The sequence below is a fragment of the Dermacentor variabilis genome, chromosome 4 (assembly GCF_050947875.1).
Source record: "Dermacentor variabilis isolate Ectoservices chromosome 4, ASM5094787v1, whole genome shotgun sequence".
NCBI classification, from domain to species: domain Eukaryota; kingdom Metazoa; phylum Arthropoda; class Arachnida; order Ixodida; family Ixodidae; genus Dermacentor; species Dermacentor variabilis.
The window spans coordinates 42,692,455-42,764,543 of NC_134571.1; the positions used below are offsets into that span (position 1 = coordinate 42,692,455).

At 48.8% G+C, this 72,089-nt stretch overlaps 1 protein-coding gene across 1 annotated transcript; it reads left to right on the plus strand.

The window, feature by feature from the left end:
• Nucleotides 1-22,568: 22,568 nt before the first annotated feature.
• Nucleotides 22,569-58,298, plus strand: LOC142577639 (uncharacterized). The gene is made up of 6 exons (XM_075687116.1): nt 22,569-22,578; nt 26,318-26,392; nt 29,703-29,922; nt 50,417-50,610; nt 55,182-55,480; nt 56,054-58,298. The coding sequence occupies exons 1-6, from the start codon at nt 22,569-22,571 to the stop codon at nt 56,276-56,278; spliced, it is 1,023 nt and encodes a 340-aa protein (XP_075543231.1). The 3' UTR covers nt 56,279-58,298.
• The last annotated feature ends 13,791 nt before the right edge of the window (nt 58,299-72,089 follow it).

Genomic DNA, 72,089 nt, shown 5'->3' on the forward strand with positions numbered 1-72,089 from the left:
CTATTTGATCACGCACTTCCCGGTCGACTGCAGGCGCCGTTTCATCGAATCAGGGGTGGCTATATGACTGCCATCTGGCCTCTTCAGGCACTCGTCCGCAATTAATGAAAAGCGTCATCGCGATTTTGCGCCTAAGTTGAGAGCGACCACCCTGTTTCTTTCGCTACTCGCACATCTGATCGCGGAAAGGCCCGGCTAAAAGCACCCGGAACGAAGGATCCTCACCAAGCGCCTGCCATCGCTGCCGTTCCCGGGGCCATCGGAGGGTAACGGGCGTCGGCCCTGCACGGAGAGCTTGGCTCCACGGGTCGGCGACGCCGGAGAATCTTTCGGATAGGCGCACCTAATTACCTAGCCGTTCACAACGCTACAGTAATCGTACCTAGGGACCAGACGGCGCGATTCTAAAATGGCGTCTCACGAGAGGTTGTTCTCGAGGATGGATTGATGGTGGCGGAAAGGCTATAGTGGGTGAAGCAGGTGGCGGGGCGGCAGGTGGGAAAGGGAGCACGAATTTTTCTCGGCCGGCAATTATGCAGATTCCTCGCGAGAGACGGGCACGGATTACGCCTGCGAGAAAGCGCGCGGCCTCTGCGCGACGCGCATACGCGTCTTGTCGCGGTCGGCTGCGTTTCGCCCGGGGATCGCCAGCAAGAGCGGCCGTCAGGGGGGAGGGGGAGGGTGCCCTCTTTTGTCGCCCTCGAAACGAAGCTCGAGCGCGGACAGTAAATATTTGCGAAAAGGCCTCGGGCTGGCAGCCCGCTTAGTGGGAAAGAACCTGAGCTTCCATTTTCCTTTGTTTCCTTTCTTTTTGCCTACATGTTCTTAGGGACAGAAAAAAGGAAAAATGGCACAAGAGTAGACGATGCTGCGACTAGGCCTAACCGGAACAAGCCGAGGGAAAATCTTTGAGTGGTAGGAGATGAAAGGGAACGAATAACCTTGTTGCTTCAACGAGTGCTTCTATTTCTGTCGTAAACAACGCGAAAAAGTTGAGGAGAAAACATGAGAAAGAGACAACACAAGGCTGTGTTTAATTAGTGCGGCCCTGGGGAGCGCTCGACGCCTTTTGCTGCCAGATGCTGCTCGGAAGTGATGCGCACGGTGTATGCAAACTTTGTCGGTGCGGCTGCCAGAATGCGCGTCGTTCTGCTGTTCTGTGCTACGGGAGGCCACTGTGTGAGCATTGCCGGAAATTAATTTTCGTGGGCCACTGCGCGTAAGATCTGAGCGTGTACAAGCACAAACATGGAGATAAACATGCATGAAGCACGCATTGTCAAACACATATTCCCGAGTCATTCCCGCACCAGGCCGGTGGTCTGAACTCGCTCGCCGCGTTCTGCTTTCTTTTCCTTTTCTTTTTTTTACTACGCGAGTGTTTTTTGCACAACCACCATGCCCAAGCATCTGTTGGCGATTTACGGGCGCGATCCCCATTGGAGGCAATATTCAGTTCCAGCGAGTGTTGTGTCGTAGAGACGAGGCCCCCGACCGTTTAAAACAATCCGTATGCAAACGGCATCTGGAATGCAAACGTTCCCTGAATGAAAAAAAGAAAAGAAACGCGAAAGTTCCTTAAGAGCAGCGAGGGTGGTAGAAGGAATATTCTCGAAAGCTGATTCAGCTTGCACATCCGCGAGTGCTTACTCGGACCGACAGGATACGAAACAGCGCAGGACTTTCTGCGCATAATATTTGCGCCGTCTATCTCTTTATGGCTTCGCCATTATGGGCGAAGTTGCAAACACCGCTGTGTGCGCACCTGGTCATCTTTAACGTGTGCCCATGTTTAACGTGTAATTCGAACGCGTGACTTCGGGCTCGGCAACACATCGCCATAGCCACTGAGCTACTGAGAAAAAATTGCGCATTCATTCGACTGTTTATTCTTATGCATGGTGCCTTTCTCCCGCCAGCTCCGTCTGGTTCACCATCAAGCGCGCGCTCAGGCGGCAGGAGTTCTCGTTCGACACTACGCCGAACCGAGCAGGACCGGCACCCATGGTCTCACTTATCTCTCCTGCACTGTCGTTTCTACGCTGTCAAGTTGTCAGTGTAAACCAACTACTCTAACATCCCTCACTCTTAGTTTCTGAGCCACAAGGCCCACAATAAGTGTTAGTAGAAATACTATATAAAGAATGTTTGAAAGGAATGAAAAGACAATCCGAGCCGAACTTCCCTTTTACGGCAACGAGGCTCTGCCATCAGGGGCGGGCACGCCTCAATCTTGGACACAGTACGGATAGCTCAGATTTAGAAGAGGCGCCTTCTTCAGCCACCTAAACATCTCAGAAGACAAAGCGGGAAGACGAAATTACAAGCCTTCAGTGCGGCCGATAACATCCGAAAACAGCGTTTTCCAGCCGGGTAGAACCGCTGTCACGCGCCCATTTCTTAAGAAAACAGCTGCTTCTACGTTCTCTTTGTAAAGCGTGCTTCGCCACAATTACAGTGTTTGAGCGGGAAAGACGCCCCCCCCTCCAAAAAAAAAAAAAAAAAAGAAGAAGAAGAAGAAGGTTTGGAGGGAACAAAGTTTGGAAAGACGTGTGTCAAAAGGATTCCGAACGCGAACGTATATCGAGAGCTGAGTTTCGGCGGGAGATAGGCAATTTGTTTCGATGCTTAAACGAGAGAAAATCTAAATAAAAATACAAAAGTTTGGTAGTTCTTGACATTCCGAAGACTTTCCGGTGAAAGGCGTTACGAAAATAACAGACTCATCCCCGTATCCTTCGTACATTAACGTCAACAAAACCAAAACTCCGCCCTCCCCCCCCCCCCCTCCGCAAATGTGACGAAACGCAAACATTAAAAGATTTAGAAAATTGAAAATAGAAAGCAGGAATGCCACATGATTGAAAGAACTACGGCACTTGTCAACGTAGTACCCAAAAGAAAGAAAGAAAGAAAGAAAGAAAGAAAGAAAGAAAGAAAGAAAGAAAGAAAGAAAGAAAGAAAGAAAGAAAGAACAAGAAAAACTCGGAGAATAGCGAGGTGACTGGCCAGTGCAACACCGAGTGATACCTTAATAGCAAATTTCTTGCTCTAAAGAAAACCGAAAGTTGGTATTCGCTTTTCCTTTTCCTACAGCTTGGAGGAGGAGGAGGAGGATGAGGAGAAAGGAAGGAAGGAAGGAAGGAAGGAAGGAAGGAAGGAAGGAAGGAAGGAAGGAAGGAAGGAAGGAAGGTCAACCAGACGCACGTGTGGTTTTCTACCCTACACATGGAAAGGAGTTGAGGGATAAAACAAAAAAGCTTTGCAAGTACAGCTTGCATGACCTTGCGAACTTTCTGAGGACAAAAATAAAATAAGATTGTGCGGTTTAACGAACCGCAAAGGTCCAGTGGGTTATGAGTGACACCGTATAGCAGAGGGGCTCCGGACTGAATAACTGCAGGGCGTCTTATATGACATCTGTCGTGAGCTGACTGTAAGTTCCAATGTGTTTAATGCGACCTCTCATGGTAGTTGCGTGCATTTATGTGAGCTCATGTCACGTTCGAGTGTGTTTTATGATATATTGGCTGTGAACTGTCTTTAGTGCAGCAGGAGGGAAAATCGGGCGAGTTGGCAAAGCTTCGTGGTTCCAACATCACCACTAGACACGGACTGATTAAAAAGGAGAGAGCCTCTCCCTTCAGTTTACTCAGTCAGTGTCCAGTCGTGATGTTGCAACCGCGTGTCATTAGTGAGTTTACGTCACCTGACTTAATATAAGTCTGTTTCACTCTTGTTATCTGCTTTCGCTGTGCAGTAAAATATAGTCTAATGGCATGGGCTTAGCGGCGATTAGATACTTATTGAACATCTTGCCATGATACATAGATAGGAACCTGACTCAAACGCTCTATAACTTTGTTGTCTTCTTAATCTTATCGAGTGTCGTCCTTTATTAAATCCTATCAGAACGAGATTTACCGCATAAAGAGCGTTTTCCCCACATTTCCTGCCTCGAAGGTACCCACGTCAAAACTTTTCCCCGTCTCGTTCCATTAATTACGCTTGACTGCTAATTCTACGGTGAAAAAAAAAAAGTTAGATACGCGCGATAAAGCCAACTAAAATGAAATAAAATAGTAAATGTTCCTGCTACGCAATGCAATTATCTCAGTCTCTCTCTCTTTATTTTTTCTTAATTTGTCACACGTACTAAAGTGTTTTAAAAGTTTCAGAACGATAAGGCATCAAATTAGAGCCGTTCGGCATGTCGCCAGCTCAATTGCCAAGCACGGCTTCTGAAAACCGGAGCGAGAAACCTTATCAGGGCCGTTGGTTCTCACCAAAAAACTCATACAATAGTGAAAACGAAAAAAAAAAAACGCGCGTCGTGTGTTCACTTGCACACGAATAATCAGCCCCCTGTCAAAGATCTCTGATTAAAACTCTCTCTGTGTAGTTCGTGTAGAGAGAAGTCATGCGAAAATAGTTGTAAGAAATACACCAACTAAAAGTACAAACAAGATTTTCCGCAGGACAGCGCCCTATTTTCCGAGGAATAAGTTTCAATCAAAAGAAGTTTAAGCAAAGTTTCTGAGCAAAGCGTCTCGCTAGAAAGAAGCAAAAAGTTTTATAAAGATATACATATATGGGGCGAAACAATTCTGCGAACGCGATGGAAGATCGAAGAACAAAACGGTGCAAGCCCATTCTTTCCTCTCGCTGATTAAGAAATTAAAAAAAAAAAGATTAGGAATACCTCGTACGAAAAGTGTAGCCCGATGGAGCGGTAAATTGCTTTCACGTCTTCCGTTCTCAAAAAGCAGGATGAAGAAACCGCTTGGTGGGAGCGCTATATTGTTACAAGCACGGCGAAAGCAAAGAAATGCGTCGCAGTCGAAAGAGAAAAGCTTGATACAGCGGCGGACGTTCAGATTGTAGAGGTTCATTTTTTTTCTTTCTGTTTTGTCCCTTCCACAATCCGCTGCAGACAATGCTGTCAGCAAAGGAGCGGCAGTGAGGGATACTTTTATGTGGCAATCTGAACGCCACTGCTGCTGCATCGCCGGGGCTGTTTACGGCACATTGCTTGCGAGGGATTCGCGTAGTGCGTAGCGCAGGAAACCACCTATTTATTAGAACAGTTGACGTGAAAGAAAAGTAAGAAAGGAAGAAAACAAGAAAGCCAGGTTCTGAGAGCTCCACACTGACTAACTGGCAAAGTATGGTAAGAACTGACAAGCCTGACGACGGTGAGAGATGGTCCCAGTGTGTCTTGTCATACTGTTTGGTATATGTTACTTTGTGTGTATGTGTCGCATATAAAACATTCTGTGACACAACTGTTTCGCAAGACTACGGCAAGTATATTATTTATCTTGAAAGAGTGCTCGTGCCACATGTGTCCGTATTCAGTGACGCATTGCATATATATACCCTGGCAGGTCCCTACCTCGGGCAGTGCGCTCTGCCGATACCTAAGGCAGTGGAATTTAGTTCCTTTCTTACTTTGCTTATAATGTTGATTTCAATTTGGGCTTTAAAAAAGAGGGGACAAACCGTCATCTCGAAAAAGGGCCGAGTTGTCTCGCAATCTTGCTACAAGACGCAAACTACAGGACAAACGACAACCAAATAATCATCGTAGGGCCTTTGTTTCCACGGAATCTACCATAATGTAAACGTGCAGCGCGAATTCTGCGAAGCAGTGGCCCATTTAGAGTTCCTTCGCGAATGAAATCCGGTAACCCAGATTTCGCGCACTGTCTAACACAACCATCGCAAGCGAAAGGTCCACTGCAACAACGTGACTGGGTGAACTAGTCGGTACGTGTTTTGGAGGCAAACAACGCTCAACACAAGACGCACAGCTAGTTTGGCTTTAGTTGGTAGACGGCGCAGCGTTCTGTCACGGTCCTCTTGTTGCTCTATTCGGTGTTCCGTGTTTAGCGATGTTTGCCACACTTCTTCAACCCATTATCCCTGAACAAAATGATCACAGGGTTATGGAGGCCCGACGTGACCAGCAGAGGTCCACTTGTTTTCTACAAGGCCCATCGTAGATGCTCAAGTTCGCTCTCCCGCCTTGTTCGAAGGTTTCATCGGGAATGGCGCGAAACGCGAAGTACAGGCAGTACAGCGCAGTACAGGCAAATCCTCTCTTCGTCGGCTCATGCTCCTTAAGTCGATTTCACGAATAAAACGTGCCGAGAGCCACAAAAAGTTTCCTATCTGTTTAGTGCATTTCTTTTTGTTCTTTTACAAACGGAGGTGCTGTGCCTCTTTCAACTCGACCTGCATTCTTCTGTCTTTCGTGCTCTGACGGGATCACACGGTGGCTGAGACCCTTCTCTGATCGGCTCAAAGAGCAAACGTAGTCGAATTCGAAGACTTCAGACTGCGCGGAGTAAAACCAAATTGCGCGCACTTTCGTCTCCAGTCTTCGCTGCGTCTATTGCCCAAAAACTACACACTTTTGTTTATGCCATTTACGACCTTCTATCTAGCGTTAATCTTATGCGTATGAAGGGAGCAACTCAGAGTTACAACTTTTGCATAGAACGCTTCGTTGTGCGGCACTTTTTACCATCTCGTCGGCACTTACCTCGTCCCGGCGTTTACCCCCATTACCGTTTCCACTTTCCACCTGCTGGCACGCCTTTTCATCGAGGTCTTTTTCACCTATACAACGCCACCGCCAATTCCGTGCACTGCAACGGAAGCTACAGGTCGCGTCGGCCAACCGGAAAAGAGAACCAGAAGAAGGCCTCCGGCCGTTGACCGCCACTGATCACCCTTCGCGCGACGCCTACTGCATGGAAGCTTCACGATGGGGTGAGCAACACGCAATGGGCGAGCGCTCCTCTTCCATTCTCTGGAAACCGCAGCCGGTTCCCGTTACGGACTGACTGACCCGACCCTTGTGCTTCGCTGTGCTGCACGTAAATAATGAAACGGGGTATAAAGCCGCTTACGCGAACTCTTAAAAGCTGAGAGTAACGGGTCGCGAAGCCTTCCATTGTTCCACGTTCAACGGCTCCGCCTTGGAGGCGGCCGTTCACGGTACTGTGTCGCCCACTCGGCCCCCTGCCTGTTGACGGCCTTGGGACGCTGTAAAAAAAGAAATTTCGAGGCTGGCGGGAGGCACAAGAAGTTGTACAACGGGGTAGGAGAAAATTTGGTTTAAGGTAAGAAAGAAAGAAAGAAAGAAGGCAATCCTGTGGAGCTGTAGCGGAACTCGTCCAAAATTGTTCCTTTCAGCGACTAGAAAACTCGATTTACCGCTGAAATGTGATAAGGCCTCAGAGGAATGCATTTTGGGCCCCCTATTTTTTTTTTTTTTTGGCATTTACGTTAAAGAAGTTATATATATCAAGCTTACGCCTTTCCCATTTTTTTCATCCTCTTTCTTTATCTGTGTCATGATCCTCTGTCTTAATATCGATCGCTGCAAGCATATCGAGTGCAATTGATAACATTAGCATGTTTTGAATAAATTCTTGGAGGGTTCATGCAAAGCGTATTTTACCGACGCCCCGTTCTCACTATAGCGCGAGCTTATTTGGGCGCTGAATATGTGTAAAAGGAAGAGACGCGATTTTGAACAGTAATATATATATATATATATATATATATATATATATATATATATATATATATATATATATATATATATATATATATATATATATCATCATCATCATCAGCCTTGTTACGCCCACTGCAGGGCAAAGGCCTCTCCCATACTTCTCCAACTACCCCGGTCATGTACTAATTGTGGCCATGTTGTCCCTGCAAACGTCTTAATGTCATCCGCCCACCTAACTTTCTGCCGCCCCCTGCTACGCATCCCTTCCCTTGGAATCCAGTCCGTCCAGTCCGGACGGAATCCAGTCCGGACAGGCCGCCATTGGAATCTGAACCTGGCAACGTTTAACGTTAGAACGCTATCTAGTGAGGCGAGTCTAGCAGTGTTATTGGAGGAATTAGAGGGTAGTAAATGGGATATAATAGGGCTCAGTGAGGTTAGGAGGACAAAAGAAGCATATACAGTGCTAAAAAGCGGGCATGTACTGTGTTACCGGGGCTTAGCGGAGAGACGAGAACTAGGAGTCGGATTCCTGATTAATAAGGAAATAGCTGGTAACATACAGGAATTCTATAGCATTAACGAGAGGGTGGCAGGTCTTGTTGTGAAACTTAATAAGAGGTACAAATTGAAGGTGGTACAAGTCTATGCCCCTACATGCAGTCATGATGACCAGGAAGTCGAAAGCTTTTATGAAGACGTGGAATCGGCGATGGGTAAAGTCAAAACAAAATACACTATACTGATGGGCGACTTCAATGCCAGGGTAGGCAAGAAGCAGGCTGGAGACAAGTCAGTGGGGGAATATGGCATAGGCTCTAGGAATAGCAGAGGAGAATTATTAGTAGAGTTTGCAGAACAGAATAATATGCGGATAATGAACACCTTTTTCCGCAAGCGGGTTAGTCGAAAGTGGACGTGGAGGAGCCCGAATGGTGAGACTAGAAATGAAATCGACTTCATACTCTGCGCGAACCCTGGCATCATACAAGATGTAGACGTACTCGGCAAGGTACGCTGCAGTGACCATAGGATGGTAAGAACTCGAATTAGCCTAGACTTGAGGAGGGAACGGAAGAAACTGGTACACAAGAAGCCAATCAATGAGTTAGCGGTAAGAGGGAAACTAGAGGAATTCCGGATCAAGCTACAGAACAGGTATTCGGCTTTAACTCAGGAAGAGGACCTTAGTGTTGAAGCAATGAATGACTATCTCATGGGAACCATTAAGGGGTGCGCAATAGAAGTCGGTGGTAACTCCGTTAGACAGGAAACCAGTAAGCTATCGCAGGAGACGAAAGATCTGATCAAGAAACGCCAATGTATGAAAGCCTCTAACCCTACAGCTAGAATAGAACTGGCAGAACTTTCTAAGTTAATCAACAAGCGTAAGACAGCGGACATCAGGAACTATAATATGGATAGAATTGAACAGGCTCTCAGGAACGGAGGAAGCCTAAAAACAGTGAAGAAGAAACTAGGAATAGGCAAGAATCAGATGTGTGCGTTAAGAGACAAAGCCGGCAATATCGTTACTAATATGGATGAGATAGTTCAAGTGGCTGAGGAGTTCTATAGAGATTTATACAGTACCAGTGGCACCCACGACGATAGTGGAAGAGAGAATAGCCTAGAGGAATTCGAAATCCCACAGGTAACGCCAGAAGAAGTAAAGAAAGCCTTAGGAGCTATGCAAAGGGGGAAGGCAGCCGGGGAGGATCAGGTAACAGCAGATTTGTTGAAGGATGGTGGTCAGATTGTTCTAGAGAAACTGGCCACCCTGTATACGCAATGCCTCATAACCTCGAGCGTACCGGAATCTTGGAAGAACGCTAACATAATCCTAATCCATAAGAAAGGGGACGCCAAAGACTTGAAAAATTATAGACCGATCAGCTTACTGTCCGTTGCCTACAAAGTATTTACTAAGGTAATCGCAAATAGAAGCAGGAACACCTTAGACTTCTGTCAACCAAATGACCAGGCAGGATTCCGTAAAGGCTACTCAACAATAGACCATATTCACACTATCAATCAAGTGATAGAGAAATGTGCAGAATATAACCAACCGTTATATATAGCTTTCATTGATTACGAGAAAGCGTTTGATATATATATATATATATATATATATATATATAAATATATATATATATATATATATATTCTCCTTCTGCTCCTTCAACGCTAAGAAGTAACAATCCCCTTATCTTATGCAACGTAGATGCACAGCTGCTGCCCAAGGTGCGCAGACCACAGCTGTGTTAGTACTTCCAAAAAACAAATTCCGAACTTAAGAGCTAGTAATAACATGGCAGTGCAAAAATTATAAACAAGACTGAGGTTCACGTGAAGGTGGAGATGGACTGATACCCGTGACACAATGGCTTGCCGGTACTCAATCATTCCACTGACCTCGCAAGACTGGATGCAACTTCTCGGATAAAGTGCAAGACATTGTTCATTTTGGTGCATTATTAGCTAACATTGGATAACGGGGAGTTTTCTCTCATTACTGTATTTCTCTGTTCTTGTACTCTCTTCTACAATGCCTTCTACCTTTGAAGATAAACTAATAAATGAAAATGAAATGAAGGGATCAAAAGTGATCGGACAGAGGGCGTCGCTGAAGCCTTGCTCCAACGACATACCTTGTTCGAACACTGTGGATAAAGCGCAGCGAAAACGCTCACTTTTGCTGAGTTTTATGGCCTTCGCTGGAATTCGCTGATCGAACAAGCACACAGTGAGCAAGGTTCAGCGGACGCTGCCAAGTTTCCCAACATTTCCCCATGTTCACCATCTCATCAGCTCTGATTGGTTAACAAGGTGGCTACTCTCTCCCTGATTTCCAAAACGCGAACACATCCCTATTTGACAGAGTTGGTGGGGACCAACGAGGACGCCATCCTGGCGCCGTTCTATCGTATGTGTCCTCTTTCCGCGTTTATTTTGTGCCATTGATTTCCTCAATTATAACGCGCCAACTAACTCAAACCACGTGTCTGCTTGCGCGTTCAAGCAAGCGGTAATCTTGCACAATCGGCCAGCGCAGGGAAAGAGATGAGGGAGCTATCGATCATTGAGCGCAGTAATTCACTCGAAAGCGAAGAATTGTCATCCAAGTAAGTTTCATGAAAGCACTCGAAGAACTGATCCGTCCACCAGAACGGATTAGAACAGTTAGCAGTCGGCCTACACGTTTATCGGGAAGCCCTCTTTGCTTGGTACCTAACCAAGAACCAAATTGACGGCAAACAGTGATGCTAGTTTCTCACTAAAGCGGAAACCAAAAGATGGTAGAGGGCAGTACAGTCTGATGAAGTGCAGTATGACGTTGTATGACATAGATAGATAGATAGATAAACTTTATTAAAAGAATAATCAGAAAAACCGCTAATGGTCGGGGCCCTTAGTCCAGGGCTCCGCTGGCTCTTGCCATCTTCTCAGCTCTCTTAATCAGCTTGAGCTGGTCGTCGAGGGCCGAGCTGGACAGCAGTGCCTCCCATTGCTCCCTCGTTATGTTCGTGTCTGGGTGTTCTATGTTGTGTAGTGTGCACTCCCACGTAATGTGGTATAGGGTTGGAGTGGCCCCACACCATGGGCATTCGTCCCTGTAGGCTGTGGGGTGTATCCGATGTAATATGTGTAGGTTCGTGTAAGTGACAGGAAACAAGTGTAATGACAGGAAACATTACTGTGCTGTAAAGCGCAGAACAGTCTTCAAGGCAATAAAGAAAAGCACAGACGCCCCGGAAAAGTTGGTAGCCCTTAGCTTGAGCAGAAATATTTCCTCAGCGAGCTCAACGAACAGCAAATTGGCCCGTCCAACGGCGAATCTTCCTGCTGGCCTCTTTTCACGCAGAGGCTAATTTGGCTGCTGTAGTAAGGTCGAGGGGTTCCATTCAGTGTTTGACTCTTTCTTTTTTATTAGCTCCGTATACGCGCACTCACAAAGACAGGCACTGGCATCTCGCCGCATATTTCGGGAAGTTCTTGTCGTCGCTGTATAATCAGGCAGGTGCGAGTGAGAAATAAGAAAGAATTCAGACATCCCAGCGAATTCCAAGCTCGGAGCGTACGATTCCATTATTTTCTTAATTTCTTTCTCTTCCCCTCCCATAAAGCCATAAGGGACAGGCGATGCTCCATCTGCCGCCTTTTATCTTTGTACACCGCGTGGCCCGGAATAAGGGGCCCTTTCTTTGGCATGTCAGGGCGAAGCGCAATGAAGCACTGCCGAAGCTCACGAGATGAGCCGCGGACTCTGTACTTGACCCTCCCCTTTCTGCCTTTCCTCTGACCGCCTCTCCCGTTTGCTCTCGGGGTCTAAAAAAAAAAAAAAGCACGCCACAGCAGCGGCATTCGTACCACGCCACCGGCACAGCGCCCGTTCCTTTGCAACCCACCACTCCCCACGAGCTCAACAAGGCCATTTCGAAAAGCAGCCCGGCCGTATAAAGACTGCTAGACGATCTCGGTCTATTCATTCTGCGCCGGAGGAAACCGCACCAAGGACACCCAAAAAAGGATAAAACTAATATACACCGCGCATTACGCGGGAAGCAGGGAAAGTACAAACAAAGGAAAGAAAACAAGGTTCAAAGTCCCTGTTAGACTCTTTTCTTTTGCATATCTTATTTCACTCGGAGACGTGCCAAATACGTACTCGTTCTGTAGGCATGGGCTTTATTTTTCTTCATTTTTGCTTCTAACATTTGCAATACTTTTGTCCCCAATTAGGCCAGAATAAATAAAGAAGCCCACAACGCCTGAAAGTGCAAACGTCTCCTTAAGCGGGAACCACATCTACGTGCCGCGGCGTCAGCATCAGTTCGCGTCCGACAGGGAGGGATGGGGGCGAAAAAAAATGGCTATAATTGATGGCTGTTGAAAAAAAAAAAAGAAATTGAAAAATTCCGCTGGCCCCACCGGCGACGACTGCCACCTGAATAACGGCAAGAATGGAGGCGCAAATAGGGACAAGAATAGTGGAAAACAAATGACGAGGAAAAAAAAAGTAAAGGGCGGAGACTATTTGCCATATTGGCAGTATTAGCAACAGCGACTATCAGCGCAATTTACTCTGGACGTTTCGCATCCCGTGCGTGGCACGTCGTGAGCGCATGCCAGCTAGTGGGAAGGACAGGCTATTGTGCCCACGTGTCAGTGTGGATTGAGTGAGACTGCGGAAAATTTCAAGTTCCCCAGCGTCTGCTCGAGGGCTACTGTGAAAACGTTGTTGAAGTGTGAGAGAGAGAGAGAGAGTAAAACATCTTTATTAATAATATTTGAATGGCGAGAGCAGTGTGGGAGGAACCCTGAGTCCGGGGTCCCTAAGATGATTCCGGCGATGTTTCGAGCCCGTTGTATCACTGCTCGGAGGACCTCGGGAGGTCCGTCGCGGAGGGCATCGTCCCACAGCTCTTTGTTGCGTAGGGGGTAAAGGAGAGTTGGCAAGGGAGGAAAGAGGTTTGCAGTGCACTCAATCGTGACGTGGAAGATTGTGGGCGAGCTGCCACAGCCAGGGCAACGATCTGCCTAACAGTGTGGGTAGAATTTATTGAGAGAGACAAGATTTGAAAAAGTTGCGGTTTGTAACTGGCGTAATGCCACTGCTTCCTCCCGCGAGAAGGACGGCGGTGGTGCGGCATGGGTGCGACGAATGCGTGTATGATGACGGAGTATGTCTTTGTAACGGAGCAAGGGATCCCCCCCACTCTGAACTAGTCGCCTAACCACGCCGAGTCGCCCGGAGGGAAATTTCTCGGGCAACCGTATGTGCGCGTTCGTTACCCGGCAGCGAGGTATGACCAGGGGTCCAGAGTAAGTGGATGCGGGGAGGCGTGGTCGGTGTATTTTGCGCGATCTGTTTAAGAATTTGGTGCGCCGCTCTCGGGATGCCATGTCCTGATAGGAACGCCCGGCATGCCTGTTGCGAGTCCGTCAATATATACACTTCATCAGGAACACGAATGACGTATCGAATTTCAAGAGCAACACCGAGAATTTCTCCGTCAGCGGCATTTGTTCCGCGCATTGCAGCAGAGTCTCTCAGGGATTCGGTGCCATCCAAAACTACCGAGGTATAGCCCTCTTGAGTGCGTGATGTGTCCGTGTATAAAGTATGTGTTTCCGGGATGTTTGCAAGCATGCGGCCAATGTATCGTACACGTGCTTTGCACCGCCCTTTGTCATGCTCGGGGTGCATATTACGTGGCAACGGATGAATACCTAGTGCTTGGCGTATCGCTGACGACAAGATCGTTGCACGGGTTTCAATTGAAGTGAACGCACAACATGCCCTCGCCTCCCTCAACCTCCAAGGCGTGTGCGTTGATATCTGTATAAGGTGCAGCTCTGGGCGCCACTCGCGCGTCTCCCCTCGCGACACGCGTTGCCAGAGGAGGTATGGAAAAACTTTTTTTTTTCATACGAACTGGTCCGGTTCGAGGAGCTGCTTGCCCAGAGAGAGAGAGAGATTGAACTTTAATGAGCCCCAGCAGGTCAGTCGGCTGGGCCTAGGCCTCCCACGATGGGACGTCGAGGTCTTGCCTCTTCGCCGCTGTTTGGATCCGACTGCTGGTACGATCTGTTGGGAACTCGGCGCTGACGCCCGTGGTTGTACCTGGGTCGCCAGCCCCAAGGGTAGCGTTGGCCTGGCGGCCTGGGGTACAACTGGAAGCATCCGAAGGTCCCGGCAAAGCATGAGTCGACTGGTAACAACGAAACAACTTGTTTATTTTAACATCGCAAAGAGTTGGCGGTCAGGTTTGACCGAAGTAGAGAGACGGGAGAGCACTTCACTCAGCAGAAGAAATCGGAGCCCTCCTTTTGGCGTCCGGGGGCAGCTGTTTTTATACTCTCGCAGTTGAGGGCAAGAAGGAACCCCTCAAAAGACGAGCACGTGAATGTACAATGGGCTAATGGTGACGCACACTGTCGTGGCGCTGCGCACGATCTCGTAGCACCCTGTCGTGGCGCTGCGCACGATCTCGTAGCACCCCGTCGTGGCGCTGCGCACGATCTCGTAGCACCCTGTCGTGGCGCTGCCAGTCGGACACAATGACTGTAACGAGAAGATGGTCCCTGCTTTGGCATCGCCTGTTTCGGGCACAATGACTGGAACGAGATCCCTGCTTTGGCATCGCCTGTTTCGGGCCCAATAACTGGAATGAGATCCCTGCTTTGGCATCGCCTGTTTCGGGCACAATGACTGGAACGAGATCCCTAGGCGGTCGCATCGCCGCAGACGCGCCTGGAAACACCTGGCGATGAGTGTTGCGGCGACGACGATCGGGCCAAAATGTCTGCCGCCCCGCCGCAGTCGCGCCGGCAAAACCACGTGTCGCAGGCGAAACGCAACAGACCGCCCCGCCGGGGGAAGGAGATCCCGATGGACAGGGGACTGCATCCGCTGTCCGGAGGGATGTCGCTCGATGATGCTCATAACCGAAGTCGGGCGTCCCTTGACGTTTCTTGAGCGCAGCGCACAGAGAAGGCCTCGTTCTCTCGTTCAGGTTCGCACGGGACACTGCAAAGTGACTTCGGGAGAGTTCACATTTTTGTTCTCGTTCCCGGCAAGCGTTAGAACTACGCTGAAAACTCAACCGCTCAGTCAGCAAGCACGGCACAACCCTCACTAAGCCCTGCCAGGCTCTTTCCCCTTTTTATACCACTGCCTAGTTCCTTACAGTAGTCTAGCATCACTCAGAACGCGTCCACAAATTGAAAAATTGCACTAGAAAGCATATCATCACTTTGAAACACTAAACAAAAGCAATATGTTAAAAAAAATCCTGCCTCAGGAAGAAAAACATCAGTAACAAACAATTTTGAGGCTGATTCCTACGTTAGGGGCTTCGACTTAAGCCATCGGCGTTACCGTTGAGACTCCCCTTTTTGTAACGCACCTCAAAGGAATATTGTTGTAAAGCGAGGCTCCAGCGCAGGAGGCGGCCATTTTTGGGAGAGATGGTCTGCAGCCATTGGAGAGGGCAGTGATCCGTCTCAATGATAAACCTCGAGCCGGCTAGATAGCATGACAATTTCTGAACGGCCCACACGAGACACGCACACTCTTTCTCGGTGGCGCTATACGCCTGCTCACGACTGGTCAGCTTACGACTAGCATACAGGACGGGGTGTTCTACTTCTCCATTTTCCCGTTGGCACAGTACAACGCCCATGCCTCGCTCACTAGCATCGCACTGAACAATGAACCCTTTTGTATAGTCTGGCGATCGTAGCACAGGCTGGCTTGTTAGGGCACTCTTTAGGGCGCTAAAAGCTCTTTCCTTGGTCTCGTCCCAGACGACTGTTTGAGGCTCTGTCTTTCTTAGAGCATCCGTCAGGGGAGCCGCGATATCAGAGTACCTAGGGATGTACCTCTGATAGTAGCCGGCGACACCCAAGAACGACCGAATATCGGTCTTGGTGCGCGGTTGCGGAAAGTCTCGCACAGCGGCCACTTTTATTTCAGAGGGGCGGCGACGACCCTGACCAATCATGTGACCGAGGTAGACAACCTCGGCCTGTGCTAACTGGCACTTAGGAGCCTTGACTGTCAAGCCCGCTTCGCGCAGGCGGGTTAGCACTGCCCGCAAGTGTGTCATATGCTCAGACCAGGATGCGGAGAATATCGCTACGTCGTCTAGATACGGTAAAGCGAATTCTTGCTGTCCCCGCAACACTTTATCCATGAGGCTTGAAAAACAGTATGGCGCGTTCTTCAAACCAAAACTCAACACTTTAGGACGGAATGTTCCCATTGGTGAAATGAACGCCGCATACCTACTAGCCTCTTCTGTAAGTGGAACCTGCCAATAACCCCTGACAAGATCTAGGGTGGAAATAAACTGAGCGCTACTAACTTTCTCAAGGCGCTCCTCGATGTTAGGGATCGGATAAATTTGATCCTTAGTGATGGAATTAAGCCTGCGGTAGTCGACGCAAGGACGAGGTTCCTTGCCCGGTACCTCAACTAAAATCAAAGGGGAGGTATAATCACTCTCACCTGCCTCAATAACACCGAGCTGTAGCATTTTCTTTACCTCAGCCTCCATAATATCGCTCTGGCGGGGTGACACCCGATACGCCTTGGATCGTACTGGCTCTGTGGAGGTAAGTTCTATATCATGAGTAAGTACAGAAGTCCTACCAGGCCTCTCAGAGAACAGACCTTGAAACTCTTGTAATAGCTGGTGTAGTTCGGTTTTCTGCTCGGGCGACAGCGGTGCTTTACTGATAAGGTCACTAATGACTTGACCGGTGTCTTCCCTGTTCGTCACTGAGCCTAGTCCCGGAAGCTCGACTGGAAGCTCTTCAGGAACGTTTATCATCATGCACACCACTGCTTCCCGTTGTCTATAAGGTTTGAGCAGATTACAGTGGTAAACTTGCTGTGCTTTCCGCTTTCCTGGCAGACTTACCACGTAGTTAACGTCCGACAGTTTCTGAACAATTCGTGCTGGGCCCTCCCACTGCACGTCTAGTTTGTTGTTTAGCGATGTGCGCAATATCATGACCTCATCGCCCACCTCAAAACGACGGGCCCTGGCGGTCCGATCATAATAAACCTTGGCCCTCTGCTGGGCCTTTGCCATTGCTTCGCCTGACAACTCCTGTGCCCTTCTTAAGCGTTCGAGGAGCTTAAGCACGTACTCCACCACGACTGGGTCGTCGCCCCTACCTTCCCACGATTCTCGAAGCATGCGAAGCGGAGATCGAAGCGAGCGACCGTACACCAGTTCAGCTGGCGAAAACCCCGTAGCCGCATGCGGCGCGGTCCTTAAAGCAAACATCACCCCAGGCAGACACAGCTCCCAGTCAGTTTGATGTTCAAAACACAAGGCTCTCAACACGCGCTTCATGACGGAGTGGAGCTTCTCAACGGAATTCGACTGTGGGTGGTACACTGAGCTGTGTAACAGCTTTACCCCACACCTTTCGAGAAAAGTTGTCGTCAAAGCGCTAGTAAACACTGTGCCCTGATCTGATTGAATTTCTGCAGGAAAACCAACTCGCGCAAATATGGACAGTAGTGCATTAACTATCTCAACTGAGCTGAGTTCTTTAAGCGGCACTGCTTCAGGGAACTTTGTCGCTGGGCAGATCACAGTCAAAATGTGTCTGTACCCCGTGGCTGTTACCGGCAGAGGTCCCACAGTATCAATAACGAGCCGTCTAAAAGGCTCCGTAATGATAGGTACCAATTTCAACGGCGCCCTCGATTTGTCCCCTGGTTTGCCCACCCGCTGACAAGTGTCACATGTCCTCACGAAATGGTCTGCGTCCCGAAAACACCCTGGCCAATAGTACTCTTGCAAGAGACGGTCCTTAGTTTTCTTAACTCCTAGGTGTCCGGACCACGAACCCCCGTGTGACAAGCGCAACAGATCCTGACGATAGCATTGAGGCACGACCAGCTGATCGAACTCCACTCCTCTGCGGTCTAGATACTTCCGGTACAGGACTCCCCCTCTTTCCACAAAACGCGCAGTTTTCCTGGCGATACCTTCTTTGACATTGCAGCGCACGTTTTCCAGGCTGCCATCCTTTTTTTGCTCGGCTATCAAAGCCGACCGGCTGACTTTTAGCAACCTATCAAGTCCGTCTGACGTAGGCGCGATGAGCAAATCAGTAGATAGCTCTTCTAACTTTCCCGCGTCGGGCGTTTCCTCTCCAGTATCTGGCGCCTTTAACGTTACCGACTCAAGTCTATTCAGTTCGGGCGTGCTCGGAATATCAGCTTGCTGCGCCTCTGACCCTTTTTCGTTGTTTGATAACGTCGGCCCCGCAACTATCGCCTTTGCAGCGAGCTCCCGAACCTTCGATCTGGTTAAGGCCTGAACACTAGCTTCACCAAACAAAAGCCCCTTCTCGCGCAGGAGGTAATCGGACCTGTTTGAAAATAGGTACGGGTACTGGGGTGGCAGCATAGATGACACTGCCGCCTCTGTCTCAAGCGCTCCGAAAGGTCCTTCAATAAGCACTTTTGCTACCGGCAGACACACGCTATGAGCTTCCACGGCTTGCTTGATCCATGCGCACTCGCCCGTGAACATATGGGGTTCTACGTAAGATGGGTGAACTACATCCATCGTAGCTGCGGAATCGCGAAGCACTCGGCACTCTTTCCCGTTCACGAGGAGGTCTCGCATGTAAGGCTCGAGAAGCTTCATGTTCTCGTCCGTGCTGCCTATTGAAAAAAACACAACTTTTGGTGTTGTTTCCGGACACTGCGCCGAAAAGTGACCCGGCTTCTGGCACGTATAACACAAGCGCGCTCGCCTCATCTCGAACCGCTTTCTGCGTTTGGCTGCCGCCGTCTCTTTACGTTTGGTCGGACTGCTTTCGCTCGCATCCGCACTACGCGTGTCCCCCTTAAATCTCATGGGCGTGAACCTTGGCCTCTCAGACTTGGAGCCAAATTCACCCTTTTGACCGTCCTTAGCTCCGCGAGCTCGACGCGTCACAAACTCCTCGGCTAGCTCAGCGGCTCTAGCCACCGTACTCACGTCTGGCCTATCCAAGACCCAGTATCGCACGTTCTCCGGTAACCGACTATAAAACTGTTCTAGCCCGAAGCACTGCAGAACTTTATCGTGGTCACCAAACGCTTTCTCTTCTTTGAGCCACTCCTGCATGTTTGACATAAGCCTATACGCAAACTCTGTATATGACTCACTTTTGCCTTTCTCATTTTCCCGAAACTTCCGACGGAACGCCTCCGCAGACAGCCGGTACTTTTTTAGCAGACTCGATTTTACTTTGTCGAAATCCTCTGCTTCCTCTCTATCCAAGCGAGCGACTACGTCGGCCGCCTCGCCGGGTAACAAAGTGAGCAAGCGCTGTGGCCACGTTTCCCGAGAGAACCCCTGCTTCTCGCACGTTCGCTCAAAGTTAACCAGGAACAAACCAATGTCCTCTCCAAGCTTAAACGGCCGCATCAGGTCAGTCATTTTGAACAATACGCGTTCTCCTGCACCGTGTGCCTGACTTCCATTACGAGCGCGTTCCATCTCTACCTCGAGACGCTTCATTTCCAAAGCGTGTTGACGGTCACGCTCTTGTTGCTCTCGCTCTTTCTGTTCTTTAAGTTCACGCTCTTCTTTTTCTTTCTGTTCTTTAAGTTCACGCTCTTCTTTTTCTTTCTGTTCTTTACGTTCACGCTCTTCTTTTTCTTTTTGCTCTTTAAGTTCGCGCTCCTGTCTTTTTGACCTCTCCTCAATAGTCTCAAGGCATTCCGACAGCTCGTCATCCTCAGCCTCTAACTCAAGAATAGCCTTTAGCAGTTCAGGTTTTCTTAGTTTGTCTGAGACATCCAGACCCAACTCTCTTGCAAGCTCCAACAATTTCGGTTTGCGCAACGACTTCAAATCCATGGCTGCTCTGAATGCTGCTTTCTCTACTGCTTACTATTGTCTTGCCGCAAACTAACCCGGCAGCAACGACAACCACAATTACCAGCTCTGTTTCTGACACTAACAAAAGCCTGGCAAAGCTCAGAAGAAGAAAGTCCCGCACTCACCAAACCTCGCAGGCAGGAATTCTGCGCAGTCGTTCCGCTGCAGGCAACCAGTCGTCACACAGGGCTCGTTGCACTGCTCCCGGATCGTCGTTGAGCTGCTCAGCATACAGTCAACTGCATCTCTTTGCTGCTGGCCTCCGTTGTCGCGATCTCGCCGCTGGCAGACCGTTGTTTGAAGTCGTAGGCGATCTCACCGCTGCCAACCAGATGTTTGGATCGCGACACTGGAGCGATCGGATGGGAACTCGGCGCTGACGCCCGTGGTTGTACCTGGGTCGCCAGCCCCAAGGGTAGCGTTGGCCTGGCGGCCTGGGGTACAACTGGAAGCATCCGAAGGTCCCGGCAAAGCATGAGTCGACTGGTAACAACGAAACAACTTGTTTATTTTAACATCGCAAAGAGTTGGCGGTCAGGTTTGACCGAAGTAGAGAGACGGGAGAGCACTTCACTCAGCAGAAGAAATCGGAGCCCTCCTTTTGGCGTCCGGGGGCAGCTGTTTTTATACTCTCGCAGTTGAGGGCAAGAAGGAACCCCTCAAAAGACGAGCACGTGAATGTACAATGGGCTAATGGTGACGCACACTGTCGTGGCGCTGCGCACGATCTCGTAGCACCCTGTCGTGGCGCTGCGCACGATCTCGTAGCACCCCGTCGTGGCGCTGCGCACGATCTCGTAGCACCCTGTCGTGGCGCTGCCGGTCGGACACAATGACTGTAACGAGAAGATGGTCCCTGCTTTGGCATCGCCTGTTTCGGGCACAATGACTGGAACGAGATCCCTGCTTTGGCATCGCCTGTTTCGGGCCCAATAACTGGAATGAGATCCCTGCTTTGGCATCGCCTGTTTCGGGCACAATGACTGGAACGAGATCCCTAGGCGGTCGCATCGCCGCAGACGCGCCTGGAAACACCTGGCGATGAGTGTTGCGGCGACGACGATCGGGCCAAAATGTCTGCCGCCCCGCCGCAGTCGCGCCGGCAAAACCACGTGTCGCAGGCGAAACGCAACACCGCTTCGTAGGACTGCTGGGTCGCCCAGAGTTGGTCGTCGAGATGGGAGCTGCGCAGGGCGGCGTGCCATCTCGACGAGAGGTTCACGGGATTAAGGTCTGGGTATTGATGTTTGCACTCCCATAGCATGTGGGGGAGTGTTGCTGATTCAGTTTTACAGACCTTGCACATCTGGCTCGGGTAGATGTCGGGGTATATAGTGTGATAGCTTGTGAGGGAGGGGTATGTATTCGTCTGTAACAGGCGAAGGGTGGTTGCCTGTGCTCTGTTTAACTTGCGGTGAGAGGTGGGGAAGGTTCTTCTTGCGAGGTAAAATGACTTCACAAGGTCGTTGTATCTTGTAAGGCGGTCGCGTCCTGCGGGTGCACCTGCACCATCTCCGGCACGGTTGACTAGTCCTCGTGCTGCGGAGTGTGTAACCTCGTTGAGGTTGGCGAGGTGCGGGTGGACAACGCCGGCGTGTGCTGGGACCCAGACGAGGGTGATTTGATTTTCAGACGAATGCAGGGCTTGTCGTAAGATACGGAGTGATTGCTGAGAAATACGACCTTTGATGTAGTTGTTGATTGCTGCGCGAGAATCGCTCAGTATGCTGTGACAGGCTGGGTCAAGAGTGGCCAGGGCGATGGCCACTTCCTCGGCCGTCTCGGCATTTTTGGTAACGATGCTTGCAGCATGTCGGAGCAAGCCGCCTGCTGTGGTAACCGCTGCAAAGCGCCGTCCATCTTGGTACTCAGCTGCGTCGATGAAGGTGACGCCCGCGGTGCTGGCATAAGCTTTGATGAGGGAGGTAGCTCGTGCCTTCCTGCGTTCTTTGTTGTGGTCTGGGTGCATGTTTTTCGGAATAGAGTCGGCGTGTATCCATTGCTGAATGTCGCGTAGTATTGGGTGTTCGTCTCCACGTTGACGGTGGTAGGTGATATTAAGCTTGTTTAGAATGCTGCGGCCCGTTTCCGTGAGGGTAAGCCGCTCTAGTTGAGATCGACGTTGGGCTTCGATTAACTCGTCTAGCGTGTTGTGGATACCTAATTGTAGTAGAAGTTCCGTGCTGGTGTGGTTGGGTAGTCATAAGGCCTGCTTATAGGCTACTCTGATGATCATGTCCAGTTTAGTCTTTTCATCTTTGTACCAATTGAGAAAGGGCGCAACGTAAGTAATGTGACAGACGATAAAAGATTGGACGAGGCGGATGAGGCTTTCTTCCTTTATACCCCCTCGTCGGTTAGTCACTCGTTTCAGCAGTCTGGATGTATTAGCGGTCTGTCGAAGGATCTTGGAGATAGCCGTAGAGTTAGCTTCGTTGGCTTCTATGGCCCAGAAAAAAAATAATTCAATGGAGACATAGCGGCAAGCGCGAGAGAAATGGGTTACTCTCGCATTTACCGTGCGCGCGTGCCTACATTTACACGCACATTTACGTGCGTGCGTGTTTGTTTGCGACGCAAAAGTGTGTGTGACGGCGACTACGATGGCATGACGGCGAGGCGAATGCAAGATGACTGATGGTTTGTTCTCCTGATAAAAGAAAACTTTACAATCTGCTCCATTATTATCAGGCCGATCTCGAATGTCACGCACCCTTAACTTGGCGTTAGCTGCTACGAGCAAATGACTTGGGAATGTGCGCCGGTCCAGAAGGCGGTACAGTATAACACCGCCTTTCAAAGCGCTCGCTTGCTGTCGCTAGAGCATACGTTATACCCGGGCACTCCGCACAGACAGAACGAAAAGGTGACCAGGGTGGTCCCTATATTTTCACAATACCACACAATCGTCCAGCGTTATCGCCTCGCACGCCAAATTTGCCCACCCCCGCATAACTCCCCTACCCGAGAAGAAGCCGTCGCTTGGCGACCGCTACAAACTAACACATACCCCTCCGCCTCCCCCCCCCCCCTGTCTCTATATCACGCCATGCACCCGACTATTTACACATACAGGTGCTCCCATTGTGCAGAGCATGCTTTCCTTTACCACACCACTTGGGAGTGCGCGTGCACGCCGACCGTTCTCCCCTATATATACCGCAACCCACCCAATATGAGCGGGAAGCCACGCTGTGCGGCTCCAGCTTGCACGACCCACAACAGCTGGTACGGCGTGCGCGAGATGCAGCCCGGGCTGTTGGGGTCCCGTACTGAGTACCCCACCTGCTGCGCGCCGGCTGAGCAACGTCCGGACGACGCCACCAAAAATTATTCCTAGATAAAATTTTATGCCCTACCCCCTCTTCACAAAGGAAGAATGGGAAAAACTGGCCCGCCGTCGAGTTTAAAGGCAACCTGTTGCTATGCGACGCCGCGCACGCGAAAGGCAATGATAAGCCTGTGACCGAATGGAAACCGACCCGCGAGTTGAGCTCTTGCGCGCATGTGTTCAAGCTCGAGCTTCGATCCCGCCATCTTTAGTTCGAGGTTCGATCCCACCACCGGGCGCTCGATTTCCTTTATTTTCTTTAGAGGCCTGAAACGATGTAGACAGGAGCCTACCAGTACAGTGCCTCGTGTGAGCAAAATAATGCTCCTCAATAAAATATGGCACACGTGTGGCGCCACTTTAGTTCTACTGTTTATACTATAGTGACGCCGATGACACAAAATACAATTGGATATGATAGCGCCGTGTACGTGTCTTCATTCTTTCCGTTACCGTTGTGCTGGATACGCTTACTGTAGTCTTATTTTGGCTTCAATTACTCTACCGCATAATTAACTGGGACTTCATGGGAAAAAAATATCGTTTATTTAGAAATAGCTCTGTTCCATATATATATAAGAATATGTGGAACAACCGTCAAATGAGTTCTCATTGCTGCCAGGTGCAACAGAGTCGCAAATCGTACTATGTGCAACCTTCTTGATATAATGTCTCTTTCCGCGTATAGAAAGCGGCACACGGGGCTTGCAGTATACAGCGATAGGCCATAATATGCCCCTCCCCCCCCCCCCTTGCCAACATAGCGTCATTCACAAGTGCGAGGCCGGTGTCATTCCCAGGGGTTCTCGGCAAGGCAATCTCGAGACCAAGCCGAGGCGCCCATACAGCGTGCCTCTGCTGTCAGGCGCGGCGCGTGCAATATGCGCCGGGTGCCCCTTTTGGCGAAGGTCAGTGCCAAGGATTGACGGCGACTTTCGAATTTCGTCGGCGCCCTTCTCGCAAGAGATTCGGGTCTCCAGACTCAGAGAAGTCTGGCTCGATCCTATTTTCTTCTGGCCTTTATTTATTGGTTTTATTCTGGCCTGACATTTACTTCTAGCGAAGCACTTCTGCGTGCGTCGTAGCCGTTAGACTGGGCCCTAATATATATATATATATATATATATATATATATATATATATATATATATATATATATATATATATATATATAGCCTTTCCAGGAACGTACGGAAATACCGGAACACCAGAGAAGATAACGGGAGCTGAAGCGCCGGCAGACATTTTGTATGCTGTGTCACTGTTCTTACAGAAGGGAAGCAACGAAAAAGAAACCGCCTGTACGTTAATGTTCGTTGGTGCCGAGGCCTTTGTACCAGTTCTGTACTTTGTACCAGGCCTTTGTACTTCAATTTAGTTGCGTGTGCTCTAGTTGAATTTAACGTCACACGGCGGTGCCCGTGCTGTTGAACGTGTTTATCTCTCCGGTGTTTTGATATCACGCAAGCTTATTACCTTTACCGTGCGACTAAAACGAGTTTAGGCCTGTTCGTAAGCTTAAGTAATACCGGAAGCGCGGAGGGCTAGTGGCTCCATCTTTATGATACTGACATAAAGCTAGAGCACACAAAACTATAATTGCAACGATCGTGTTCCGCTTAGCTGCTAGTGTAATGGCGTCGGAAGCAAAATCAATAACATATAGTGACTTCTTTTCACCAAGGACACCCACTAATCATGAGAAAATGAGACATCCACCCAATCGTAGCAATTGCTACAAAGGAAACCCATACGGGTTCCTTTGTAGCAACTGCTACGATTACGTGGATGTCTCATTTTCCCTTGATTAATTACTTCTTTCCACCTTGCGGGTTTGCGCAGAACTATTGCGTCAAGGACACCCACGATACGCAAAATCGTTCCTAACACGTCACACTCGGAAAATAAAAAGAAGCCTCACAAGACGCAGCTACCAGCGCTGCAGCCATAGGGTGTTCCGGTATTTCGTAAACGACCAGAGTATACGGATAATGAATACCTAACGCTCTCCTCTCCGTATGGTTGGGAAACGAAGTTCCGCCGTATATATTCATTACCTCACTTACACTACAGCCTCTTCGCAAGACAAAAAGAAAAGAAAAAAGCAGACGAAACTGCCGTGAAATGTTTGAAAGCGGCCAGCATGCGCCGCCGTAGGCGGCCGGCATAAATCAAGGAAGCGTTCCTTCTGTTGGTGTCCTCCTACGCGTACCTGCGCGCTCGTACCTAACGCGAATGACGATGCCGTCTATATTCATCGTGACTGATTGGGACTTCAAAGCGCCCTGCTCGTAGTCCCGCAGCATCTATCTATGAACGTGTCTGCCTTAGATTCGGTACGTCGAAAATAATAAAGCTTGTGAAGACGGCGCTATATTTCCTCTTTTGCGTGAACCTGCATCCACACCTCTCGTGCTGGCTTCAAAGAGCGAGACGGTTTAACTTGATCCTTTCTGCGCAACATCGTATATTTGTCTCTCGACAAGCACTTGTTAATGGAGAGAAATGCAGTAATCCTCAGAATATTCGGAAGAGGACACACGTCTAATTCCATATTTTGGAAGAATGCTGCAGTTTTCTGTGTAAGCATTTGGAATGCTTGAAAGCACATCCCATAATGAAATTGCATCTACCAGAAACTTCAACAGTGTTCTGAATTAAGGCCCTTTGATCCCACGTGGCAGCGTCACCAGGCCAATCATAGGGGGAGACTCGGCTCGCTCATTAAGGGCAGCGTTAAGTGTTAGGGTATCGTGTTTCGGGTGGACGTTTCAGAAGCCCAAATGTTCAAAATATATCCGTACGCCTTCACTGTTGTGCCTGTAGTCCTACTGGGACAATAAACGCCACATATAAAAGCTTTCAAGCTGTCACTACTTGCAGGACTGTGAGTTAGCGAATGAATGAATGAATGAATGGATGAATGAATGAATGAATGAATGAATGAATGAATGAATGAATGAATGAATGAATGAATGAATGAATGAATGAATGAAACTTTATTTGGCTATGTGCAACGTTGCATCTTTTATGACGGTCGGCTTGCAGGGCTCGTTATTGCTGGAGAGGAGACGTCCGTTGTGCGCAGGGCTTTGCGCCAGATGTTCATTCTGGCTCTGATGAGTGAGTATTCTAGCATCCAGCGGGCAGTGAGACTGCGACAGCAGGTTGTTCGTTTCCTTTCCACGAGGGGTTACTTCGTTATACCGAACGCTTCCGCGCGCCTGGAAACCGCGGTTATCAAATTGCCCACCATAAAAATGCGTCGGCTAAAGAACTTATGCATTACGGCCACTAATAGACGGCAGCCTCTACAAACTCCAACCAAACGAGACCGCGAAAGAGCCGAATGACGTCCACCTAAATTGAGACCGCGGATGTTAGACGCGCGGTAGCTGCTGCTCTCAAGTGGCATGCGAAACACGAAAAAAAAAGCAAAAAAAGCAAAAAGAAAGCGAAGGCACGCGGCAGCGGGCCATACTGCCAGGTGGCCCGCGGAATGCGTCGACTGCATTCCCGCGCGAAACCACACGCTGCCACGCAAAGTCGATACGCCGAGCGCACTGGCTTTGCCGCCGAACCCAGCTGCGCTCCGCGTGTTTGCGCGAGCCGTCCACCCGCCACCGCACGCGCGGAATTTCCTCCAGTTAGCGGCGCGGTAAACGTACGTACTTTAATCGTGCCTACGTGCTTCCGGACGTCTTTCCGGCTGCGCGTTTCGAGTGCCTCCACCTCCCATCTTCTACTCGCCATCCTCCTCCTCCTCCTCCTCTCTCTCTCTCTTGCACTTTTTTTTCATACGCACGCACGCGCTCACCTTTGCCCTCACCCTCCTCTTCGGTCTTCTCTGCAAGGCTCCTTTCCCAGAGCTCTGTCACGGCCGGCGCAGAGCAACTTACAACGTCGGCGGTCTGAACGCGTAACGGTAGCGGTAAATTCTATTTTTACTTACAAGCTAGGCGGCTATCTAAATGCACACAGCCGCGCTAACATACATTTTAGTCATTCTGAACGCGAGAAACAAGTGCGGAGCATTGCTGGAAAATTGTTTCTTGCTGAATATTGGGCCATGTTCGTGCAATTGGGGTATATTCTTCGCGAAAGCTATGCGTGTAGCGATAACAGTTTATTCTATGTCAACGAAAAGCGCCCGCTAAAGATATAATCTCGTTGAAACATACGCGACGTCCCAACTAAGATGGACAAATAAAAAAATAATAATTAGAAGCTTTCTTCTTCTTTCTTTGTTGAATCCAAGGGCGCGCTATCAGTGTTGCTCCTGGCAGCCTGCCCGTGTTCTTTATGTTAGGCCTGTTTTACCTAGCTAGTAAAGGTTAATCAGCTTTCTTGTTGAATTATGGGTTTTACGATGAAAGCATAAATGATAGCGAGCCCCTTCTCAGACGTCAAATAGAACTGTATCAGACCCGTCATCTTTTATTGTTACTGTTTATTTGTCTTTTTCTGCGTTGGCGCCCAGTTAGGACAGACGTGGAAAAGAAGGGAGCACCCAACATTTCTCTCCTCTTTATTTTCGAAAGAACGGAAGAAATGCAAAAGCCCCATCGCGCGCCTCAGCCATGCTGCTGTTCTCAGACGCGGTCAGCTTCCCAAACTGAGTCGCTGCACTCGCACATTCGTGACTCGGCAGAACGTAGCGTCCCGCAACATCACGCCAGAGGCTGGCCGCACCGTCAAGCCAGAGGATGGACAAGCAGTGTCTTTGTAAACAAACCCGCTATATAGAAGGGCACCACCCCTCCTCTGTATATATATATCTATATATCTATATATATGCCCCCCGGTGTTTCTTACGCATCGTCTGCACGTACGGTTTACTGCTGCTTGTCCCGCTGCTTCCACCCGAATGTTGGTGAACTGCATTGCGGCAGCACGTAAAGGCCGGCCGTTTCCCTGCACATATTCCACATCGCAATGCAGACGAGCGTCCTTTTTGAAGCGTATAAGCACAGGGACACGACAGTTTCTGCGCTTGGAGTTGTTTTTCCTCGCTGCTACCTCTGCCTCTTCGAGAACGCTGCGCAGCTAGCACTACGAACGTGACCGCATGACCAAGCACGTTCCTCGAGTCGACCTCCCGCTCGCTGTTGTGCCTCTCCGGGCCTTGTATGTTCTGATCGATCACGTTGTTTACACGGCGCAACTGTTTAGCGCCGCATCGCAGGCTAATTTAGACGAGCTTAGTCAAAACATCTCAACTGCGTCGATTCAACGCTGTTGAATCCTTTCTTTCTATGTGTGCGTTCCTTCACCATTGTACCAACAGCGCTGTTTTAGCAGCAAAAGTGCGCCCTCTTCTCGACGTTTCGTTCGCGTTGAAGCGACAGATGCACGGAGCTCAATTGGCTCGCGGCTACTGCCGCGATTTCTGAATCCAGCGTCTTCACAGACCGTTTCCGCTGCCATCGAGCGAGATGTATTCTTACCTGTGCGCGCGTGACACCGTGCTGGATGATTTAGTTAGTAAACGAATGTTTACAAGTTTTACAATGGTTACAAGCCGCTAAAACCACTATCCTTACTTCGTACAGCTATCCACTAATTTGCGATCGCAATCGGTGCTTCGCCTTTCGAGCGAAGCTGCGACTTTTTCTATCGCGCGTCAAAACGGTAGATTCTATTGAAGCCGTAGGCTCGAGCAGAATCTTGTTTTGAGCTAACCAAACCGCCCTGTGGAGCGCCCTGTCCCGTCACCGTCACGCCACTAGTGTCCATCATCAGACAGCGTCCCCCCGCCGATTTCCAATCAAAAATGGGACGTCGTGAATAGCATCGACCAACGTCACCGGCGCGCCATTTTTGAGGAGGAACCGTCTAGAAAACTCAATCTCGGTGACGGACGCCGGTGGCGTGACAGTGACGAGGCGAGGTCTTACTCTGTTTGCTTGCCCTCGTCGTGTTGCGCCGCTTTTTACTTTTCGACGTAGGCGCTACAGTTTACGGAACAAGCAAGCAGACTTGATCGATTAATGACACCACCTCTATATATGGTTTAGTGATCGACTGAAAAATTTGTCCATTGATTGATCGATTGATCGATCGATTGATTGATTGATTGATTGATTGATTGATTGATCGATCGATCGATCGATCGATTGATTGATTGATTGATTGATTGATTGATTGCTCGATCGATCGATCGATTGATTGATTGATTGATTGATTGATTGATTGATTGATTGATTGATTGATTGATTGATTGATTGATTGATTGATTGATTGATTGATCGATCGATCGATCGATCGGTCGGTCGGTCGGTCGGTCGGTCGGTCGGTCGGTCAAAGTCGGCTCGTTGTCTAACCAACTAGACTGTCACCGCTGTGTAGTAGGGTTCTTCCAGCACCCCTTCCCCTCTTAGCGGGTGGGTGGCCAGCCAGTTGGCCCCATTACAGCCATGCGTCCTCTCCGCAGCCGCCCTGCAGCGAACGACGAGCACTGTGCGGCCGGAGGAGCAGGAGTCGGAGGAGGAGGAGCCGTGGACCCCCGTGAGCGCCGTGCTCGTGCGCTGGAGTCCGCCCGCCGTGCTCGTACGCTGGCGGTACCGCTACCCCGCTGCTGCTGACGCCGCTGACCAACAGGAGGAGAAGGACGCGCTGCACTTCCGCGTCTTCTACCAGGAAGTCCACGACAAGTGAGTATGCGCAGGTCATAGGAGCTTGCTATACTAAAACCACTAGAGGAAACCCTGGCGCTGCGATCGTCCGGCTGCCGCGGGAATGATGGGGAATATACGTGGATTTGTCTCCTCTTTGTGCTTTGCGGCTTCAGACGTTATTTATGACGCTTTATCTGTCTATATTTCCAAGCACTCGGGGTTATATAACAACAACAAGCCAAACAGTCCTTGCGCGCGTGCATCACGCAATATTTTTGGTAAAGAAATTCTATTTGCAAATTCACAATTTTTTGGGCCCAATTTTAATCCCGGCAGGGCTGAGTTTAGGCAAATCCGTGTAGAGCTCATCATCCCCAAAGTGTCAGAACCGCATATCTGCAGCTCCCGTAGACACTAGCACCAGGTGTTTCCAGTAATTTTTGTAGGAAACTTATGGTACAGATATCGTGGTCTCCCTTGTTCATTGCACTTCCTATGTACTCTGATTAACTGCGTCGCATCAATCATGGCGTGCAATGCACGCCACGACTCAAGCCTTGAGTTTTGGGATGCGCTATTACACAGTTTTAGTTTAACGTTAGCTTAATGGCGGGGCTAAGGCAAATAGCGTTACCGTTCCGTAAACGAATTTTGCAGGAAGAAAGCATTAGTACAGCGTGATAGCGTACTTTCTCTGCCGGGACGCTATTCAACTATGCTTGAAGTTTAGCACGCAAAATGAGCATAAGTGATTTTATCTATTCGCCAAGCCTTCTTTGCGGGTCCGAAAAGTGCGATAGGCAGCGCAGTGACAGCCGGGAGCACGCTCTGTTTGAACTTTCCATGTCTGTACAATCCTGTCGTCCATGGCCTCCAAGATCCCCCTATATCAGAGGCCATATGCCGTCCTCCAGACATAATCAAGCAATATATCTAAGTTTTTCCTCTATCCAAACAGAAAATTCAAAGTATACTAGCCACTACCATCATTGGTACCTTGCGCTCGCGCTACAGCTCCTATAGTGGACTGCGCTAGCTAGGGTTTGCAGACCCTATAGTTACCGCACAGATCGTAGTGACAATATTTACTGCAGCGCGAACTTACCCACTATTAGGAAAACAACGAAACTAAAACAGCGCACAAGCAACAACGGGGACAAAAGACAGACAACACCGCGCCGCTGATGAGACTTCTTTGTTTGGTCCCCGTTGTTACCTGTGCCGTGATCTTTTTTTTTTTTCGTGATGTTGCACCAACAATCCCAGGTCTCCAGAGAGAGAGAGAGAGAGAAGAGAAGACGGAAAGGCAGGGAGGTTAACCAGACCGAGTCCAGTTTGCTACCCTACACGTGGGGATGGGAATGGGGAGTGAAAGAGAAAGTGAGAGAGAGAGAACTTAGGTGTAGGATGTCTATAGTCGGGCACTCAAGTCTGTTGCCCTCAGGTAGCGAAAAAGCGCTTGAACTGCTTCCTGGGCTAATGAACTGTGAGGCCAGGCTCCCAAGATCTTCGCTTCCGTAAACGGCCTGTCATTCAGTCTATTTAACCCAGGTCTCCAGTATTCTGATTACTATTAGGAGGCGGGACACCCGTCGATTGAGGGCTTGTGCACACAAGCCCGAATCAACAAAAGCAAAGTGAAAGCGAGCTGTTGCGTACAGCTGTTACGCTGTACGCAACAGCTCGCATCGCTGTCCGATTCGTCTGCATTACAGGCATGGTGTCAGCCGCCACGCGTCGACACGACTTTACTTGATCCACTCACGTAAAACTAACCTTGGTGAAACTCGAACCCTATACATGACCATACTCGGGTCGCCGGAGACTGCTCGAGATCCTATAAACGCGTCTACAAATTACCGATCCCCCAGGGCGATTTAGGAGGGCAGGCTCCCGGAGACTTGTTAAGACGCCAAAATGGCTCTGGTCGGAGCGTAAAAATGAAACCGGCGAAGCGTTCAAAGTGAGCCGGATGGTGCCAAGAGAAAGTGCGACTGGCGTTTATTGCGAACCTAAAACGGCAAGAAAAATACGCGCTTCTTAAATTTTGGACTCCCAGCATTAATGAAGCGTTTGCGGAACCCCGCGTCGTCGGGAATGAGCCCGCGCATTACTCTCTCTTTTTTGTCTCCCCGATGCCTTGAGCTTTTGTCCTAAGCAATCCCAGCAAAGTTCTGCCTATACTATCAAGGCTTTTTTTCCGCGAAAAGGCGGTCTGTAAGATGTAAAGCCTCAAAATTCCCGCAGCACATTCCAATGCGATGCGAACAACAAAAAATGAACACCTAAAAAAGGAAAACAAGAAAACAAAAGCAAAGCAAGCCTTAACGACGACTTTCTGTTACTTAGTACGCGCCCTAGATATCTCGTCGACCAAAGCAAAAAAAAAAAAAAAAAACGCGTAAAGGTTATTTCTTTGTATTTAGGGATAAAACATTGTCTTTTTAATCTCTTTTATTTCCTTACAAGACTACCAGGCAACTTTGCACGCAGGGTAAATGACACGGTGGCTATACCAATCCAGCTGCCATTATGGTGGGACGTGCTTTATTAACGGAAAACGCCACGACGCTGGAATTTAGTGTTCTAAGCTTGCTTGACCACAGATGTGATGAACTGTGGCCTTATGTTGTTCGGTAACTTCAGTGTTTTTATTTACGAATACTCATGCTGAGTAAATATGCAACAGGAGAAGCTACAAATCGCCGGCCTCACTGCGCCGGCACACTTGTAAAGTTTGCTAGCAAGAATACATTTATTCGCAGTTTCGGGAGAAGAAAACGTTTGTGCCTGCGATTTCTAAGGGGGACACTGAAGTCGACTGTGGTAAGCTGTGCCTTTACCGTAGGCTAAGGCGCAGTTGTTGATAAATTCGACTTCGCCCTGCCATCTGCTAGCGGCCTGGTTAGCTCAAGTGGTAGAGCGGCTGCCCCGGAAAGGCGGTGGCACGGGCCTCGAGTCCAGGACCAGGACGAATTTTTATTCAACTGCGAGACTTTCCTTCGAAGTAACCTGCATGTGTTTCCTTTGTAGCAGTGTTACGATTGGGATGATGTCTCATTTTCCCTTTATTAATCGATGCATGTTGCGATTGGAGATGATCCGTGACAAGCACGATTGTTGCAGGCGTTGAAGCACTTCCAGTATAGACCCAGACCCAGAAGCGCAGTGCCTGGCCCCCTGTATATGGCTCTCCAATGAGCGATCATGAACTTGCACGCACGCATTGAAGAGGAAGATAAACGCCCATAAGCTCTGCGCATTATATCTATAGCATGCATTTTGCATTTCCATCGATATTTCCGAAGAGAGGCTACACGTTAGCATCAATGTTAGCGTGTGGTCGCTACACATTAATCTGTCGTATGGTTTCAGTTGATGCCGTTTCAGGAAACATATCATTCAATTAGATCAGGTTAGTCGGTACGATACCATTGTATACAAGGGCAGCGCGAAATTGGCAAGGGTCCTGGAGGGACGAAACACAAGCGCTAGCTTCAACTCATTTTAATGCCAATGTCTGGCCTTCGTCAGTGAAGGTCACCAAATATACTCGTATATAGACGCGTTTCTCACTAAAATCGGCTGAAATTACAGCGATCGCGCTTCACTGGTGATTTGTCCATCTGGCGCGCGATCTGTTACCATGGTTTTAGGAAACAGCTGAAGGCGCGGGGAAAAGAACGTTACGTTACGTAATTTTCCGGTAATTATGCACGAAGCAGCCTCGACGGCCGGGGCGCAACACGCCATTACTGCGCATGTCAACTTAGACATACCTCTCGCGTTCTTTTCTATGTAGTCGCTGCACCCACGTTTGCACAGTGTCGCCTTCGCACCCAAGCGAGGCAAGTGAAACTCGACAACGAGTTGATTTCTATGCGCGAGATGTTTTTTGATGCGTGTTTACGTGCTGAGATGCACAGAGGAGGACTGTAAACAACGGTGTAAGTGACAAGTGTCATCGACCGTCGTCAGGACACCTTTGGCGGTTCCCGGACGAAATGATGCCGCTCAGACCGAGCCGGGGGACAATATACGAACACAGAACAGCTAGGCGTCCTTGTAATGATTTCCATATAATTGGTATGTATAGTGCATGGTGAGTAGGAAATGCTAATGCCTGAGGGGCGAATGCAGAGAGCCCCCCAACTGCGCTCGCTTAAGTAATACAGCACACTCACTCTATGTGCAAGACAACACAACATGTTGTTTACGGGGGCTAAACATTTCTCATAAACAAGTTCTGATAAACAATTATTCGCTTATGGTTCCTGAGTTCCCTTTTGTTATTCCTGTTGTCTGAATGACGAGGGGTGCGCGCGCGCGTGTGTGCGTGTGTGTGTGTGTTTTTGGAGGGAGAGAGAGAGAGAGAGAAACAGCAACACAACAAGGTCTGGCGTATAGTGTCAATCTTATACGAAAGACCGGATACGCCAAAAACAAATGACAAATACGAATAATGGAGCATTCGAGATTTATACGCTTCAAAAAGGACGCGCGCCTGCACTGCGATGTGGAATATGTGCAGGGAAATGGCCGACCATTACGTGCTGCCGCGATGCAGTCCACCACCGTTCGGGTGGAAGCGGCGGGATGAACAGCAGTAAACCGTACGTGCAGAGGATGAGTAGAAAACACACAGAATCGTCTACATTATATATATATATATATATATATATATATATATATATATATATATATATATATATATATATATATATATATATATATCTGCAGTTTGTCAAGGTTTGAAGAAGGAAGAGTTGCGAGAACTCGCCCAGGGTATAAGCTCCCCACCGACCGACGGACCATTCAACCACAGTGCGAACGAATGGTTAGATTGCCGCTGCCCTCTCCGTCGATCACGGAAGGTGTCGGGATGAACGCCCCGTTTTTACTGGCTCGATTATACGCTAGCTCTCTCTCTCTCTCTCTCTCTCTCTCTCTCTCTCTCTATATATATATATATATATATATATATATATATATATATATATATATATATATATATATATATATATATATATATATATATATATAAGAACGGGGCGTTCATCCCGACACCTTCCGTGATCGACGGAGAGGGCAGCGGCAATCTAACCATTCGTTCGCACTGTGGTTGAATGGTCCGTCGGTCGGTGGAGCTTATACCCTGGGCGAGTTCTCGCAAATCTTCCTTCTTCAAATCTTGACAAACTGCAGATTATGCGAAGCAGTAACTCGTACCGAATCCACTGAACGTGGAAGAACTGTAAACTGGATGCGAACGCCACGTCCGTAATTCTTGCAGTTGTTGCCGTTGTTGTTCAACGGTCACCGGCATGGGCGTTGTTGCGTTTCGCCTGCGACACGTGGTTTTGCCGGCGCGACGGCGGCGGGGCGGCGGACATTTTGGCCCGATCGTCGTCACCGCAACACTCATCGCCAGGTGTTTCCAGGCGCGTCTGCGGCGATGCGACCGCCTAGGGATTTCGTTCCAGTCATTGTGCCCGAAACAGGCGAGGCCAAAGCAGGGATCTCCTTCCAGTTATTGGGCCCGAAACAGGCGATGCCAAAGCAGGGATCTCGTTCCAGTCATTGTGCCCGAAACAGGCGATGCCAAAGCAGGGACCATCTTCTCGTTACAGTCATTGTGTCCGACCGGCAGCGCCACGACAGTGTGCTGCGCAGCGCCACGACAGTATGCTGCGCAGCGCCACGACAGTGTGCTGCGCAGCGCCACGACCAGGTGCTACGAGATCGTGCGCAGCGCCACGACATGGTGCTACGGCATCGCTACGACAGTGTGCGTCACCATTAGCCCATTGTACATTCACGTGCTCGTCTTTTGAGGGGTTCCTTCTTGCCCTCAACTGCGAGAGTATAAAAACAGCTGCCCCCGGACGCGAGAGGAGGGCTCCGATTTCTTCCGTTGAGTGAAGTGCTCTCCCGTCTCTCTACTTCGGTCAAACCTGACCGCCAACTCTTTGCGATGTTAAAATAAACAAGTTGTTTCGTTGTTACCTGTCGACTCATGCTTTGCCGGGACCTTCGGATGCTTGCAGTTGTACCCCAGGCCGCCAGGCCAACGCTACCCTTGGGGCTTGCGACCCAGGTACAACCACGGGCGTCAGCGCCGAGTTCCCAACAGATCGTACCAGCGGTCGGATCCAAATATCTGGTTGCCAGCGGTGAGATCGCCTACGACTTCAAACAACGGTCTGCCAGCGGCGAGATCGCGACAACGGAGGCCAGCAGCAAAGAGATGCAGTTGACTGTATGCTGAGCAGCTCAACGTCGATCCGGGAGCAGTGCAACGAGCCCTGTGTGACGACTGGTTGCCTGCAGCGGAACGACTGCGCGGAATTCCTGCCTGCGAGGTTTGGTGAGTGCGGGACTTTCTTCTACTGAGCTTTGCCAGGCTTTTTGTTAGTGTCAGAAACAGAGCTGGTAATTGTGGTTGTCGTTGCTGCCGGGTTAGTTTGCGGCAAGACAATAGTAAGCAGTAGAGAAAGCAGCATTCAGAGCAGCCATGGATTTGAAGTCGTTGCGCAAACCGAAATTGTTGGAGCTTGCAAGAGAGTTGGGTCTGGATGTCTCAGACAAACTAAGAAAACCGGAACTGATAACGGCTATTCTTGAGTTAGAGGCTGAGGATGACGAGCTGTCGGAATGCCTTGAGACTATTGAGGAGAGGTCAAAAAGACAGGAGCGCGAACTTAAAGAGCAGAAAGAAAAAGAAGAGCGCGAACACGCTTTGGAAATGAAGCGTCTCGAGGTAGAGATGGAACGCGCTCGTAATGGAAGTCAGGCACACGGTGCAGGAGAACGCGTATTGTTCAAAATGACTGACCTGATGCGGCCGTTTAAGCTTGGAGAGGACATTGGTTTGTTCCTGGTTAACTTTGAGCGAACGTGCGAGAAGCAGGGGTTCTCTCGGGAAACGTGGCCACAGCGCTTGCTCACTTTGTTACCCGGCGAGGCGGCCGACGTAGTCGCTCGCTTGGATAGAGAGGAAGCAGAGGATTTCGACAAAGTAAAATCGAGTCTGCTAAAAAAGTACCGGCTGTCTGCGGAAGCGTTCCGTCGGAAGTTTCGGGAAAATGAGAAAGGCAAAAGTGAGTCATATACAGAGTTTGCGTATAGGCTTATGTCGAACATGCAGGAGTGGCTCAAAGAAGAGAAAGCGTTTGGTGACCACGATAAAGTTCTGCAGTGTTTCGGGCTAGAACAGTTTTATAGTCGGTTACCGGAGAACGTGCGATACTGGGTCTTGGATAGGCCAGACGTGAGTACGGTGGCTAGAGCCGCTGAGCTAGCCGAGGAGTTTGTGACGCGTCGAGCTCGCGGAGCTAAGGACGGTCAAAAGGGTGAATTTGGCTCCAAGTCTGAGAGGCCAAGGTTCACGCCCATGAGATTTAAGGGGGACACGCGTAGTGAGGATGCGAGTGAAAGCAATCCGACCAAACGTAAAGAGACGGCAGCCGAAGCCGAACGCAGAAAGCGGTTCGAGATGAGGCGAGCGGGCGTTTGTTATACGTGCCAGAAGCCGGGTCACTTTTCGGCGCAGTGTCCGGAAACAACACCAAAAGTTGTGTTTTTTTCAATAGGCAGCACTGACGAGAACATGAAGCTTCTTGAGCCTTACATGCGAGACCTCCTCGTAAACGGGAAAGAGTGCCGAGTGCTTCGCGATTCCGCAGCTACGATGGATGTAGTTCACCCATCTTACGTAGAACCCCATATGTTCACGGGCGAGTGCGCGTGGATCAAGCAAGCCGTGGAAGCTCATAGCGTGTGTCTGCCGGTAGCAAAAGTGCTTATTGAAGGACCTTTCGGAGCGCTTGAGACAGAGGCGGCAGTGTCATCTATGCTGCCACCCCAGTACCCGTACCTATTTTCAAACAGGTCCGATCACCTCCTGCGCGAGAAGGGGCTTTTGTTTGGTGAAGCTAGTGTTCAGGCCTTAACCAGATCGAAGGTTCGGGAGCTCGCTGCAAAGGCGGTAGTTGCGGGGCCGACGCTATCAAACAACGAAAAAGGGTCAGAGGCGCAGCAAGCTGATATTCAGAGCACGCCCGAACAGAATAGAATTGAGTCTGTAGCGTTGAAGGCGCCAGATACTGGAGAGGAAAATCCCGACGCGGGAAAGTTAGAAGAGCTATCTACTGATTTGCTCATCGCGCCTACGTCAGACGGACTTGATAGGTTGCTAAAAGTCAGCCGGACGGCTTTGATAGCCGAGCAAAAAAAGGATGGCAGCCTGGAAAACGTGCGCTGCAATGTCAAAGAAGGTATCGCCAGGAAAACTGCGCGTTTTGTGGAAAGAGGTGGAGTCCTGTACCGGAAGTATCTAGACCGCCGAGGAGTGGAGTTCGATCAGCTGGTCGTGCCTCAATGCTATCGTCAGGATCTGTTGCGCTTGTCACATGGGGGTTCGTGGTCCGGACACCTAGGCGTTAAGAAAACTAAGGACCGTCTCTTGCAAGAGTACTATTGGCCAGGGTGTTTTCGGGACGCAGACCATTTCGTGAGGACATGTGACACTTGTCAGCGGGTGGGCAAACCAGGGGACAAATCGAGGGCGCCGTTGAAATTGGTACCTATCATTACGGAGCCTTTTAGACGGCTCGTTATTGATACAGTGGGACCTCTGCCGGTAACAGCCACGGGGTACAGACACATTTTGACTGTGATCTGCCCAGCGACAAAGTTCCCTGAAGCAGTGCCGCTTAAAGAACTCAGCTCAGTTGAGATAGTTAATGCACTACTGTCCATATTTGCGCGAGTTGGTTTTCCTGCAGAAATTCAATCAGATCAGGGCACAGTGTTTACTAGCGCTTTGACGACAACTTTTCTCGAAAGGTGTGGGGTAAAGCTGCTACACAGCTCAGTGTACCACCCACAGTCGAATTCCGTTGAGAAGCTCCACTCCGTCATGAAGCGCGTGTTGAGAGCCTTGTGTTTTGAACATCAAACTGACTGGGAGCTGTGTCTGCCTGGGGTGATGTTTGCTTTAAGGACCGCGCCGCATGCGGCTACGGGGTTTTCGCCAGCTGAACTGGTGTACGGTCGCTCGCTTCGATCTCCGCTTCGCATGCTTCGAGAATCATGGGAAGGTAGGGGCGACGACCCAGTCGTGGTGGAGTACGTGCTTAAGCTCCTCGAACGCTTAAGAAGGGCACAGGAGTTGTCAGGTGAAGCAATGACAAAGGCCCAGCAGAGGGCCAAGGTTTATTATGATCGGACAGCCAGGGCCCGTCGTTTTGAGGTTGGCGATGAGGTCATGATATTGCGCACATCGCTAAACAACAAACTAGACGTGCAGTGGGAGGGCCCAGCGCGAATTGTTCAGAAACTGTCGGACGTTAACTACGTGGTAAGTCTGCCAGGAAAGCGGAAAGCACAGCAAGTTTACCACTGTAATCTGCTCAAACCTTATAGACAACGGGAAGCAGTGGTGTGCATGATGGTAAACGTTCCTGAAGAGCTTCCGGTCGAGCTTCCGGGACTAGGCTCAGTGACGAACAGGGAAGACACCGGTCAAGTCATTAGTGACCTTATCAGTAAAGCACCGCTGTCGCCTGAGCAGAAAACCGAACTACACCAGCTATTACAAGAGTTTCAAGGTCTGTTCTCTGAGAGGCCTGGTAGGACTTCTGTACTTACTCATGATATAGAACTTACCTCCACAGAGCCAGTACGATCCAAGGCGTATCGGGTGTCACCCCGCCAGAGCGATATTATGGAGGCTGAGGTAAAGAAAATGCTACAGCTCGGTGTTATTGAGGCAGGTGAGAGTGATTATACCTCCCCTTTGATTTTAGTTGAGGTACCGGGCAAGGAACCTCGTCCTTGCGTCGACTACCGCAGGCTTAATTCCATCACTAAGGATCAAATTTATCCGATCCCTAACATCGAGGAGCGCCTTGAGAAAGTTAGTAGCGCTCAGTTTATTTCCACCCTAGATCTTGTCAGGGGTTATTGGCAGGTTCCACTTACAGAAGAGGCTAGTAGGTATGCGGCGTTCATTTCACCAATGGGAACATTCCGTCCTAAAGTGTTGAGTTTTGGTTTGAAGAACGCGCCATACTGTTTTTCAAGTCTCATGGATAAAGTGTTGCGGGGACAGCAAGAATTCGCTTTACCGTATCTAGACGACGTAGCGATATTCTCCGCATCCTGGTCTGAGCATATGACACACTTGCGGGCAGTGCTAACCCGCCTGCGCGAAGCAGGCTTGACAGTAAAGGCTCCTAAGTGCCAGTTAGCACAGGCCGAGGTTGTCTACCTCGGTCACGTGATTGGTCAGGGTCGTCGCCGCCCCTCTGAAATAAAAGTGGCCGCTGTGCGAGACTTTCCGCAACCGCGCACAAAGACCGATATTCGGTCGTTCTTAGGTGTCGCCGGCTACTATCAGAGGTACATCCCTAGGTACTCTGATATCGCGGCTCCCCTGACGGATGCTCTAAGAAAGACAGAGCCTCAAACAGTCGTCTGGGACGAGACAAAGGAAAGAGCTTTTAGCGCCCTAAAGAGTGCCCTAACAAGCCAGCCTGTGCTACGATCGCCAGACTATACAAAAGGGTTCATTGTTCAGTGCGATGCTAGTGAGCGAGGCATGGGCGTTGTACTGTGCCAACGGGAAAATGGAGAAGTAGAACACCCCGTCCTGTATGCTAGTCGTAAGCTGACCAGTCGTGAGCAGGCGTATAGCGCCACCGAGAAAGAGTGTGCATGTCTCGTGTGGGCCGTTCAGAAATTGTCATGCTATCTAGCCGGCTCGAGGTTTATCATTGAGACAGATCACTGCCCTCTCCAATGGCTGCAGACCATCTCTCCCAAAAATGGCCGCCTCCTGCGCTGGAGCCTCGCTTTACAACAATATTCCTTTGAGGTGCGTTACAAAAAGGGGAGTCTCAACGGTAACGCCGATGGCTTAAGTCGAAGCCCCTAACGTAGGAATCAGCCTCAAAATTGTTTGTTACTGATGTTTTTCTTCCTGAGGCAGGATTTTTTTTAACATATTGCTTTTGTTTAGTGTTTCAAAGTGATGATATGCTTTCTAGTGCAATTTTTCAATTTGTGGACGCGTTCTGAGTGATGCTAGACTACTGTAAGGAACTAGGCAGTGGTATAAAAAGGGGAAAGAGCCTGGCAGGGCTTAGTGAGGGTTGTGCCGTGCTTGCTGACTGAGCGGTTGAGTTTTCAGCGTAGTTCTAACGCTTGCCGGGAACGAGAACAAAAATGTGAACTCTCCCGAAGTCACTTTGCAGTGTCCCGTGCGAACCTGAACGAGAGAACGAGGCCTTCTCTGTGCGCTGCGCTCAAGAAACGTCAAGGGACGCCCGACTTCGGTTATGAGCATCATCGAGCGACATCCCTCCGGACAGCGGATGCAGTCCCCTGTCCATCGGGATCTCCTTTCCCCGGCGGGGCGGTCTGTTGCGTTTCGCCTGCGACACGTGGTTTTGCCGGCGCGACGGCGGCGGGGCGGCGGACATTTTGGCCCGATCGTCGTCACCGCAACACTCATCGCCAGGTGTTTCCAGGCGCGTCTGCGGCGATGCGACCGCCTAGGGATTTCGTTCCAGTCATTGTGCCCGAAACAGGCGAGGCCAAAGCAGGGATCTCCTTCCAGTTATTGGGCCCGAAACAGGCGATGCCAAAGCAGGGATCTCGTTCCAGTCATTGTGCCCGAAACAGGCGATGCCAAAGCAGGGACCATCTTCTCGTTACAGTCATTGTGTCCGACCGGCAGCGCCACGACAGTGTGCTGCGCAGCGCCACGACAGTATGCTGCGCAGCGCCACGACAGTGTGCTGCGCAGCGCCACGACCAGGTGCTACGAGATCGTGCGCAGCGCCACGACATGGTGCTACGGCATCGCTACGACAGTGTGCGTCACCATTAGCCCATTGTACATTCACGTGCTCGTCTTTTGAGGGGTTCCTTCTTGCCCTCAACTGCGAGAGTATAAAAACAGCTGCCCCCGGACGCGAGAGGAGGGCTCCGATTTCTTCCGTTGAGTGAAGTGCTCTCCCGTCTCTCTACTTCGGTCAAACCTGACCGCCAACTCTTTGCGATGTTAAAATAAACAAGTTGTTTCGTTGTTACCTGTCGACTCATGCTTTGCCGGGACCTTCGGATGCTTGCAGTTGTACCCCAGGCCGCCAGGCCAACGCTACCCTTGGGGCTTGCGACCCAGGTACAACCACGGGCGTCAGCGCCGAGTTCCCAACAGATCGTACCAGCGGTCGGATCCAAATATCTGGTTGCCAGCGGTGAGATCGCCTACGACTTCAAACAGCGTGCGCGTTTTTGAAAACGGCAAACAGCAAACCGCACAGCACTTTCCGTGAGAATGCCCGCTTTACTAGTTACCGCTCAGTTGAGCCTTATGCGTTTTTTGTTCATTGTCATTATTATTTCTTCCCAGCGATTACGGCTCTTGCTTCACTTATTCTTTTTTTGTTTTTGTTTTCCTTCAAGGCCGCGCGCCGCGCGCCGCGCTTCCGCCAGCTATAATAGGTCGGCGTTTCTTGTGCACTCAGACGGAGTAGTGAGAGCTCCCCGGAGATCCGGTGGGAGGCAATAAAGCGCCTCGTATAAAAGATTCAAAGGACGCCGAACAGGCTCCCCGTTTTAGACCAAAGCCAATTAGGCGACTCGCATCCATGCAGAGACGGTAGGTGAGAACAACTGCGGCAGGGGATCACGTCTCCTGGGCCGCCGCTGGCATCGTGGAGGCTGCGACGCTTTCTTCATTGCTGCAGGCAGAACGTTCTCTGCTTGCGTGTCACGTTCGGCAGAGCGAGGAGGAGGTCCGGTGCAGTCACGGTGGCGTTCAGTATTGTCAGCATTGGCGTCCAGCCGTGACGTACCTTGTAAACAGCGCAAACAAAAAAAAAACCAAATCGGCTAGAACTCGCTTACGATGTCTATCGCCAATAGCCGAAACGCGTCATGGTGTCTGCTGCGGCCGGGCTCCTCTGTCGCGCATACCTCTGGGCACGCTGCGTCCTCTGGCGCCGCCTCCTTGAAGTACGCGCATACCCAGTGGCACTTGTACACGCGAACGGCCCACGATATTCACACTGCACCATACCTTTGGGATCAGCCCTGATTTCCAGACTGCTCTATCTATGGGATCGGCCCATAATATTTCTGGGATAGGTGCATAACTAAATAGCTAGACAGCAGAAAACAAAGCTTGTCTGCCAATGCCAAGAATGTTGTCCGTATTAAAATACTGATGCGAAACACCGTCTAAGAAGTACGACGTAGTTTGCTAAAGCCTGTGTGTGTCGTAGTATCGATCGCTTTGTGCTATCTAGCCCAACGTCGATCCCTTATGCTTTGTGCGAATTCATTTTGACCATGGCCTTCGATTTATTCAGCGCACTCGATGCGCCGCTGGATCTCGGAGGGCAATGTTATAAAACACTCATTTCGTCATGTAAAATGGTGAGAGAATAGATGGCGTGTAACGAGAGGAGACGAAGATGTCGGCAGGAAAAAGCATGCCCTTGGCCTACTACTCTACATCCATACATAAATTATAACTGGTGACCTATTTTATATTGCGAAAACGTTCTTTTATTTCTTTAAAAACCGATGCGACGATGCTTTCTTTACTATTAGTTCTTTCCGCACGGCGGACACTTGATCTTTGAGCAGCCGTCTGTCTGTTTTCTAATTAACCTGCCAGTTAATCAAATTTACTTACTGGCTTTAACGTCAGCGTTGCAATTGTACTATTAGAGGAGGGTGCTGGCAGGAGTGGCAAAACAATTTACAAGTGGGCGCACGAAGGTTATATATATATATATATATATATATATATATATATATATATATATATATATATATATATATATATATATACGAAACAGAAGCAAGGGGTTAACCGGGGCGCCCGATTCTTTATTAATCATATCATGAAAAGGCAACAAACAAAGACAACAGGCACAATACAAGGGAAATTACTTGTAATTACTAATTGAATTAAATAAGTGATAATATAATGGACATGAAAGTGGATGAAAAAACAACTTGCCGCACGTGAGGAACGATCCCACGTCTTCGCATTACGCGTGCGATGCTCCATCAATTTATGTGTTACTACTAGAACTAACCCTGAGAATGTTAGCCAGCGCCAGCACTCACAAACCTTGGCGGAGGATGTGGAACATCTTTTCTGCCGCGTCGCACGCGTAATGCGAAGATGTGGGATCAGCCCCCCCCCCCCCTACAGCATGTTTTTTTCATCCACGTTCATTTCCATTAATTTATCATTTCCTTAATATAGTTAGTCATCACCATCATCATTATCATGATAATAATAATCATCAGCCTATTTTATGTTCACTGCGGGAAGAAGGCCTCTCCCTGTGATCTCCAATTACCCCTGTCTTGTGCCAACCGATTCCAGCTAACGCCAGCGAATTTCTTAATTTCATCACCCCACATAGTCTACTGCCATCCTCGACTGCGCTTCTCTTCTCTTGGCACCCATTCTGTAACCCTAATGGTCCACCGGTTATCTAACCTACGCATTACGTGACCTGCCCAGCTCCATTTCTTTCTCTTAATGTCAATTACAATTTTGGCATTTTTGAAAGCTACTGGATTGAGTCAGCGTCTGTGATCCGGACTGAGTGACCGAACGATATCCCCAGTAGACTTTCTCTTCTTTTAATCTTTCCGTCCCCTTTCCCCTTTCCCCAGTGTAGGGTAGCCAACCGGGCTCAGTCCTGGTTAACATCCCTACCTTTCCTTCATCATTTGGTCTCTCTCTCTTCTGGCTCTCCCAGTTTGCTCTTTGATCCACACCGCTCTCTTCCTGTCTCTTAACGTTATGCCTAGCATTCTTCGTTCCATCGCTCTTTGCGCTGTCCTTAACTTGTTTTCGAGCTTCTTTGTCAGCCTCCGAGTTTCTGCCCAATATGTCAGCAGCAGTAGAACACATTGATTGTACACCTTTCTTTGAAATGATAATGGTAAGCTCCCAGTCAGGATCTGACAATGTGTGCCGAATGCGCTCCAGCCCATCTTTATTCTGTGAATTTCCTTCTCATGATCAGGGTCCCTTGTGAGTAGTTGACCTATAGGTAAACACACTCCTTCACCGACTCTAAAGGCTGACTGGCGTTCCTGAATTCTTGTTCCCTTGCCCGGTTATTGACCATTATCTTTGTCTTCTGCATGTTAATCTCCAACCCCACTCTTATACTCTCTCTCTTTTAAGGTCCTCAATCATTTGTCTCCAGTGTTGCTGAACAGGACAAGCTCATCTGCAAATCGATGTTTGCTGAGATATTTGCCGTTGATCCTTATTCCTAAGCCTTCCCAGTTCAACAGCTTCAATGCTTCTTCCAAGCACGCAGTAAATAGCATTGGAGAGATTGTGTCCCCTTGTCTCACCTCTTTCTTTATAAGTATCTTCTTACTTTTCTTGTGGAGAATTAAGATAGCTGTAGAATCTCTGTATTTACTTTCAAAGATATTTACGTAAGTGTCCTGTACTCCTTGATTACGTAATGCCTGTATGACTGCTGGTATCTCGACTGAATCAAACGCATTTTCTTAATCTATGAAAGCCATATATAGAGGCTGATTGTACTCTGCAGATTTCTCGATTATCTGATTGATGACATGGATGTGATCCATTGTAGAGTATCCATTCCTGAAAACTTGCTTGTTCTCTTTGTTGACTAAAGTGAATTGTTGCCCTTATTCTGTTGGAGATTATCTTGGTGACTATTTTATACAATATTGGAAGTAAGCTAACGGGCCTATATTTTTTTTTCAATTCTTTAACGTCTCCTTTTTTGTGGGTTAGCATAATGTTGGCATTCTTCCAGTTCTCTGAACCCCTTGAAGTTGATAGCCAGCTCGTACAAAGGGCCGCTAGTTTTTCAACCATTATGTCTCCACCATCTTTGATTAAGTCGACTGGTAGTCCATCTCCTCCGGCCACTTTTACCCGTTTCATTTCTTGCAAGGCACTTCCAACTTCATCGTTTGTTATAGAAGGAGCCTCTGTAACCTGTTCATTACTAATTCGAACGGAGGTATCGTGGCTGCTTTTGGTACTGTACAGGTCAGTATAAAATCCTTCCGCTGCTTTTACTATATCTTCGAGATTGCTGATAATATTACCCTGCCTATCTTTCAGTGCATACATCTTGGTTTGTCCGATGGCAAGTTTCCTTCTCACTGCTTTCAGGCTGCGTCCATTCTTTACTGCTTCCTCAGTCTTTCTCACGTTATAATTTCGAATATCCCTCATTTTCTCCTTGTTGATTAGCTTTGACAGTTCAGCGTATTCTATCTGATTTATTGAGTTGGACACGTTCATTATTTGTCTTTTCTTGATTAGGTCATATGTTACTTGGGAGAGTTTACCTACTGGTTGCCTTGGTGCCTTACCTCCCACTTCAATTGCTGCTTCTGAAGCCAGCCCAGTTACGAGTTCATTCATCGCCTCTATGTCATCTTCATCTCTCTGTTCTAAGGCTGCATATTCGTTTGCAAGCGCCAATCTGAATTGGTCTGAAGTGAATCCTCGCCCTAGGCTCGCTATCTTATGATCACTGCGCTTTACCTTAGCTAACACTTCTACATCCTGCACTTTGCTGGGATCGGCAGAAAGTGTGAAATCAACTTCATTTCTTGTTTCACTGTTAGGGCTTTTCCAGAAGTAATTTACCCTGTGTTATCCTTGATGTCTTTGTTGGCTTCTTGTGATATGATTAATAAACATCTGGCCCCACGATTAACCCCTTTCTTCCCGTCCATTACATAACGAGTGTCTCGAATCCGACAACATTGATGCCTTCTGTTAGCATGTGTGGGTTTATTGAACAGCTGACTTCACGCAAAAAAGAACACGTACTCGTGACGCCTGCGACAGGAAAGATGTTCCCCATCGGCAGCCAAGGTTTGTGAGTGGTGGCGCTGGCTAACACTTCCTGGGTTAGTTCTAGTAGTAACAAAAAAATACCCCAGAAAGTGGATGGGAAAACGGCGCCGCAGTTGCTCAATAGGTAGAGCATCGCCTCGTAATGCGAAGACGTGGGATCGTTCCCCATCTGCGGCAAGTTGCTTTTTCATCCACTTTCATTTCCATTAATTTATAATTTTTTAATTCAATTAGTCAGTACAAGTAATTTCCCCTCTGTTGTCTTTGGTGTCTTTGTTTGGTTATGATTATATATATATATATATATATATATATATATATATATATATATATATATATATATATATATATACATGACATGCGAAAGGCAAGGAGGTTAACGGGAAGATAGGTATCCAGTTTACTATCTTGCACTGGGTGACGGGAGACAAAGATTAAGAAGAAACAAGCACTAAGAGAAAGAGGGGGACTTGAAAGAACAAACAGAATGAGGCACACACGAAGAACACACACGAAGGAACGCTGGAGTGTCACATTCCCTCACACAGGTCGCTTGACCAGAGGAATTACAGCAGCGCCTTTGTCGCCTTCTGGTGTGAAAACCGCAGCAGTCGGCACTCTAAGGGCGTCTGCTCAGAGAGCGCCGGAAAAACTGCCCACGTCATGCTCCTCGCCTCGTTTGGTTTCTTTGCGCCGACCGATTGAACACCTACGCGCGCCTATTATCATTTTATCTTCCGAGGATCATGTCTCTGCGACCTACCGTCGCTTGCGGTGCTGACGTGTGCCGATGGACTGGACGCCTCGCAGCGAGGTGCTTTGAGTCATAACAACGTTGAGAATATGCTGGGCAGTGCTCCCAACAAGGCTTGCACACCCTGCTTTGGTACTGGAGTGCGCAATTTTTTGTCGACGAATGTCTAAACATATGGCGTCCTTAAATTAGTGTAAGTTGTTCTAGTCTGGTGCAACACCTCTCAGCTATATACTGCCATTACAACATGGCTTTAACATCAGTAAAGTAAAATCAGTAAAGCAAAATGTAGGTAACTTATTTTAGTTCATTAAAGATCGGACTGCGACGGCTACTCTACCAACTATTGTCCGCCGCGCTGACGGGACGAACAGTGAAAATAGCATCGTCAAAAATGTGTTTTCAGTGCACGTGTGTGTAAAAGTACAGGTGTGAACAAGCGCGCATAGCTTCCTGATCTCGAGACTTCTCGATCAGCGGAAAGCCGACCAGCTGGTCGAGATCGACGCTTTCCTGATCTCGAGATCTCTGATCTCGAATCCAGTCGCCGGATTTGTGTAAAATCTGGCGGGGTCGCGTCAGCCCGACTGCGAGGGGCGGATTTGACTCGCTCGGACCGCGTGGTGACGTACACGTATAGAAGCGGTCGCTTCGGCCTGGGTCACGCCGTCTCCCGATTCGGCGCAGCTCGCGTCGAGCTCGTGTAAACGAAGACGTCGCTTTTCCTTTTCCTCCTCGTCGTCTCTCTCCCTCACTATAGGGCAGTAAACCGAGTGTTATCCTGGTTAAGCTTCCCCTCGCGCATCCTACGACTTCTCTCATGTCAATCCTGCATGCGCTCACGTGATGAGCGCGTATTGCGTTGAGAAGAGGCTGGCGACTCTACAGGTTCGCGACGCCGCGTGCGCGCAATCCGTGGCGTGCTCGCACTAAGAGTGGCTAGCGTGTTCGCGTATATTGCCCTGTGCTTGTGTACGAGTGCGCCCGCGTGCAGTCATTGGGGGAGCGCAGATGTGGGGGTATGCATGGCACACGGCTCCATCGTCGCTGTCACGCCATGTCCTCGGACGGAAACAACGCGCAAGAGCTTCGCGTCCACGTTTAATAACTTCCCTCAGTGCTGACGTTTTAGAGTGCGTTTCAGCGAAATTGAAATCTACGCTTACCATTTGAACCCAATGCCCTTTTTCTTTTTCTTTAAACTGCAGAAAGAGAAAAAAAAATAAACTGCTTTGGAGTGATGGTTGACGTCCACCATTCCTTTTTATAAAGCTTACTATGCCTTGCTGACTTCTGCAAAGCTTATTTGCGTACTTTGAAAACAAAAGAAGAAGAACAAAAATAGAGAGAGAAAACGCCTCTGTGCTTGCACCATGGATAACCGACCACAACAAAATAGTAAATTGCAATGCTGATGAAGGTGCATATGTCAGCCCTGCGGCTTACTATGTTTACAGTTGCACAATTTCAAAACATGCGTGGCATCAGAAAATTGCTGGTACAGACGCGTGGAGACTATAGTGTGCGTCATCATTTCTTGTCGACAACTTTCGAACTATATAGACTGCTCTTCTAGTGGCCGTATTGTACTGCCTTTGCGTATTGAGTTTAACTGTTTGTATTGAAAAATTCTAATCCACTTTTCTTGAGAAAAGAAGATTTCGAGAAAAAAAATAAGAACAGATCGCACGCTTGCTTGCACGGTTAAACCGCTCGAGACCGCAATTTCACCGTCGCACACGCATCTCTAAACTAAGCCAACGGTGCGTGAGCGTGCTCCTTGGTGCATTTCTCATCCATGCGGACGCGCACGCCAGCCGTGCCTCGTGCAGGGATGGTTATCGACCAGGCGCCCACGCTGCCGGCTCCTGCACATCGCTTCGTGCAAGAATGCGCGCGACGTCGTCGCGGTCGCCGAGCCGGACAGTACAGTCATTTATCTCAGAGTGGCGTAAAGGCCCGTTCGGTTGGTTGGGTCATTTGCCGCCTTGCCGCATCTCTCCGTTCCTGCCTTCGAAAGCTTGGGGTCAAAACATTTTCGGCACGCAAGAGGTCGCCCGCGTCTTGCCTCATCGCGAACAGAGACAACCTCCGTGCGACACTGTATCTTACGGTATGTCTGACTACGGCCCTCCCTATCTCCGTACCTGTCGCTTGACGCGAGGGCTAACGGCGCGCCACAAGCATGCGGTAATGTGTTCCCTCCCCCCCCCCCCCATCTAAGCGCACTCTATTCTTGTTCGTGAGCTTCGTCTACTATTATTCACAGTTCAGTGACTGCTATATATGCGATGACTGAGCTGCAGTGCAGCGGTACGGAGGAACCAATTCTTTCCTTCAGTGTGCTCATACTGCAGTGCTTGTTTATTCCTTCCTCTTAATGGACTACTAGAACAATGCAAGCTGGTTCAAACGCCTGATAGAGAACTCAGTCCTTGTAGTCCTTGGGACACGCCACGCACGGCAGATGGTGTCCTGGGACTCTGTAGATTCAGTTGATTCGGCCAAGTGCACGCCAAACGAACGCTTGCCCTGGCACGAAAAGCAGCCAGAGTGCGTCAGACCAGATCGAAATAAAGAAGAGAGAGAAAGTATCAATGCGAACACACGGGGCTGCCCACCACGCCCGTACGGTGGGTCCCCGAGGCACAAAGGCAGCGCTTCGAGCTCTCCGACTCTCCCACTGTGAGAGGAAGATGGGTAAGGGCAAGGTTGTATGCGGAGCAGAGTTTGGGAGAACGCATTGCAATTTATCAACAAAGTTGCAACGGACTTCGGCCGCTTAGTAACCAGCTGCACGACGCAGTTTCTTTTGAAGAGCGCCCGAAGTAAATGATCTTCCCTTTCGTCCTCTCCTTCGCGCGCAGGTCGTCCGGCCGCGTGGCGGTGGCCTCCGGCGAGCAGCGCAGCGTGCTGCTGGAGCGACTGCAACCGGAGGCGGAGTACCTGGTGCGCGTCTTCGCCCGGGCCTCGCCTAGCCTCGCCACGCGAGCCAACCGCACCACAGACGCGCCCGTCGGCCTGGTGCGCTTCGTGGCGCCCGGAACTGCGGCCACCGCCAGTGCGTATATATGTGTGCGCACGCGCGACCAAGCGGCCGCTGCTGCTGCGCGGACTGCGCGAAGCTGCGGTCGGTGACGGCTCGAGATATGCGGTGGCGCTCGGAGAATTTGCACAGATGCGCCAGCCACTTACATCCGCTCGTTGCCGTGATGTCACGCTTGTGTGACTTACCGCCGTATTCAGAAATGCATCTTGACTTGAAGCCCATGCTTGACTTGATATAAATGACGCCTGTTGCGAACGCGCCAAAGATGCTCATTGCGCTTCTTACGGTGCGTTCGCGACAGGCGTCGTGAAAATCAAGTTAAGATGCATTTCTGAATACGGGGGTTAGCGCTTGTGTGTCAACTCGCTCGTCCTCGTTGTCAATGCGCTTGAAAAACATTAAGTCAGGGCGGAGTCAAACTTTCTTGTTTTTCATTCATATCGGCGTCTGTAGGCGGGGAGAGCGCTGAAGTTGTGGATGACCAGTGAAGCACACAGATAAGATGGACACACAGATTGCATGCACTGACCAACAACCGTACGAGTTCATTGCTTCTTGCTTCTAACTTTATAAAAGGAAAAGAAAGATAAAAAGCCGTTTGGGACGGTACAGCAGACTTATCGCGACAGATACGATATTTCCTCCTCGAACAGAAACAGTGAAGGCGGGCCGATGCGCAGGTCTCGTTTTCTGTGCGTCGAAAAGGCATCAAATATTTCCCGAGCGCTCTGCTCGCGGCATTTTCGCACAATCTGCACCCCCCCCCCCCCCTTCGGACATCTGCACGACACCTACACTGGGTACAATGCTAGGCGATATTATTTCCTGTCGAGTCCTTCAAAGAATTTGCGTGTTCCCTCAGACAGTCGTTTATACAACGAACCGTCTGGCACGCGTATTACCGGCCGCAGGACAATGCGTAGTCAAGTATAGAGAACTTTGCCGTGGCATTCGACATACTTTTCTTGCGTGCCTTTTCTCGCATGTATTGGTTGCTCCTTTTTTTTTTTTTTACTCTATATACCCTTGAATATACCGGTGTATAACAGCAGAAGTACCGAAATCCTGGCATGTTTCAACACGTACAATGTTCTTATGGCCAGCAAAGTCTGTCGAACACTTTGCCGCGCTTGTTGAGTGACCTGCATACACTCGGTATATAGAGCTGTCCGATACCGTTGTACAATTTACATAACTTGCCTCTTTTATCCTGAGTCTCTAAGTAATTTTCTTTTATTATCGTTTGTCTATTTGAACGCTATATGCTCTCCTGCCCTTTGCGAATGTGTGCTCATAAATTGTTTTGTTTTGATTTTTGTCTATGTTAAACGCGTCTATCATAAATTATCTTGTTTATTTCTTGTGTTTTTTTCAACCAGCATGACATATGGACGTTTGCATATTTATGTTAATTCGGCTTCCTGCAGTGTGGGCTTGATCATGTAAATTGCTTTCATTTTGTCTTGTCGTTCACGTTTGACTCTCATGCAGAATGTTACAAAGTGATTTTTTTGCGATGATTTTGTATTCTTACTAGGACAGGCTGTTGACTGCTGCCTATGTTGCATGGGCCGATGGGCTCTTCAAGCTGCTCATGCACCCCTTTTGTTTTCCTGGGTCCTCCCCATGCACGCAATAGGCAAATCAAGGAACTTGAAACTCCAAACCTTTCTACACATGTTTTGCAGCTAGTTATGAGCACTAAAAGAGAAGCGTGACTCGGCTCTGCCCTAGGAACTATCTATTTTTTTATTACGTAATACCTTATTTACATACAGAATTACTGCAATGCTACCCGCCGTGGTTGCTCAGTGGCTATGGTGTTGGGCTGCTGAGCACGAGGTCGCGGGATCGAATCCCGGCCATGGCGGCCGCATTTCGATGGGGGCGAAATGCGAAAACACCCGTGTGCTTAGATTTAGGTGCACGTTAAAGAACCCCAGGTGGTCAAAATTTCCGGAGTCCTCCACTACGGCGTGCCTCATAATCAGAAAGTGGTTTTGGCACGTAAAACCCCAAATATTATTAATTACTGCAATGCTTCTCTTATCGAAACTGTCAAGATGCTTCTCCTTTGTTTCGTTTCTTTTTCAGCGCCTTGACTTCGTAGTAGACCTTGTACTGCACTCTGTAACACGCCTCCTGGTGCCTGAAAACTGTACGAGTATTCAACTCTGTGTGCACCATATAGTTTCTCACTATAACAACTAGAGGGTAATCTGGCGCCACCGTCTATGGGAGTTTCTTAATGGGGCACCGTGCCGTCATGGGAATGACGGTATATGTGTCTGCGAGGCTCGTGTTGGCTGGTGTTGTAAGAGGCTTCGTCTAAAACGTGGATATGGCTACGCAAATAACGCGTTCTCAAAGTAAAATCTTCATAAAATGTTTGCATTCACGCATATTACATCTTTACTCACCCACGATGCATGACCAAGCGAAGAAAAGCAAGAACAGACGACCAACTGCTTCAAAACGAGCGCGAACCTTGTCGTCTGTCCTCCAACTTTAGCGGCCCGCTGATACTTTTTACGTAACATGTAGTCGTACACACAATAACAAGTTCTCATAGTTAAACAAAACATGTTTTCGCGTAATAATAAAGCTAAAACAGCTTTTCACGTGCTGTTCTAGTAGAAAATGAATCATTGTGACAGACGGAACGGTACTTGCCAAGTGCGTCTTCAAGGTGTCCTGTCTCTACGAGAACGATGCCAATCCGAATCCACAATATACCGGCATTCCCATGCATATCACAGCGCAGCAGCGCCAGATTTCCCTCTAGGTTTAGTGAGAAACTCTATGGTGTGCACATGCTCTATTCAGTGCTGCACCTATAGGCTTGATTTTCATACGCCCCTCTTCACTAATTTCGAGCGTGCCGCACTGAACGCTAGAAATGCTTTCTGTGAATGCGGTGCATAGGGGACCAGCAAACAAGCGTGCTGCCTAAAATCAACTCCAAGTCTAGGAATTTAAGTCTGTTGTCAGTCAGTAGTTCCATCGTGAGCTTCAACATATCTAGCATTTGAGTGATCACAGTTGTGGTTCTTGGTTTCTCCGGCACATTAACAAACTGTCGCCGGCGTATCTGAAGATACGCATTCTGTGTCCGTGTCAGAAGGACGTGCTGCTGGGCATCTGTCGAGAGTGGCTTGTAATAGGTAACTCAGTATAGGCTCGAGCCAATGCAGACCCCCTTGTAGTTGTACTTAAAAACTTTCATTGAAATTCACGAATTTAGATTGCCAATAAAATGTGAGCAATACTAAGAATTTACTCGCGCTAATACCTGTCGAGATCCGAAACTTCGTGCGGCCGTGTCGCTCGATGTAATCACTCGCTTCCTTGCACAGCGGGCCATGCAGTAAAGAATATTATGGGTCCTTCACCTCGAGCGAGAAGCCCTTCGCGTGGACGTCGCCTGGACAGTCGCTTTTCAGGTAATCCGAGACTTGACCGGGCTTCTTGACGAGGTGCGGGTCATCCACCGCGATGACTGAGAGAGGGTAACTGTGTTTTGGAGCATCGTGGCACGGAGGCCAGATGCACTGCGGTTCTGTGGGCGGTCCTTGCGCTAAATTCTCAGGCTGTCGCCGAGTTGCGGAGAAGCGTGGCGCGTACGCTGCGGTGTAGGCGTGAAGGGCGGACCGATCAAGTTTCTTTCGTGATCTAGGACTCGCCATCTGCGTTACAGAATCGTATCAGAGAGACAACGTTCAAGGATGGGTATAATAAGCGAGCACGTACCAAAAGTATCGTGCCAAGTGAATACAGTCGCGACAACGCCAAGGAACCCAATCATGAATTAATGAATACGCTGGTAATTTGCAGTAGCGGTTGCCGTGATGAGAAACATCGATACGATCGAGTCTGCATAAGTATTCAGAAGATTGTATTCTTTGCTAGTCGGAGGTGCTAGTAGCAGGGGTGAGAGGAGAGATGCATTCTTTCTGCGGAAATGTGTGGTAGATCAGCGAGACGAGGTGCTTGCTTTTAGGGAGGCCCGCTTTGGTAGTAAACAGCGACGGCACGAGTGTGTCGTAGAAGAAGGAGTTTAATGAAAGCGGAAAATGTCAGCCCTGCTTCGTGCAGGACTTGCTGCTTCAGACGGAGTGACTGAAATGACGTAAAGAGGAGAAAAGGAAATCTAATATTTAAGCACTCGTAAAACTCGGTGTTTGTATTTGTATGCCCGTTTCCTTTTTTTTCATTTTTTGCAATACCTTTAGCGTTGCCTTATCCTACTTCGCTTTCTTCAAAGCAAAAAAACGAAGCCGCTGGAACTGCGCCGATAAACATATGTCGATGACATTCGCTTAATAGTCGCAACAGGCGCCACGTGCTAAGCTAACGATGGGGGTAGCTGGTCGATCATACGCTCTCTGAAAGAGGAGGAAGATGGCGCTAGCTACACGAATATCTAGCCTCGCACCTACATGCAGGAAACCGCTTCGCCCGAGCACCTCCTTTAAGATTTCTGCTGTAAGTATGCTACGGAGTTAAATGTTAAATGTTAATAAAAGTTAAATAACGCTGCCAAGAGGGCTAAACAGGCCTACTATACTCTGGTACATGTGCAGCAGCAGCAACAGCGGCAGCAGCCACCAATGGCAGCAGCCCCAGCAGCAGCAACAACAGCAGTAGCAGCGGCGCGACGGCGACGGCGGGGACCGGAGGCCCGTACTATCGCAGCGGCGTGGTGGCGTCTCGGACCGTGGTTGTCCGCGACGAGGAGATCGTGATTGTGGTGCTCGTGCTGAGCGTGTGGCTGGCCGTCATCCTGCTGTTCTTCAACAAGTGGGGCAAGATCCGCATGTTGGAGCCCTACCAGCCGCAGTACCACGAACAATTAGAGCCGGACTCGCCACCCGTGCTGCAGGTAGGCGCCCGATGGCGGCTCGCTTTGCCCTCGCGCAACAGCGATTGTCTAGGGTACACGCGGACCACGCTCACTGTTTCACTAAGTGAAACAGTGAAACGATGAATTCGCTGTAAGCAGTGGATTGAATCCACGGAATCGGCCCACGTAAAAGAATTCTTCCAATTAAGCAACTCTGCCGGTTTGTATACGTAACTTCAATACTCTCGCAAGGTTTGAGGCAATGATTCCCCTCTTCCCATCCACTTCCTATACTTAAGCAAAGGCATTTCTATAGCAACAGCAATACTACTACTACTACTACTACTACTACTACTACTACTACTACTACTACTACTGCAAAGTCCGCCTAAATATTCAAAAGGTTGTTACTCCTACCAGCCGGGAGTGCTAGTTCTAGCAGTATAGAAGTAACGCGTACAGCTGTGAAAATCCTACGCTTTTTTATTTGTCTGCCTGCGCGAACAGTGGCAAATTAACAAACGCTTTACGATCCGCAAGCCCTGCTTGTCGCGCCAAGTGGCGTGATGTCGTGCCTCCTCCCACCACATGTCGCCGTGGTTTCCCGCGCAGGTGAAGAGCGTGGTGCTGGAGCGCGAGCTGCGCCGCCTGTCGTCCAACGCGAACGGCAGCGGGGCGGCCGCGCTGCACCGGCTCCATCGGCTGCGTCACAACTCGGTGTTCGTGGGCAGCCAAATCCTGGTGCCGCTCTCCCGGCGCGTCAAGAGTGCCGAGGACATTAAGTCCATGGTGCTGCAGATCGAGCACCAGCCCAGCACGCAGTCCACCGCACTATGAGACTCCGAGGGCCTACGCTCCTACCGTAGGCCGCCGCCACACTGCTGCGACTCCGCCGCCCTGTTTCCCGGGGGACGATTCGATCGCTGTTGAGAGGGGGGGTTCCTCAAGGGCATGATGCCTGTTGTTGTTCGGTGGTGTTTTGCTTACACCAAGGGTTCCGGAAGGTGCCTGCAGGTCGGGGCAGAGGTAAAATGCCCTGTTTCGCTTTTCGAGTGGGGCTGCATTTGTTCGTCGCCGAGCGCACCGGGCGAGCTTCGTGTTCCGATGAATCCGATTTGGAGATGTGTGCGATTTACACCGTGAACGGCAGCTGCGTTATCAGAGCAGTGAAACAGTGCAATGCTGCACATAATCTGTGCTAGTATCTTTGTATGACGTTTGAAGGCACTCGCGCTAAACATCAAAAGCAATCATACGCTCTCGCATACCCCTCCGATGAGTGAGAGGAAGTAGCTAAGCTGTACCAGTTGCAAGTGCCACGGTCAGAGAAACAACCCCAGGCACGTAAAAGTGTGTATCGTTTTAACTCCACCGAAAAGGCTCGCTTGTCAACGGGATGAGGAGTTGGTTCGCGGGTGCCAATTTATGGCCAATGCTCGCAGTATATCGTCACGCGCAAGACTGCTAGGCAGACGGAATGGTGCCTGATCAAGAAGGATGCAGGAAGATGTAGTATCAAGCAGGCTATAGTATAGTGTACAGCAACACATCATTCGCGAATGCTTCATTTGCAGTGTTATTGTAAAGACATCGGTATCTCGCTGCAAGTACACTGGAGCCTAAAAGTCGCCGCTTTTCGCGTTTATGGAACAACGAGGGGAAGTATTCCCGTCCACTTCGTCTGCTGCTGAGGTGTTGATTATCTATGGCGGCTGGAGGCTGCGGACATGCAGCACAGCCCAGTAAATCAGAACTTCAACAGCAGACGAAATGGATATGTCCACTAGGCGGACTCTCATACAGAGTACCTCCCCAGCCTGTCTCGGTCGTGTGCGACACTGCGGTGGTTAGGTAATGACTATTGCCTTTTCGTTCGCCTAATGTCGCGCTATGCGTATTCCGGTGTTGTTCTCAGGCTACGAAAACGTGTAGCAAGTTTTGATAGCTGAATCAAAGCCTTTGTATGAAACGCCAGCCCCACGTGACTATGTGCTAAACGCGTCTCTGGGGCCACTAGCTAGGCCGTCTTCGCGCCCTTTGGCGATAGCTGGCCAGATGTGTTTCCGGCACCGTAAAGAAGCTTCGATTCCTGCAGCAGAAAACATTCTACATCAATAACTTTCACTGCTACCAAATTTATCATGAAGTGCAGTAAGTTTTCTGTTTTTCAAGGCATTCTTCTAAGTCCGAAGATACGGCAAATCCAGAAATTAAGGCAACACCCTATCGGCGATGTTTCGGCAAAACAATAAGTTGCCACGTGTCAAAACTTTAAGGGGGAACACTGTTTTGTCGTATTTTGACATTTTTCGACTCTTGCGGACGCACAAAGTTTCAGCGCGGACTCTTTCACTCACTTGGGAGAACTTTAGACGATAACAACGCACTGGCATTCCTATGGGTAAAGAGGTGAATATTTTCGCCCGAAATCTGTCTGCCCGGATGAAAATATAAAGATCTGGCTATTGAGAAGCACACTGAATATCATCCGCAGCAGAGATGACACAAAACCCATGAGTGGAAGAGTTCAAATTTAATTGCTTGTCACAGCTGCAGATTCGCACAGATAACGTCGCGCAAACAGTCGCCCTTGATACGCTGTTTTTCTGTAAAGACATCGTGTGGTCGAAATGGAAATCCCTATGCTGAACGGCATCGTTTAGCAGTTGCTCCACCGTACTTTTTCTTTAAGATTATACTTCATCTTGAAAAGGCAGCCCCGAGTTCACTGAGAGAATGCGGCGTTTTCCGAAAGTTTTCATTTGAATCCGCGGAGCTCTTCCTTCGAAGTTCGTCGCGCGGGCCTGCTGATTCATTTCTTGCAGTGCCAAAATACAGCTGCTAATTTATTCTTGAAGATTTCTGTTTGCTCTCTTCTGCGCCCATGGCTTAAGCACAGACTACACATTGCTGAGCCACGTACGCAGAGGCCGTCCTTCGAGTTATATCAGGTGCCATTGCCTGTTCGCGCGCCAGTAATGAAAGCACTTCATCATGGGTATCACAACGAAGATCTCGTGCTGGTGCGCATGCATAATTAATAAGTTTATTCACTTCTTGATAGGGTAGCGAACCGGGCACGTCCTTGGTTAACCTCCCTACCTTTCCCTCTTCGTCTCTCTCTCTGTCTTTATTCAGTTCTTAACATAGTGCCTCATTTAACGGCGTTATTATTTTGCATAGATCAAGCTGCCTCGAAAGTCCACAAGTTCGTTACTTTCCTTTTCTTTTTTTAGCTTTTAACCCTTTCACTCCAAGTGGAAAGAGGAATGATCTATTATATTGTACATCAGTTGTTCCTCTCATTGTTTCTTGGAACATTCCGCTTCGATCATCGATAGACTGCATGCTGGCCCGATTAACTCCCTTTTGACGAAAGGCGAAACAACGCTGATGGGTGCGGCGAAGCGCGTCCTAGCTGAGGCACGAAATCTTGAGTGTGCTAGCGAGTGCGACTGGTTAAAGCGCATCAGCTCAAGCACTCAGGTTGAGGACTGCCTCACGAATTACGCAGTGAAGAGCGCAGCTAAAGCGACAACCGTTATCTTTCTTGTGCAGCGCGAAAAGGACGGGCGACGCAAACAGAAGCACAGCGCAATGCTACAGCTTCGTGTTTCTGCAGCGCCTGCTGTCATCAACGGAGGTCGCAACAAATGATGTCGCTTCCATGGGCCTGGCGTTCCGAAATGTGCGCGCCTCGCAATTATTTCGGGCTACCCAAATAAGACAGTCCTGCACGACTCCTGCGCTGCTATATAACCTATTGCACATCTGGAGCGGTTATACACTCTAAGAAAAGTTTACACCCTTTGGGGTGTATATTTGCCACACAACGATAATCGTCGTCTGTCTTGCCCGCATTTCCTTTCTCGAAAACGCTGCGCCCGTTACTTTCCTGTCGAGAATGCTCTGCCATGCTGATAACGCGGAAGTACCGGTCTCGCAGCGTTAAAGAAAGGAAATGCGGGCAAGACAGATGACGATTATCGTTGAGCGGCAAATATACACCCCAAAGGGTGCAACTGTTTTTAGAGTGCGCGGAGTGGAGGCAAACCGAGAAAACTAGCGGAAGTGACGTCGACTTCGGCAAACGATCTTCGCCTATTACAAAGCCGCGTTCCCCTGCCTGCCGCGTTCCCCTGCCGACCGAGGCGCCGACATGGCTCGGCGCTCAATTCGGGGTTGGCACAAAATGGCTCTTTCGCGGTAGCCGCGTGATGGATTGGACGCATGCCGTGTTTACGGCGGATAAAAGCGAGACGAAAGCGAGGCCATTACAGGCGAGCCCGGTTACGAACGGACGAGGTGGTCCGCAGAGGGAGGGTGGGCGAAGGAACGGCGGAGGAGTCCGTAGTGCCAAAGCTTGTAAATCTGTGCCGCGCGCGCGCCTTCTCGGGGTTCGCGGGTTAATGATTCCCCGGACGCACAGATTCTCGCTCTGGTTGGAGCGGAGACATGCGACTCCGTCCTCGCGCTCCACTTTCTCTCTTTCTCCCGTTCGCGCGAACCTAACGCCGAAGCGCGCAGAGATTCAAATCCGACAACCCTGCCGTGGTGACGTGAATAATTAATTCGCGCTCGCGATTCGTTAATTCGTTTTCTCTTCGTTCCCAGACTAAACTATAGCAGCAACTATGGCAGTATCGCAGAGAGCGTTGCCGTATTACGCGGCCGAACAGAAATGGGTGCGCACCCATTTACTTCTCTAGAAACCATGACATATCGATTCCCGGCGGAATGATCAGCGCACGCGTAATTTTAACCCGCTCACGCGTTCGCTCGGTCCAAAGGAAAGGCCTTATTTGCTCCGTGCAGTGGCAGCAGTAACGTCGTTTGTTCTGTTTTGCCTGCCTCCTGAAGCTCATGCAAACGGAGCCGAAACATGCATATACCTGGCCGGCACTGCTAATACCTTCACTTTGCAAAGTGCTCGCGCGGTACTAACCTAATTAAGGTTGGGTCGTTATTCTAATCATCGTTCCGATACAAGGAAGAAACATGTTCTTTGCAGAATTTCATTTTAGCACCTCGAATGTTTATTTTTTTTTCCGCAAAGTTGTTTTGAGCGGGAAGAGTCTAGACTGGCTGGATTTCACTGGGGGAAAAAAATAAATTTCGGACGGGAGTGGTTCAGCTACCGGTCCTCTCCCTGGTAACGCGTTATTGCAAGCTGCTACGGTGACCCCTAACGTAAACAGCATTCGACGGGCAACTCAGAGGCAGAATATTTTACCAAGCTAGGTCAGGTGCTCCATTCCATACTTACGCATGCGTATCTGTCAAACACCCGAGTCAGACCGCGTTATACAAACCGGAGCTTTTATTTACTCAGACCGAATGGCAAAACGCCGTGTTGACTATAACTTTGCCGGAGGACAAAGTTTAGCGCTCGCGCAAGAGACGCCAAAAAAAAAAAAAAGAAAAAAAAAGGCGGCTTGGTAAACGAGGACTCCGTGTGCCGAACAGCGCATACCTGAGAGTGCCGCTCTGCAAAACTCGTGTTTGCTTTACCCTGGGGGCGAAAACTTGCGAATATGCGCGTCTTTCCCCGTAATCGCGAATACCCATCTTCTCTTCGGAAAATCCTATGGTTTGGCTAAGGTCAAGCCTCGAGCGGATTTAAGCTGCTGGACTCAGACGAAAAAAAAAAATGCAGGCAACGACAAATAAGACCCTCCGCTACTTCATTTTTTTCGATTGATCGCTTGATTGATTGATTGATTGATTGATTGATTGATTGATTGATTGATTGATTGATTGATTGATTGATTGATTGATTGATTGATTGATTGATTGATTGATTGATTGATTGATTTTTGCTCTCCTCCAGCTTACGCTGTGACTATGCTGCGTGTGCCGAGCAGGACTGTGACTTATTTTTTTTTTTCATCAGCGGCTGCCCTGTTGCGCAATCCCTCGAGTTAGCTTTTAATCCTCCTCGCTCGTTAATTCGGCTGCCCGTAAAACGAGCTCTCTGTCATGTGGGAACGCGAATACATTTACTCGCTTTCGTTGCAAGCACGAGGAGAACATGAGCGTGAGAGAAGTTGACGTCCATGCAGAAGAAGCACTGCTATTCAATTCCCGTGCACACGATACCGCACATTTTGTAAAGATAACGTGCGCAACGGTTCTCGTTCAACGAGTTTCAACGGGTGAGGCCTGCTACAGGCGCATGCATACTTTACGCAGTTGCATGATTATGTAGGCAACCGGAGCTCCACTCGTTGCCGTAGCATTCCTGATATATGCGGGTTCGCAGCAGTTGTTCCAACTGACAGTGCGTCATGAAAGAAAGAAAAATAAAGAAAGGAAAACTTATGCAAACAGATCTTGCAGGTTGCAAAAATACCCCTTCCCTTTGAAAAAAAATTTTTTTTTTACTGTACTACTACTAGCCTTTGCAGGTAGAATGTCAAATATAGTTATGGCATGTATTGGTTTGTAGATTTTTTCTTTTAAAAAGAAGGCCATAAATATGGCGTCCTCTGGATGCTTAAGTTCCCTGCGTTACGCCGACTTCCTGGACTCCGGAGTTGTAACGTTTGCAGGCCCAGATATAAGCGCCTACAGCTGCCGCCATCACCGCCACCGCCGCCAAAACATTTCGCTTTGCGGGCCCCTTGCGCAATGCTCCCATGTGCTTTCGGTCTCCGAGACACCAACTAGTGATGTTGACTAACAGGCGTAACCCCAACGTAAGAACTTGATTTTTGCTGTTTGCTTAAAGGGGACGCCAAATAGAACTATCGAAACGAGTTGGGTCGACAGATTACAACCTTGAAATCCCAAATAGGCCCGTCTTACAGGTAGCAGAGAATTCGGGATTCTGAAAGGAATAAAAAAAAGGTAGAGCCAGCCAGGTGGTGATGCTACTTTTAAGTTACTGCACCGTTTTTTTCTTACGTCATAGATTCCGGCACCGCCCTCTCGGGACGATATTAAGTATTTATCAATAAAGAAGGATTGGTGTTACGTTCGAAAAGTAAACAAAATTCGATCTTAGAGCTTTTCTGCAAACTCCCTGCAGAAACAAAGAAACTAAGTACCTCAAAATGCCGCAAAATCCGCGACGTCCCTGCGACGTCATTGACACTGCGTTTGAAGAGCTAAATATGAAAATAAATGTTTGTCCTTTAGCTTCTGCACTGAAGAGCGGCACACTGCGAACGCCGCACAAATATACGCGCATTTTTTTTCGAAAAATGGTCTACCAGCCCAAGAGTCTTAACGTTTTTGATACTTAGCGTTCCGTAAACTCGGGAAACACTTGGACCAACTACGCAGTCTTCTGTGCGCAAACCAGAGGAGAACAAACCGAGGAGGGGGGTGACCCACGTGCGTCTCTCATCGCTTGAACATAAGTTCCATGCAAGTCTTCTGATTTGACGTGCCAACGGGTGGCAACGATGCCAGAGGCGTTCCGAAACACTTTAAAAGCCTTCCTAATGGCCTTGACACGTGGGCGCGATCTGGCACGTCTGCGTCACCCGGCTCGCGAAATTACCACCACTAATGTCACCGCAGGGCCTTGCATCCCGCTTGCGCTATCAAACGTCGTCGTTCGCTGATTGTTATATACTCGTTCTTGTTTATATTTTCTTTCCCAACGTGTTTTCTGCGTTCGCTCACTAACTCGCGGTGTGTGGGTACGTCAGGAGAGTGCGTAGAAGAGCTCGCGTAAAAAAATGTTGCGCTACTTGCTGGTAAGACGCCGTCACGAAAGGAACGCCAGTTTATGTGGAGACTTTCGAAATATATGCGTTATGAACGACCGCAGCTATCTCATCGGTGAGAGCGAAGCCTCAGCATAAGGTTATTCGGACAGCCTACAGAAAGCATTTCGACGTCTTCCTAAAAAGGCCTACAGAACGTTTTACGGACAACTTGAGGATAACTTATGCCATTACTTTTTTTTTGTCTACCAACGTCTACAGACTTTCTCTAAACATCCAGTTAAAAAGTCTATGTCAACCCCAATATGACGAATGAAAAAAAAAAAACCCTTAAGGGAAACACGGTGTCCAAAAGGACAAGTCTGTAAGAAGGAAAGTACGCCTACAAGAAGTTTACGGGTAATCTGTAGACGGCAAATGTTCTACATATACAAGGGTTCAACATCGTGCTCCATTTGATCACCATGGAAAGAATATTTCGACGTCTGTTGGTTTGAGAAGCAGTCGAACCGGCTGCATTATTCGTTCTTTCACAACAAAAACTTTTTGGAACAGCGGTGTTTATATAAATTTATTCGTCGCGAAAGGTAGAACAATCGCCGTTCGATCGAATGCATCACTATGCTAGTTTGCGCGTATAATAGAGAGATACAGCAAAATTTATTTCTTGAAAAGCAGTGTTCTACGCGCTCGTTTTTGACACCGTACTACTATGCAGGGAGAGGAACAAATAGATATGCAGACCTTAAAAGAAAGTGGTCCAATGCAAAGGAATATACCAACAAAAAGTATACAAATCTTGCGATTTTGTCGGGACTGAACTAAGTGACGATGGTATCAACACAGAACTTGTAACCTTGGTGCGTAGTGCGATTTTTTGATGAGTGGAAACAGACGAGTCGCACTTTCGTGAGCAAGCCTATTGCATCAGTATGCGAGGACAACTTGTTAAGCGTCTGCCTTCGGCGTTTTCTCACCGAACCCGAACGTTGAAGTACTGCAGGTGACACGGGTACTACTCATGATGGCAAAGGTATCACTTGGCTTTACTGGGTCTACAAGTGTACCGATGAGCACTTGTCTACGCGAGTCAGCCGATGAACGCCATCTCTTGAATCTTGTCTTGTCATTTTTCTTCCCAAATTTGTGAGCACGGACAACTGACAGGAACATGTCATCGCCAGCGTTAACGTATACACTGAACTTAATAGGCAGGTGTAGTACGCGACGGGTCTCGTTAGAATCGAGTCGGTTGAGCTGTGGGTTTCGGAAAGGTCAAATCTGGCGTACGCCGGCGAGACCGGCAGTGTTATGCTGGGCATTGTCATATGCCGCCATATTGTCAAATTGGCTGTCCTGTCAGCACGGATTGGCTGAGAGGGCGGCTACGCCTACTCTGGTGGGCCCAAAACGCCCAGGTGCCGGAATCTGACAGTGTACAGAATGGCATCGGCACGGCGTGTCTGTGGCTGCGAGCTCGGCCTTCGAGGTTGTGACGCGCTGCCATGACCTAAAACGTCATAAGGTGAACATAACATAAATGTCAGTTTGTGTGGCTCGCGCCGGCTCTTCGGCTCTTACGCTTTCATATAAATTTATTAGAGCAGGTAAAACGGGCCGACCCGCCTCCCGAAAGTGGATTGAACTCGACCCAACTACCATTCGCTCGACCCGACTCTACGCGTCACATATTTGCATGGACTTGGGGGTGAGTTTTCAAACTAACGAAGAACTCAACTCAGTCCTGCCGAGTCAATGTGTCAGCTCCCTTATGCCATCATGCTGCCTCGTGTTTAACGGACTGAATCCTTCTCGTTATGTGAGTTTGTTGAGCACACATGTGTAATGAAGCGCGTGGAGCGAGCGTACACCGTTCGACGTGTAGGAGATTAGTCAACTCGAGCTCACGGCTCTTCTATACAGGAGACAAGCATGCTTGTGTCCACTTCCACTGGTGCTAAAGCGAACACTGCTTATATTGCAAAACTTATCGCGAGGGGACCCGGCTGAAAGAGAGCGTAATGGCGTTCTCATGTTGAATATCTATACAACATTCTACAACTTTCATTCGTAGACGGGTTGCAAGTGATATCCAAAACCACGTTCGCTTTCTTTTCCAACCAATCGTTTGGCTTTTTAAGACAGCTGCTTGTGCCAACGAATAGCTGCTTTCTAAAATCACACACTCAAAGAAAGAACATAGACATCAGGTCCAAGATGTGAATTCTTTCGTGAGTGTATGATTCAGTGGTGTTACCTATATATATATATATATATATATATATATATATATATATATATATATATATATATATATATCCCACATTTGTCACTGTACCGGGCATAACTATACGATGCGAGCCCTGAACTTACGCCCCCGATACGTGGCTCATATCGTAGTGTGATTGTCTTTAGCGCACAGCCATCGTTTATCCTTGGCCTTCTTTGGGCGTAGACCAGATCGGGGACCACTCAACCCTCGTCTTTCTCGCGTTCTTCGATTGGCAAGAAGCAATAGCGCGCGGGGGTCAGGGAACGCAGTGAGGCGTACACGTTTAAATATTTCACGACTACATGAATTCGTAGATACTAGAACCGTTACGTCACGCCCGTCGCCAGAACTTGCCCTGTGGGTCGCTTAAGACGCACCGGCCAACTCCTCTGCTCAGCGGGTATATTGGCGACCCCAGGCAGTGCGACCTGCAAATGAGTGTACGAACTTCGAGAACAAAGGAAGTGCTGGCTATACTCAATTTGGGGAGCTCGCGCACTTCTTTGCGTTTTTTTTTAAGATCTTTCTCTCCCCGACGCAGTGAACCTCAACGAGGTTTAAACTTTCTTGGTAAAACCCACGCGTGAACGTACTCTGTCGCGGAATAGAAGAGTTCTGGTAAGGGCAGAAACACGGAATTCTTTATTCAGACATTCTCCTTCCGGTTCCCCCTTGTGTCCGTGTTTTCTACGCGTGTCTGTCCGTATAGCACGAATCCCTACTAGCTTGCTCAGCTGTCGTTCCCATGATACGTGACAATTCGTTATACCCGCAAGAGACCGGGTTCTCCAGAAGTACCATTCTTCGCGGAGTTACGCACGAGGACCATAATTTTTGGAGAAAACCTGTCAGTCACGCTGCGCACTCCAAGGAGAGTTGGCGGGGAGCTATGAGAGAGAGAGAACGGCCGAGACTAATGACAGAAAGCGCGGCACGCTCAGCCAATGGAGCATGAGCATGGCATGCTACGCCTCTCTGAGGTACAGCGAAAACTGAAGAGAGAGGAAAATGTAGAGGGAAACCGAAACTCGACGGCTCTGTCCTTCAGTAGCAGCTGTCATTGCTATTGGAAGAGGTCATCACCAACCGATCATCTGGCCGGCAAAATCAGAGAATGGTCGAGATGGTCAGCAACAATAGTTGAGAAAGGGATACCGAGTGTGGGATTTAACATCGACCGAACATGAGAAGCTGTACCTGCTCACGTGACATATTTTGATGTAAGCGAGAGTTTTGTTAGAAAACTGTCTGGTGAGGCGAAAGCGTGCGAACTGAAAATTGGGACACTAACCGAGTAAATGAGATCAAACGTTTCTATGCGTCCGGTTCCACGCGACGTCGAAACCAACTTTTTTTTTAAGATGATCGGTGTTATCTTCTATTGAATATGTTTTTACCTGACCAGACGGCTTACCGTCAAACTCTTAATTACAACTAGGGCCGAGCAATCTCTTTGGGTAAAAAAGATAAAAGAAATAGGGTGGGCGGATGTTCTTGTCTTCTTCGTCGAAAGTTGCTAGACTGTCTTCAGATGGAGACAGTATATCGAGCGAGAGGGCTACCTGAGAGCGAGCCCATCATGTCTGGAGAAATCTGGTACAGAGGGAAGTGTCGACGTCGCTTTTTGATACACTGTACAGGCGGGTAAATTGCAAGGGACCAGAGCAACCAGAGGCTTCCTATATGAGAGTCTGCTGCAAACACTGTTCTTTGCACAGGCAGACGACATATTATCAATTGACCACAAGAGCACGCAATTTAACTTCGCCTTGTAATTGATTGCGAGAGGGCAAATCGGCAACCGTCAACCATGGTTGCACTGAATCTTGTGCTAGCAATCAGCTTGTCTTTCGAAGCATCCCTCACGCACAAAAATAAATGTTCGAATGGTCTATAGAAAGTCTGTAAATATTTTACTATAATGTCGGCAGACTGACAAGGGTAGAAGCTTGGGCGAGTTAGTAATTTGTCGCAAAACGAGCACAGCGCGGAAGACTCAGAAGAAAAAGAAGAAGACATGCACAGCGCTTAATTGCAATTAAATGATGGAATTCAGTGCCGGGTGCGTCTTTTTTTTTTTTCCGCATTCCGCGCTGGGTTCGTTATGCCAAAGTCTACAGAATGTCGATGCACAGGTTGTGGACTACGGCTTCGCGCTTTTTGTCGTCAGTTGTATATAGACTTTACTCAACTAACCAGTGTGGAAGTCCATTAATGACAATAAAACAAAGTAAATACACAGTTGTTAGCGACTTTTGTCAGCAAAAATTGTACTTACTATAAACAAAAGGATGGGTTAGCGAGATGGAAAAACAGTCTGCTCGAAGTCCATATATAGCTAGCCCAAATCCATTTTATAGCCTTTCGTAGTGAGAAACTTGCTCACTTGCGCTATTTACGTACTTGCACGGCATGGACATATCGGCGTATACAGACCCTCAGAGTTAACACCAATACGTCAGCGCGTTATTGTTAACGCTTGCCAGCTCTGTACCCTGCTTACTGTCCTCTGGTGCCTATATGCCAGTGGGCAGTTCTTTCGTACCGATATGAGTCGATCGCCGAGAGGTATAGAAGAGAACACGCAAACAGGGCAGGGCATCTTTCAAAACTGTTAACAACTTAAGGAGGCGCTATCGTTAATGCTTCCGATGCCTGGTATGCAGTTTTATTTCTATTGCTTCGTGGACGTTTGCTCACAGCGCTACCTAAGCTTAGATGAGGCGTCACTATACGAGATGTCATACCAGATACTCGTGTCATATACCAGATAACTTTGTCAATGACAAGCGGGCTGGCTGGTGCGTTGTTTCAGTAGGCGTAGTGAATTCAGCGCTATGGGGCACAAGCAACGAGGAGAGTTCAGACACAGCAAGCGCTATAGTTGTGTCTTTTCTTCTATAGTCCTCTCTTTTTGTGCGTCTGTGTGTGTGAGTGTGGCTTAGCGCCGATTGCGCTATGCATTCCGAGACTCACCGAAGCCTTTGTATATTTACGCTGTCAGCCCGGTTCGCATCACATCGCCGGCTCGTTTCGTTTCACAATTCACTCGGCCTTGCCAGTGGTAGAAGCATACCACAACACACACACGGCGCGTTAAACTCTGTATACGGAGCACGCATATCATCCTTTACTCATTTTACTTTGTTTTGTCCAAACGCTAGCAAATGTTATTGTGAAAACTAAGCTCATTAACAAGAAATTGTTAACCGAAAGTTTCGTGAAATCAGCGGCCTTGTTGCGCATGCGCACCTTTAGTGTATCACATCGGCGTCAATCATAAAAACAGCAAAACAACCTGCTGCTATCTGAACAAGTGTAACAGACAGATTTGAGTCGATTTGGGCCTATAGGCTACAGTATGCATTCTCTTACGTGAGAGCGCTTCCTTTAGGACGTCGCAATAACAACAACAACAATAGTGATGATAATAAAAATAATAACAACAACAAGAATTAACTGACTAAATAACAAAATAACTGATTAGACCTCGTGCCTCGAGGTTGCGCGGTGATCTTTGAGGGACGCCTTATAATGGCTGGCTCCAGGTTAATTTTGCCCAGGTGAGACTTTTTAACGCACATCTAAATCTTAGCATACTCACGGGTTCTTCTTTTCCGGCATTTCGCATGTACGCATATAAATGAGACCGCCCCGGTCGAGAAACGAACCCACGAACTTCTGTTCAGCGGTGGAAATATTCGTTGATGTGGCACTTTTGTAAGGGATGTTCTGTGAATCTGGCCCCTCCTTATGTTCCAGCATCCCGCTGCTGGCGTCGTTATGTAGGTCGGGACCATATACGTATACCACAGCGTTCGTCATTCTGACGCCCTTGCAGAAGTTCCGCAAGCGTTTCAGAAAGCAGCCCTAGTATATAGCGCATGCTGTTTTGAACAGCGACCTATGCACAATGCTATATATATATATATATATATATATATATATATATATATATATATATATATATATATATATATATATATATATATATATATATATAAAGAAATGTAAGATGCTTTTTTTTTTTGCAATGTACACGTTACAGCAGCGTTTGACGGTACCATCATGTAACACTGTTTTCGTGTCGCGTGACCAGCGTTTAAGGTTTTCGTCGCTGTACGCATCGCTTACTCCACCATAGTGAACATGAACTATACACTTCTGCATAACCGAGATTCCGCGAAGCTGTAGACCAGAACGGTGTGCGTTAACTGCACCCGATTGTGAAAGTTTGAAAATAAACGCCATATGTTTTTATTACAAATATGCCTGCGAGCGGTTCTCTGCATCTGCGGCCGACCCTCGGTACATCTTGCAGCGCTGCCTGATCCTTCGGCAGCGCTGCATTGGAGCGACAACGTGGAGGGACAACAACCGCAAACGGCAGCGCACAAGAACTGGCACTGCCGTGTGCATTGCGGTCTATACGAACGCGCACACGGCTTATGTATTCAGGGTGCACGAACATTTGCATTTTTACCTGTAGAGGCGCTGAGCTTCGTCATCACCAACCCTTCCGTCGCCTGTCTCGAAGATCTAGGGCATAGCAGCTTCCAGACTGACACAAGAAATGAAACTGCGTGCAGTCCTCGTCGCCTATAACACGCCAGTCACGGCGACTTGGAGATCGACGCCTACTTAAATGTGGCAAAATCTTTTTCTTTCTTTCTTTTTTAGTTTTTCTGGTGAGACAAGAATTCACGGCCAATTTACATCTGTAAACAAAGGAAAATATAGGCGCTGCCAGTGGCTAGAGGTCATTCCAGACGGTCGAGCTCCTCCAGCAGGTGGAGGTCGGCCATCATAACTGAGAACCAGGAAAAGCTCATAATGGTCATTTCAGAAAAAAAGTTTCCCGGTAGCAGAATCGACGATCGGGGTTTCTGTGCACGGGTTCATTAGGTGTCGCACCAAAGGAGTGCATTTGCTTCTTCCCGTTAGGTATGCGCGACCAAAGAATGGCTGGCCGTGAAATTCTGCGGCTACGTCACTGCTGCGTCAGTTTGATATATATAAACCTGCTACGCTGTTGTAGCTGTTGCGTTTCTGAGAGGGAGAGAAGCAAACAACCAGGCAGTGGAAAATTACGCCAAGCGGTGCTATTGTAGAAGCACTGGCCAACATCAACAAACACCATTGCATGCAAGCGTAAACTCGTTATCGGAGCTGATTTCGAACATTTATTGAAGCTGAATATGGCTTTATCGAACAGTCTCGAGAAATACCGGTAAGAGAAGTAGTATAAAGGAAAAAAAGTTGCAACGAATCTCATCGGAAACATGATTTTTATACCTGAAGTTGTCATTAAGTCCTCCGATACATGGAGCACCGGTACACGATTTTAGCACAGCCTTGCGAATTCCGAGGCATACGCGTCACAACTTAAACTTTTTTTCGGCATTTCTTACGCGTAACGAGAGGAGCTACTAGGAGGAAGTACCGCAGAATGTTCCCTTACGTATCGCCAAATATAGCCCAACTGCCAGACGTTCTACAGTACTTGTCAATATGTCTTTTTTAATGGCTCTCACTGAGTCATCTTCACAAACAGCGTATACAAATGAGTATCCGATAGGCCCAAAAGTATTGACCACGGAACGTAGCCACTGATGACCCTACAGCGTAACAAAGTGACCAAAGCGCAAGAGTTTCAGGAGGAGCAAATGTAGCCTACCTCTTCCCACAAATGCGGGAGTGAACGTTCAACTTCTCTGACAGCAAATACAATTGCGAACCTAAAAACATGATCTGCATCATCCCATGTGAATGCTTGTCTGTACGACGCACACCGCGTAGGGTAGACAATCCATGCCCGGTTTCAAAAATTTTAGCTAAAGTTAACTATTTCTGGCGTGACAACTACTATCACTGCTGTGTTTGTCGCCGAGAAAAACGGTAAGTCAAACTCGATTATTGAGGCATGCTCGACGAATTATCTGAACATTAACTAAGATTGCCTGTCGGGAAAGTTACTGGAGCTGGTAGGGTTGGTACATATTTGGTACCTTGTCCTGCCGCGGTTATCATAATGTCAAGGTGTAAAACCTAGTTATTTTACGTTCGTACTGGAGCCTTTAAAGCTGTCGAACTATCGACTCTACCTTGGCTACAAGGTGGATTCGACACTACCTGCCGGTGCAATTTCGTTCACACTGTGACGCACTCGCCTACATTCAGCACCACCTGCAGTCGTCGGTTAAATACTCCTAAAGTGGATGAAGCCAGACTGTAATGCTACAAAATGCGTGACCGATGGTGAGATCGAACGCCTGTATTTTCCAACATAGCCGCTCAAGGCTCTAATCATTAGGCCATGATCGCCCAGGCGGCCACGTGACCGATTGATGGGTCACGTGCCAGTTTCTCGCGTCGTTTCCTCATGGCAGCTAGCGCTTTGAAACGCACTGTTAGACTGCGCCACCGTCGGGATCAGCCCTTTTTTTTTTCTTCTGTTAAATGCCTCCAAAGTGGGTGAAGTAAAGCTGTCGCATTAAAAACAATGCGAAGTTTCTTGCAGGACACAAGCAATGAACAATATACGGGCATTTACTAACCACAGCACGGCTGTTCGCAATAGGCTCCGGAAGCAGATAGTGAAAAATAAGTACGTCGCAAAACACCATCGCTCTTGTCGTGTGCAGTAACGGTCGCACTGCAGCATGCACGACCGATACAGCGATAGTAGTGCGCGCGCTGT

Bases quoted from the DNA above. Each gene is read 5' to 3' on its own strand.
- LOC142577639 (XM_075687116.1), top strand. The intron at 26,393-29,702 runs GTGAGTATTCTA...TCCTCTCCGCAG, and splicing joins GTTCATTCTGGCTCTGATGA to CCGCCCTGCAGCGAACGACG. The intron at 55,481-56,053 runs GTAGGCGCCCGA...TTTCCCGCGCAG, and splicing joins ACTCGCCACCCGTGCTGCAG to GTGAAGAGCGTGGTGCTGGA.